Source organism: Megalops cyprinoides, chromosome 21 (assembly GCF_013368585.1).
Source record: "Megalops cyprinoides isolate fMegCyp1 chromosome 21, fMegCyp1.pri, whole genome shotgun sequence".
NCBI lineage: Eukaryota > Metazoa > Chordata > Actinopteri > Elopiformes > Megalopidae > Megalops > Megalops cyprinoides.
In genome coordinates, this window is record NC_050603.1 from 1,629,637 (window position 1) to 1,701,725 (window position 72,089).

Here is a 72,089-nt window from a genome sequence, read left to right on the forward strand (position 1 = left end):
TTTAGATCAGAAATTAATGATGATGATTATTAAAGAGAGAGGGAATGTGAGGCAGATATGACAGAAGGAGACAGAGAGGAGGCTTTTGAGAGGACCTTTGTTTCTGCTCACTGAAAAAGGATGACAAAATGGCCTTTGAGAAACTTCTGCAATCATTATCCACGTCCAATGCAGAGCCTCGCCCTTCAGTCATGAAATCCAGTGTAGATTCACACACTGTGGTCTTCATGTGCAGTGACCAAGCACACGCTTTATCTCTGCCATGTCTAATTAGCATCAGTGAGAAAGACCGCTGCAGCTGACAGCAGTGGTGGGGCGGTCAGTGTGATGCTCACTGTGTGTTTCCCTGCAGCCTCAGTGCTGTCAGGAGTGTTCATGGATCCTGAGGCGGTTTCACAGCAGCCGTGAGTGGAGCGTGTGTGTAGGGTGAGGTTTGCGCGCACACACGCGCACACACGCGCACACACACACAAACGCGCACACACACGCACACACACATCTCTTTGACTGTGAAGTCATTCATGAAATTGAAGATGCCAAATGATCTCTGGATTTCTGGTCACTGTTCAGCTGCTCCAGCATTGCATGTATGTCTCACAAGGAAAAATAAAATGAAATTCTCCTTAAATAAGTACAAGAAAAGGAAACCCAGGGAAAGAGTTTGGTTGGGCCTCCTAAGCACCTGCCCACAGTCCAAATCACATCCTGTACAAGAAAGAAAACACTAATTCACACATTCCTCCACTGCTTTCTTCTTTGTCTGAGTTTGAATAGGTTGACTAGAATTACTAGAATGAAGAGGGAGTCAGTGCATGCTGTGAGTTGTGGTCCAAGTTCACAAAAATTTCAATTTAAATTTGCTTTGGCTTGAGTTTTCTACCAGCACTTAATATGATGAAATTAAACTTTTATGCATACTGGCTAGTCTGGAGGACTGTCTTTTAAAAGCTGCTTCATACATGCTGGTTAGGGGCAACCAAACTATTACAATGAATTTTCTCTTTCCTCTGAGAGAGGGAACCTAGGTGTCCTCTACAGTAATGGTTATGACTCTGCAATGCCAGTAACTCAGCAAGGCAAGAGAGCCTGTTTTGGGGGAAAAAAAACTCAACGATATATGACCACATTAATTTTTCATCACCGCTGTCCGTCCATCCAGCAGCCCCTTTGAAATGCGGTCGAAATGACAAGTTCAGCTGAAACGATTTAACTGAGACTGACTCCATTATCTCCATCCACGTTTTGCTCACTAGTTTGATTATTGCCTCTAATTCTGACAGCGATTGATTCTGTATAATTACCTGGTGAAGCGAAATGAGATTATGGCGTGTGGAGGTTTCCGCGGCAGCCGTGGCGGGTGTCAAGTTTTCATTGTCGCTATCGGCGACGGCTATCAAGGATGTCATTTTCCTAACTACATATTTAATTTATCTGCAACAGATAGCAATTCCCCTTCGAGTCGTGTTTGCCTTTTTTCAAGGTTTATTGTGCAGTCAAACTGTCCAGTATTAATTCTGTCTGAATTACTTGACAAAGCATGAAATTATGTATAAGGTCATTGCTAAGACGCATTCCCTCACCAGCTCAGTGAGCACGTTGTTACTGTGATGTGGACTCGGTGTTGTCACTGTGATGTGGACTCGACGTTGTCACTTTGATGTGGACTCGACGTTGTTACTGTGATGTGGACTCGGTGTTGTCACTGTGATGTGGACTTGACGTTGTCATTGTGATGTGGACTCGACGTTGTCACTGTGATGTGGACTCGACGTTGTTACTGTGATGTGGACTCGACGTTGTCACTGTGATGTGGACTCGACGTTGTCACTGTGATGTGGACTCGACGTTGTTACTTTGATGTGGACTCGACGTTGGTACTGTGATGTGGACTCGGCGTTGTCACTGTGATGTGGACTCGGCGTTGTTACTGTGATGTGGACTCGACGTTGTTACTGTGATGTGGACTCGGCACAGTGCATGAGTAGCTCTGTTTGTTGATGCTGACACAAAGCCGTCCCTGTCAGTGATGTGTATTGACAATAACTTCTCCTGCAGTGCTTCAGAAGCACGATGCTTAATGCCTTGTTGAGATCTTGAGCAATACACAGATAACCATGTCGCACCATGATACTGACAGGCACATTAGTTTGATGCTTTGTTGCAGGAAAAGGCGTGATAATCCACTCCAGATGGTTTTCTGGATGCACTTGTGATTGGCAGTTGTGTTGCGCTGGTGAATATTTGAAAGTGAACCTGCACTGAGGTACAGTCCAGTTCTGTTCCACATAGTATTTAGTAGAAGGGAGTGACATGTCCCAGTTAACAGAAGTATACAAAGATACATGGTGGCGGAGGCTAGCTTCCCTTTATTTGTAATTATGAGCCAGCGTTATGTGGCTGTATTGCCAGCCCTGAAATGCGCGAGCTCCGTGTTTACTCTGGGGGTTGATAACACGAACCCAGATGGTTGTGGACATTAAAATCCAATGAAAAACACAAGTGGGAACATTAGTCTATTAAAATGTCACTCCATTTGCAAGGGGGGGGGGGGGGGGGGGGGGGGTTGCAATTGCTTTATCGGTTCATTTTTCAGCTGATAACAGCGTGAAGCGCTCCTACCTGTTTTTGCCCCAAGGAGATGCTTCTGCATAATGAAAACACGTTATCTACTTTCAATTCTTTTTTTTTTTTTTTTTTTTAAATCTGTTCATTGGAAAGGGAGTGTGTATTATCACAGTGGTATTCTCTGGGTTCTGCTGTCGCCATGGCAATTGTAATTACAAAGGTTCATTAACTTTCTCCAGTTTTTTACCTGTTACAGGAGTTTTGCATTAAGGACATTTGCATATTCAGGAAATTAATATCGTTTGCAGGAAGCCAGAGTCGTTAAAATTTAAACGACCTCTAGCATTGTCTGCGGCTGTATTAGTTCATACAGTGCATTCATACACGACGTTTCTTTGGTTGCGCTAACGGCTAACCAATGTGGGCCTACAACAGAGACCACGCAATTCAGCCTTCAGCTTAAGGCAAGTCCTGTCTGAGAAAGACCTGGTCAGTGAAAATGGTGTTCCATTAAACCCTGTTGGGGGAGCATTGTGAAAGTGTGGGGCTTGCCTTTCCCAATATTGGCTTACTGTACAGAACTGTCAACAGAAAGGTGTCGTTTTATCATCATCAGCATTGTGACCTCACTGGAAACACTACAAACATCAGCATTGTTACCTCACTGGAGGCGCAACAACCAATCAGCTTGAGAGACAAACAAGATCTGAGTCAAAATTCATGCATATTCCTCAGGTTGTGGAAATTCTAAATCTGCCCAAATATACTATACCGTACAATATTAATGGGGCCTGGCATCTGAATAGCTGCATTGTTTTCACACAGCACTATGTGACCACTGTACAATTACACCTGGGTCCACAGTATTCCAGCCACATGCTTGATTAAACATTAGTATTGAAATGTTACGCCTCAGTACACGTTTTAGTGTAAATGTTGTGTGCACAAGGCTGGTTTCCCATCACATAGTCAAAACGAAGGACTTTACCCACGGTCTCCATCAAAGTAAGGGCCTCTTGTACTCTTGGAAGGTACCTGAGATTTAACACTCAAATGCCTCTGCTGTAGACACCTTGTCGCACTGGTACCTACTTTACAGGCCAACCTGAGGGGAGAGATATTGCATTACAGTGCTGTGAATCACAACAGCCAGCCACAGCTGTGAGAATTACTGGAGTATAATGACAGTGCAATTAACACTGGTCAAACAGAGGAAAAACGATGATCACAGAACATGCAGTGATCTTTTATTCTCATCTCTGATTCATAAATAACTGGGGTTATGATGCATGTTCAGAGGAATGAGAGGCGTGGCAGTACCTTGAAGCAACGTGCTCACCTGTGCTCACCTGTGTGCGTTTCTCTCCACCACACAGGGAACGTGCTTAGTCGAGCAGATTCATATATCTTTGCTGTGTACAACCAAACACGTTCCCTGGGTTTTATTTCCTTGTAAAAACACTCTTATGATACATTTATTCATTTAGCAGACGCTTTTATCCAAAGCGACTTACATAGGTTACAGTTCTGTACAATGTTATCCATTTATACAGCTGGATATTTACTGAGGCAATTGTGGGTTAAGTACCTTGCCCAAGGGTACAGCAGCAGTGTCCCAGCGGGGATCGAACCGGCAACCTTTCGGCTACGAGTCCTGCTCCTTAACCACTACGCTACACTGCCACCCAAACCCCACAGCTGTGGCAGTTTAGCACACAGACTGCTGCTTCACAGTGCTTCTCCATTTCAAACGACCAGAGACGCAACCACACAGCGTACCGGCTGTGCCCATCCATCCGTTATGGGAACCCAGAACAGCCTGTCGTCCCTGTGCAGTCACTGCCATAAATGTGCAGAAACTCGATTGGACCCGTGACCCTCAGCGGAGCATCCGAGATTGCCGCCGTTGGCGCTCTTGGTGCCTTTGGATAGTTTCAGCCAGTGTCACAGCATCCACACCACCCAGCCAGGTGTTCATGGGCCTGCAGGTAAGCCTGGAACCCGGGAGCTCTTCGTTCTATGGCTGTACCTGCAAGGAATGTGTGAGATTATCTGGGACCACTTTATCCTGTGTTGTCAGCAGGTACATTGTTGACGTATATGTTTATTTAACTTGGGTGTAAGACGGACTCAGCCTAACCAAAACCCCACTGGCAACTGGCCCCATGGTGGTGCAGTGGTTAAGGCCCTAGCCACAGACCTAAAGATCATAGGTCATAGGTTCTAATCACAGATGGAAAATTAGTTTGGGTCTTGTGACTTACTGCTTTGTCCAGCTCATCTATAATCATTTACAAATGTTTTAAAAAAGTGAATTACACAAGTTGTTTGAAGCTGAGTTCTGTGTGAAAAGGAAGAGGGAGTACATGGAAATTAGAGATAAATTTCAGACTGACATTGTTTTTATTTTCCCACATAGTTATTCATGCATGCGATACTTTACCAGGATTCATGGTGGCAAATGAGATTCATAAGGTGCTCTACAGCACACTTGGTTTTGTTAGATGCACTCCAGACTGTAGCAAAACAGCTTAGATGGACCTAATGGCCTATACCTGGCATCAGTCTTTTATTAACTTATTAGAAATGAGTGTTTCTTGATCTAGCCCAGGAAAGCAATGCATGGGGTATTCATTTATATCCTGTGGTCTGAACCAAGGTGTTTCATTCATACCATAAAAGTCTATTGCACTGTTGCACCATCAATAAGAAAAGTTCCCTTTCAAAACAAAATCCTTGGTGATGTTGTAGGCAGGTCCATGATTAATTTGGTCCAGTGCAATTTTTGCCTGATGAAGCTGGAATTAACGTAGCTGAAATTCTTAATACGGCAGCAAGAGGTATTGTGATTGTCTTTGGTAATAACAAATCGAAGTATATCTGACCACGCTGCACCACCTGCTTACTAAACAGAACTGTGCTGTTTGCTTGGGGGAATTGTATTGACTCTGTTTCCGCAGGTCTGCTGGTGCAGATTGTATTGTGAAAGATGTCAGCAGATCGTGAAGGCTGAGCAATGGAAAAATGTTTCCAAAAATATATCCATTTTCCACAACACCAGTGACGTCACTGTGCAAAAAGATGAACAAGGTGGTTCCATGAGAATCGAAAACTCAGGGAAAGGATTTGGTTATACGTTGTAAGTGTACGTCTCTCTTGTAAGGTCCGCTTTGCATTCCTTGACACCAAAGATGTAAAAATATTTATTTCCCGAAGATGTTAAGGGCCTGTTCAAGTATTTTCCCCTAAGGTCTGCTTGTTAACGGCCTCCATATGTTTATGGTTTAATTGGTCATTTGCAGGGGAATATTGCTGACTGAAAATTTATTTTTGGAGGGAAAAAGAGAGAGACTGAGAAGCAAACTGCTCTCCCCATCCTCCCCATCGGCCATCTGGAGGGTATCTGCCAGTCAGCAGAGTCCGGTCAGAGACCCAGCCTCTCGGCCCTGCGTCCTCATCTCCAGCACTGGCTGATCCAAAGCTCTCTTTACTGTGTGTGATCTGGCCAGAAGAAGCGTTTGAGGCGAACGTCAGATACGTGCTTTTAAACCACGAGAGCATCTCCTGCAAATCCTGGCATGCCACTCGCAGTGTTCTTAACTCTCTGTGTGAAGGAACACTTTCTCATCTTGGACTAAAATTTCCTACCTGTGCCTCCTGGTTCTACTGGCAGAACATCAGTTGAAACTGCTTCTGTAGTCTCCCTTATTAATCCCTTTAAAAAATGTTAAATACCCCAATCAAATCATCCTCTTTTGGGATGGGGCGTTGACTTCTGGTCCTTGGGTGGGGGGGGGGGGGGGGGGGGGGGGGGTTGCGAGTGTGTTCATTTCTTTTCCACTGCATTCGCTTAAGACAGTGTTTCCTGACCCTGGTGCTCAGGGCAGTGAAGCTGCTAATCATTCCAGCTCAGCTCCCTTACTAGGTGTGACTAAGACATTAACACTTATCTGGATCCTATGTTTCCTGATGGTTATCCATCAGAAGGATGAAATAAGTCTTGGTTATTAAAAACCAATATTCTACTTTGAAGGCTGAGAATAATTCCCTTAAACAAATGCAGGCCGGCTATCCTAAACGTAGCCTTAATTAGTTCTTTAATTGTTCCAGACCCTGTAACAGCTATACATTGAACACCTGCTTAAACTTTAAGTACTTTAACCTGAAAGTAATCTTCTAGTTAATAGTAAACAAATGGAGAAATGCCTTTTAGTTTTACATCAGGAAAAACATGCCTTCACATATACACCCTCTCCATGAAGGCTCTACAACAGACAGCTGTCAAGTGATGTCAAACCCAGATCAGTATTCAGATAAAAAGCTCAATAAAACCTAATTAATTGAGCTCGGCTGAGTTCAAGAATGTGTTCCAACATGACCAGCAATTGGAAAACACTGACTTAAGCACTTGTTTCAACTAGTAATTAGTCAAATTAAACGCCAAGGGTCCCCAACGGCTCAGTCAGTTATTTCAAGTGCGGGCTGGGCCCTGCAGCTCTGATCTGAGCCCAGCCGTGTGATCAGCTGACAATAACCAGGGCAGCAGCAGAATGAATGGCTCTGCTCCTCCAGGTTAGAGCCGGGTGTGTCAGCAGGATCCCCTCGTCTCTCTGCTCTCAGGCACCCTGTGAGTGGCTCAGGCGACATCAGGTAGTTCCCGTATCCTCTGTCTGCCAGTGAATCTCCTGTGCAGTGCGGGACTTACAGGGTGGGAAAACAGTGTCTGTTAGCATGCGTGTGTATCAGAGGGCTGATCTCCGAGCACCTCCACACTCCTCTGCACCGGGATAGGCGAAAGAGGGAGGGAGGGGCGTTAACCAATCAGATGCTTTAGTTGGTGATGTCACTGAGCCAGTCCAGCCTTCTCTCACAAGGCTCTGAGGCTGTTACTTATTTAAAGAGAGCATGGAAACCCGGACTGGATCGGAGCCACCCCGGAGCGGGACCCGGCAGTGGTGTATTAAACAGATTTCGCTTTAGCGGATAGTGATCCTGTCTGTAACAGCTCAGCACCTGCTGCAGCATCGCCCTGGGCCCAGCGCAGCCCGTCAGGGTCAGCACCGTCACCCACACGGGTCACTGGCACAGCCTGTCAGTGTCAGCTCCGTCACCCACACGGGTCAGAGGAGTCAGACCGGGTCACACGCCTTGCGTCAATAATGTCATTCATGTAACATCTGAGGCAGAATCCTCTGACGCAGATTCACGCTGGCGCAATTCCCAAATCTGTCACATCATGGCTCAGTCTGTCATGCCTGCCCCTCAGTGTAGCTGTCCAATTGAAAAATGTCAGCCTGGGGGGACAAAGCTATTTTTTTCAATCACATTTTTTGATTGACAACAGTGGTTAGTCCTTTCACTGCCTCTGTGGGTAATATCTATGTACCGCAGTTAAATCAAAGCTTCAGGCAATAGCTTCTGTCTGCTCCCAGAGCCGTTTCTGTGAAAATGTAATTCTTTCTAACTGCACTTTATCTTTAATTTAGTTAAATGACATTAAGCAGCTTGTTTTTTTGCCTCTTTTTTATGTTAGTTTCAATAGTCATCCAAGTCATAACATTGTCCAAGTGCCTTAAAAATATACTACTTGCATAAATCTATTTCTCAGTAGGGAAATCAGAGTGTTTTCAGTCAGATTCAATCTGGTGGGCTCAGAAAGGGAAACTTTCACAGTAAGTTGTGGTTCCCTTCCATTTGATTCTACTGTAGGTAGTGGAAAACTATGGAAAATTTAGGAGTATCTGCCAATAACATTGCTTTTAACACTATATAAAGGTTAATGTTACACAATTTTAGTATAGCTGCTGTGTAACTTATGTTTGAAACAACAAATGCTTGTAAATGTTTTGAAAGTATATGCAGATATGAATGAAGACTCGCTGAAAAATGCACCCTGCATCTGCCAAAAAAATGCACCCTGCATCTGCCAAATTATACTTCCTTCAGCCCATGTACTGAATGTAAATCTTGCTTTAAAAGCTGACTGCGCCACGTTTTTAATTTAAATTAATAGATGACAAAACAAATCTGAACTTCAATCTTTCTCTTCAAAGATTCAAAGGGACAGTAAAACTAATGTACAGATTTTTTTTTCCTCTGGGACATTAACGAGTCTTTAAAAGCACAACTGGAGTGCGCTTATCTCTGCCATTCGCATTGATGTTTCAAACGCACAGATATTTTTTTTAAAACCAGTGTGTGTTGATGATGTGCTCTGATAACAGAAAACGGCGCAGCTAATGTGGAATGCCCTTAAAAGTTAATAAATTACATTACCACCCCTGATTAGGGCCCTTTATCCCATTTGCATTTCCACTTTAGGAATAAACGCCAGCAGCCAATTGGAGATCCTTCAGAAGCGAAGCGGCAGGGGGGAGGAGGCGCGGCGCGGGGAACAGCGGGCGGCAGAATGAACCGCGCGGAAACATCAGGCCTGCAGAGCAAACTCCTCTCGCGCCCCCGCGCGCCCGCGCGCGAGCGAACGGAAAGCTGCCGCTTGTAAATGTTGACCGTGGAGCTTTTATTTTTCCCCCCCTATCATCCTAAAACAACACGTTTAATTGAATATCCCGAAAGCAATAATTCTCTGTCACCGATGTCGCAGCAGCGCTCGGAAGTGGATAAATGTTTGCAGGGCAGCGGCGGCACCAAGGACTTGCACAAACACGCCGGTGAGGATGCTTTGGCTGCGGCGTGCGAGATAGGAGGACGCGCGAGGAGGGGAGTGATTAGGGGACCAACCGCAGCATTACCAAATAAATATCAGAGGGAGGTTTAATCCAAACCAACGACAGTCTGATGTTTACGAGTTGGCGTCCTATCTCCAGCGGCGGCCGGTCCGCAGTCCTCAGTCTAATTCCCCGGTCGCTGCGTGTCATTTGAGCGAGCGGGGAAAATCCTGTGATTCGCCCAGCGCTTCCAGACAGCTCCCCGCCCGTGCGCATTAATGAGGTCTTGAGAGTGCTGAATAGCCGCTATACAAGGTCCGTACAGATAACAAAACGACCAGCACACGCTGAGCTGAACAGCAAAGGTAGCCAGCGCCTTTTGGTAATTAAATTTTACAGTTTGAATTAAACTGGGCGTTGCATGTAAGACTGGGCAAGTCACCTGAATGGCAGAAAAGGAAGTAAAGTGTACTATGATGAAGGAATACAAGATATCTTTCGAGTTCCAACGTCTTAATTAGCAGTGTATCCAAAGGAACTCTACACATGATGCATCTCAGCAAGGAGAAATATTTTACGCCTGTTACGCCATTATTTGTCAGTATGTTGTATGGAAACATGCCGTAATGTTTGCATTCTCCTCCCTGCCCACATGCAGGCGGGGAATTCTGACACTGTAATGGGCATCTGACGAGCTGTATTCAAAGTTGTCATACCGATCAGTATGCGGAGATGGGAGTGAAGCGTAGGAAGCAGCTCGTTTGTCTCCAGACGGGGACGGGAGGCCTGAAGCTGTCGGAGTTCCCGCTTTGCTGTGAATCTGGCCCAGCCGATGTTCCGCCGGGTGCATATGAATTCATTTAAGTCACGGAGGAGATTAAAATGCATTAGGCTGTAAGTAGCCCTTGATTTCTGGCCGTAGGCAGCTCTTACTCAATTTCTCTGCGTAATTAACACATACTGAAAAGTCCACACTGTAATACGATGCCTGAGAACAAAGCAAATAGCATTCTCATTGTGTAAATAGAGCATAATTATATTCCGTTCTCGCTTGGTTATTAAAGGCAATTCGCGCCAAATCTTCAATATTGTATTTGCACTCCTTGCAATTACTCTATGGGAACATTTTGAAATGATTTGTTAACTCCAAAAATTAATTTGATTAATTGAAGGGTGAATATGTGAAAAAAATATAATATTAAAGATGTTATTCTTGATAAATTGATAATGCCGTCTTAATATGCAGGTTACTGTAAAACTTGAGCATGGCGAATACTTTCCTAGGAAAGTGGGCCATGACAAAACAAATAACAAAGGTGAAAATAAGTTGTATCTGTTGTGAAACAATTCTAAACCATACTGGCATTTTTAAATTAATTGCATATAATAAAATGCTGCATATTGGTCTGATCAGTTCACCACTAGACTTATTATTATTAAAAGTGTCATATATTTTTAAAAATCAGATGGAGTCTGTTGGGTTTATGGTTCGTATTAGATGGAAATTCTGGTATTAATAAATCCTGGGTAGGGATATGAGTTGCGGAAAAAGTCATTCAGATTCAGCTCATCAATTCAGCTCTTCAGATCAGAATAGCCTCTAATCAAACAGCCATGTGGAGGAGCGTGATCTCCCTCATCCATATGTGGAGCGGGGAATAAAAGTTAACCTTTACACAACTGACATTTCATTTACTTGATCCAACACTCTAATTAAAAATAAAAAAACAGCACCGTACTTCTTGGAGACATTTTAAAGCTCTGCATTTAAGCCCTAAGTAGGCTCCGTTGGCTGTGGCTTAATTGATGACAGACCTGTGGAATATATTTATCACACAAAGGAGACGGGTCCATCCGGGAGAACTCTTCCTTTGCCTTTGTTTTATCCTCCTCTTTCACTGGGCTGATTGCAGTCATTTCGCATTTCCACTCCATTATGGAGACTGAGCCGTAAACGTGGGAAACTCAACCTGCACGAGTTTACATTAATCTTCCACAGGCGCTCCACTGCAACAGTGAGAGGGAACATTTAACACCACCAGCACAGTGACCACAATGGCAGCTGAAGAGGGTCAGATATGAGTGCATAAGTTTGGTTCCTCTTCAATTCAGATGTAAACAAAGGAAATCACTCCCCATTCCCTTGATGGTAAAATGAAAAATAAAATTTGTATTCAGTCTAACTGTTATGACACGTCTTAAAATTTGACTGCAGAATGTAGGAACATGTAATGTTTTTTTTTTATTATTTACATGACATTGTCATTTAGCAGATGCTCTTATCCAGAGCGACTTACATACAGTCGGTTACAATTTCATACATTTATACAGCTAGATATTTACTGAAGCAGTTGTGGGTTAAGTACCTTGCCCAAGGGTACAAGAGCAGTGCTCCAACAGGGAACCAAACCAGCAACCTTTTGGTTATGAGCACTGCTCCTTACCAGTACCCCAACACTGCTGTCCTGGATCCTATTTGACCTATTCGTTTGCTCATTATTAGTTTATTTGGCAGATGTCCTCATCCAGGTGGTTTACACGGCTGTCGTAGGGTGCGTGTAGCACGTGTCAGCAGGGCGGAAAGAGCAACGGTGTGTCATCCTGCAAACCTGAGCGGGGGGGAGGGAGGGAGAGGGAGGAGAGTGGGGGAGAGGGAGGCCTGGCCACCCACTCCAGCCAATGAAAAACAAGGTGCTCAAACTGGGAAAAAAAAAACTGTAACACCCGTTTCACCACTCAGAGTTAATCAAAAACTGCCAAAATGGACAGATTGAATGTGCCACTAAATACCATACCATACATAGTCTCATACTATATTACAGCCTCTGACAGTGGCCAATGTTTATTTCACATAAATAAAAATATAGCTGAACTCCTCATGTTGGGTGTCATGTTCTGTACTGTTGCATGAAACACAGTGTGTACTGGGCAAGGTTTTCTCACTGAGGCTTTCCACCAATCAGAGGCTTTATGTCTGGTTTCTTGAACTGCTAGACCAATGAGGTGTCAGAATGCTCTGTGGTAAGCAAACAGGGAAACCAGCTATCATAACTGACAATTCTAAAATCTCCCGTGATTTATGCGAGGCTATGATTTTCATTCCCCGCTCATAAGAGCCGTAGACTTTGTGGTATTTCTGAAGTCGAGAGCAGAGCGAGGAGTGACCCAAATCGTTCTCTCCTCCTTTTAAGCCCTCAGCCAAAGTCATGCTTTGGGCTCTTTCTGCACACATGCAAAGCTGATCATTCCTGCACCTGACTGCACCACAGTTAATGGTTTCTGTGGGGTGTGCACACTTACAGAGGCATGGGCCAGAGTGCACCTCGCACGGCCGTGTGCACACTCTCCACGGAAACGCTCTGCATGAAATACTGCCGGCGTGGAGGCAGAAGTCAACAGCACCGCTGAATGGGTCCTCAGAGACGTGGGAGGTGATAGAATAATACTCTCAGCTGGCTGCCTTTCACAGCCAACGCTAAGTACAGTTAATGTGCTCTTTGTGGAGCTGGAGGATTGTGTGACCCTGCCTTTCTGAGAGCCAGGTTAAAATAATATCTCCATTAACCAGAGGGACTTAAAATAAAGGCAGCAGCATGCACTTGTACGTGCGGCGTTAGTTGACTCGGAACATACGGGTCAGACATGATACATTTGTCATTAATTTTTAAGGACTTTTCGCTTTGCTGTTTGACTCAACCTCTTACTTCGGCTCTAACTCTGCTCTGCTCTAATGTCTGAGAACAGGCAGGGTGAGTCATTCAGGAAGCCTGTTTCAAGAGTTGTAAATTTCACATTTGCAGCTAAGGATGAGCGCCTAATGCCAAGCTCAGAATCTGAGTGGAAAACTGCCTTTATGAATCGAAGTTTAAATTTCAATCAATCGGAAATCTGGCCTAGTGCATTAGAACAATTGCAGCATCACAAAGATGTGGCTAAAGAATATCCTTGGGCAGGAATTCAGAAAATCTCAGGCAAGTGGGGAAACTGGAGAGTATTTCTTAACCCCATGGAAAGGCGGTCAGAGGAAACTCATTGACACAAGTGGAATATAACCCAAAGCGTGAAAGAAAACGTCTGTTTTCCATTCACCTCAGTTCACTGAGCAGATGCAGAAATTGTTAAAGCATGTGGTGAATGACTAAATGTGGTAGAGGTTACTGATCTGAGAACTTTTTCAGTCACTTGATCCTTCCACTGCACATAAGCCTCCTCATACAGCACACCTCTCCTGTCAGCTGGTTCCAGTGATTGACAGCACATGGTATCTCCTCCCATGTTTGGGTTTACAGAACTTCATGCTCTTCACTATTCTTTGCCTGGCTGCTGTTCTCTGACGTCCACCAGAGGGAGAGCAGTTTCATTCTAATCCAGTCAGACAGCTCAGATTGCCCTCATCTCACCCAGTTACCTCTTTCTAAATCAAGATGAAACGGATACCTTAGAGGAAGGTCCTTTTCCTAGATATTCTTCCACTGCTGACAGGTTTGTGTCTTTCCTTCTTATGTCTGCCTAGGCTGGACACTGACTGTACAAACACAGATGACTTGATCAGTAGGCACTTTATAGTTGCCAAACAATTCAACATCATGAGAATAGCACATGAAAGTATCTGTTGTATCTCTCTGCAAACGGAGCCCCCGTTTCATTAGAGAGATGCTGATTACATGGGAACCATTTCAAGAACTCTAACAGAAACACCCAGTGGTTGATCTTCAGCATTGGTTGGTTGGTCTTCAGAATATCTGAATATACTCTGTGATATCCACGTAACTCCATGTCCCAATAAAGGCAGAGACACATCAGAAGGTGGCTGTGAGAGAGAGGGGGGGAGAGACAGAGGAAGAGAAGAGAAAAGAGGAACCGATGATATTCAGTTTTTTCCCCTCTGTGTGCGTGACATTTGCTTTCTTCAGCCAGCCCAGCTGCCAGAGCGCAATCTGGACCGCGGGTCGTAATCAGGGCCCGCGCTGAGCTGGTGATTATGAGCGGGTGTGCGAGGAGGTACGTGTTTTTTCGCGGGGTCTCGAGCGCTCCATTCGAGAGCCGCGCGCCGCTGACATATGGAAATACGGGGAGCATCGTCCTGGCCTAATCAGGAGAGCAGATTCCCGGGAGACGTTCGAGTGGCGCGGAGCTAATGATCAGTTTGCTCTCGGCTGATTACGGGCTAATCATTGCAGCGAGTGCAAAGCGGAGCGCGGCGTTATGTCGGAATAAATTTGCAAGCTTCACTTTATCAATCTTCTTTTTTTTCCTGCTCTGAGACGCATGATCTGCAATTTGCCAAAAGAAAAAAAACGATAAATCAACAGCCATTATCTATTAAGAGGCCTTCCTGGTGTTCACGAGGACAATATTTACACGTTTTGCGTGTTCTAATTTTCATACTACGGCATAAACAAGACCCAGAGTCGGCACACAAAGTGAGAAAACAGAAACAATGGAGATATTGTGAACAGCTATTACATTCAAATGGTGTTACACTTTCTGTTTTAAGAGACAGCCTGAGATGCTGGAACCATGTCGTGTCAAAAAGGGTTTGGGTTTGAGGAAGACGTGATTGGGCTGCAGGTGGAAAATGGACAAGTTTCACGCACTGTAGCCTATGTCGGCTGGGGCAACAAAACTAGAAGAGATTCCTAATAAGACCGCTGGAGATAACTGCATTTTTACAGATCATGGATTGATATCCGGGGAAAAAAAACATAATTATTCTTAATTACAACAAATATCAGTACTTTAAAGTGTGTCTTCCTGACTCTTTGGATCATTTGTGGAGATGAGCTTCACTGAAAGAAGGAGAGAATTTTCTCACGCTGTAGGGAAGCATCTCTGTGAGGGCACGCAAACACCATGGTGTGCTGTCAATCACTGATTTATGTGAACCAATCAACAGGCTTTGTTTTGCTATGCAAAACCATTACCATTGGTCTAAATCAGTAGGTCACTGATGATGGTGGCTGTACCCATTTTGGAGTCATGAAGCCTCACTGTCCTATCATAATAGGATAGAATAATAGGATAGACTAGGTTTCCTTAAACCCAGTTTGAGCGTTGGCTATGCCTGTTCTTGGCATCTGAATTTAGTGATTCTCATTGAAGGTTTTCTTTCTTCTTCTTTGGTGGAATTTGGAGGAGGTGACCTCGGGCCTCCCCACACCACCCTGCACCTCCCCTCTTTAACACTCTCATCATTGAAATTTGGCCAAACTAATTAGAGTTTCAATTAGAGCATAATTGGACATTTTACATCTGTCATGCGAAGGGAGACAGATGGGTTGGTAATTACATTACAGCGTTGACATCCTTCAGCGTGGTCTCTGAAACCCTACTCACCATGGCTGTCAGGGGACTCTCTCAGAAACACAGGAATTCAGGAGGTCATTTTGCATTGGTCTCTCACAAAACACTGTTAATTTAATCACCACAGCAGCTCCTGAGGTTGTGATGTATTGTTCTATTAATATTTTTATTTGTGTTTAACCTGGAAGGTCAAAAGCGAACTCAAGTTTTCTTTCACGGGGGCAACCTGAGTCATTAAAGGAAGGTATGGCTGCAGGGGCCACGATTAGATGCATAAGAAGCAGCTTGGAAATTGGCCCAGGACACCGGGTTAACAGGGGTATTCTCAGAGCTTAGAGGGCTGCTGCTACCATCTTTTCCCAAAGTCAGGGGAACTTCAGAACCCTGGACAGTGACAGTTGAAAACCTTCCACAATTGCGTGTGTCACCTGAATGTCACTTTGACTACCTGTGTGGAGTCATTGTTTCCAAATGCAGTAGATCAAAATGGAACAAACAAAAGAAGAGTCTTTTGGGAGGTGCAACAGTGTACTTCTGAAAGCCACCCCTAGGGGGTGCTACATGTGTCCTTCGGCATTGTTCAGGGGCATTTATACGAATGCAGTTAGTCTGTAATGACATCATAAGTGTGATACAGCTGACGAAAACACAGAATTGTCACTGATTGTAAATACCCATGGTTATTAGGACACACGTACAGTAAAAATGTTTTGATGTTTAAAGTTTACAATTGCTGTCACAAGAACAATAGTGAACTCAAAAGAGATCTCAAGTAATTTAAGCGCAAAATTTAAGCTTGATTTACACAGCCTCTCTCTGTGAACTGTGAACACCAAAGTTTTCCAGGTAATATGGTTTGGAGTAGGGGATGCCCTGTCAAATTCTCAATTGTTTGTAATATGATCCTCATATCAACAGCTTGGAAAGTCAAATATTTCTTTTTTCACCAAAATAGGTTTAAGAGAAAATGAATGTAGTGTTGGTTAATTAAGCTATTTCAACACACACAGATGCACAGTTACACAGACACAGATGCACAGTTACACAGACACAGACACACACACACACACACACACACACACACACACACACACACACACTCACACACACACACACACACACACACACACACACACACACACACACACACACACTCACACACACACACACACACACACAGACACACACACACACACACAACATGTGGGGAAATAAACCCATGGAATTTTCTGCACACATCAGGCAGAACTCTCCTGACACTGAGTCTCCATGGCGCAGTCTCCATGGTTATGGTTGTCATAGCAACGGGATCTGTGTCCGCAGTCCAGGGCTCCAAAGTGGAATTTGTCACATTGTGGTTTTATTACAGTCCGAGTGTCCAATCCAGCGCGTTAGCGGGCTGACAGCAGACCGCTTAACATCCCGACATTTGTGTTGTTTTTGCCCCACTCCATGCGCTGTGCAATTTTTGCTCTCTGCAAAGAAAGGAAAAAACAACTGCACTCAGCTGCAGCTTCAGAGTCTCGACACACACACACACAAACACAGTTCAATCATCAACGCTGAAATGCAAAGTAATAAGTAAAAAGGTTCTGATTTGTTCTTTGAAATCACACGATTTAAGCAATGGTTTCCTGAATTTTCAGAGGCTTGTTTAACCTTTTTTATTTATAAACTTTTTGTAGTAATGAGGTTTACATCAAAATTCTTCTATTGAGTGATGCTTGGTAATTGATCAAAGTAAATGATTATCAGTAATGAATTATGAAAAGGCCAGGCTGCAGTGGTGATAGACCTCTCCTGAACGCAAACTAATTATAAGTCAAATTCATTTCCGTTCATATTAGACGTGACTCTCCAATCCCTGAGTAACGGCTTTCAAAACAAACTCCAGTGATGGCTCTGGGAGAATCTTAATAAAAGAAAATAATTCCCTGGATTGGATTAAAGCGTCAATGTCATTTTCTCATACATGTCAACTTCCTTTACATTCATTCAATCTTAAGTGATGATTCTTTTTTGTATTATTATTAATAATAATATATTACTTATTATTCTGTTATCCGGCAGTAAATCCTATGTGCAGGCCTTCCAGTCTAGCTCGAATAGATACTTGAAGCTGAAGGCCATTCTCTCACTGCAAATGCATGGAAACACTACCGGGATATGTTTAAGCTTTCCTGTGAGTGTCCAGAGGCGTACAGTAAGTGCTGGTTTATCGAGTCATACATTCATGCATTCAGTGTGTTGAATATAATTCCCAATGACTGAATTTTTATTGCTGCTGAGTGATTTGTATAAAAAAATATATATATATATATTTTGGACCTACATGAACAAGCCATCTGGCTGTTACAGTTTGTAGACTGTCTATTGATGTGTTATTGAACATGAATAAAGCATCTACAAATGTCCATCTAAACCTGCTGTAGGCTCGTCTGCCAGACATGTGCTTTAGTTGCTTTGGACCACACATCACACGCGTGTAACTCCACTGGCCTCACATCAGTACATCCCCTGTAAACTCAGTCCACATTTTAAACCTTAAAAAATTAAACAAAAACTACGGATAAAAACATGCATTTGTAATCCCAGCTCTCCAATACCAGGTGCATTTGCATGGCTTCATATGGGAAGCAGAAATCCAAGCATGCTTAAAATAAAACCGCCGAAGCCCAGAACTTTAATTGAAGTTTCATATCATCCCAAAGCAAATATGAACGGATTCGATTTTAATCTCTGTGTTTAATCCTCCCTCGTGATCTCATTTCCAGGCGGTGTGGGTCTAAAAATGAGGAAGTACTAAATGTGATTATAGTCCTCACATATATTGGAACCCACAGAGCATAACCTATCGCCAGCAACTGCACAGAGACAGAATTAATGGTCAAAATTCTCATCTAGAATTATGTTCTTTTTGTGTTCAAATCAGATTACTCATTACTGGGACAGACTGCAAAGCAAGACCAGGCCAAGCTGTCCTTTCAATGTGGAGGGCTGTCAGCGCCAGTGTCCTAGACCAATGTCCATCCTTTTCATACCTTACACCTTTACGGACACACAGCAAACAAGGGCTGACTTACACACGCGCACACACACGCATGCACGCACGCACACGCACACACGCACACAGACATGCACACACAGTATTTTCAAGATGTTTAATAATATGACATTACTAAATTATTGGCAGTTGGCAGATGCTCTTATCCAGATTGAATTACATGGGTTACAATTTTATACATTTATTTACTGGGGCAGTAGTGGGTTAAGTACCTTGCCTAAAGGCACAGTAGTGCCCCAACAGGGAATTGAACCAGCAGCCTTTCGGTTACAAGCCTAGCACCTTACCAAATGCAATACTGCTGCATAGAGTAATAATCTATCTCACAAAACAAGTGGACCTGGAGACTGAACCCACAACCACTGTACTGTTACTGTTATGCTACTTTGGCCTTGGTAATATTGATTATTAATATGCATGGTTAGAGTAATACTAACCAAGTATAATACAGTTGTAAACAGTAAGAATTAAGTAAAATAGGGTGTTTGAAAGGATTGCCTAAAAGTCCCCCTGAGGAATCCATAATGTGATCTAAATTCATGTTTAACAAGTGTGCTCCTCTAAAAACGCGTCATCAGTTAGCATTCAGAAAAAAAATACTCCATCATCAAAAAATTCCGCCACCATCTTGTGTCACCTCTGTCATCGTCACGGTGATTCCCGCTTCAAACAGCAGCACGCAGCTCGTTTCACCTCCCAAACTGGGACTCAACACTAAGACCAACTGTCATCATCGTCATGGTGATGGCGGCCGCGCGCGCCCAGCCCTGACGGCAGAGCTGTCGGGGGTTTTTCAGGCGCCTGAGTGACGGTTCTCCGAGATGCAACTTTCAGCGTGTCACCCAGACACATCCTCTGCCACCGAGCAGATGACTCCTCTGTGACTCCCCCCCCCCCCCCCCCCCCCCGACAGCCAAAGCCGCCGCGCAAATGACAAGCTGTTCCTTTCATGTTGTCTGGGGAAGGTGCGTTTGTAATGCCGCGCGCGTCTCCCGGTTTACCTGTTCACTGCGCCCCGGCGGCTCTGGTGCGCCCGCGTTTTGACTAATTGAGCTTGATGTGCCGTATACTCGCGCTCGCAGTGCATGGAGCACCTGTCCTAGAAACGGGCGAAGACTGAGGTTTCCTCGATCGGCATCATCAATTTGTGCAAACTAGTGGCCGGAGGGCAGGAACATCACAGTGGCTGTCACGCAGAGAGAGAAACCTGCCCCCCCCCCGCAAACAAAGTGGCAAAGAGTTACAGCGGAGGGAGGGCACTAACAAAAACTCCCGACAAGGATCATTTGAATGCAACTCATAAACTCGTCTAATTTTGTGTAATTCATTTGAAATCGTAAATTTATTTATAAAGTCTCCTGATTGACGGCATTAATAAGCATCTGCTGAGGCTTGGAGCGGGAGAACACCAGACGAGACTATTCAGCCTTTTCCAGCCCAGAATCACCCGGGCTGCGGCGTCTGCGTGTGCTGGTTTGTGTCCACGGGGCCAGTGCAGCCAGCTAGCTGCAGAGCTTTGTCTGTGCATCTGTGCAGTGATGAAGCCATAATGCGACATTTCCTGTATCGACTGGCAGAGCGAAAATACAGTGAACACCTGCTGTGTGTCCTACTACTCAAACTGAACATCCACGGACAACCGCGAGAACGCACAAGCACCAAAACAGCTGTGCTCGCATTGCGCCAAATACCCGAAGAAATTCAGAATAAAACAAAGAGGTTTAGCTACTGTATTAGGTGAAGGAGTATGGCTGACAGCAGAAAGAAATACTTACTGGATGCAATGCTCTAAGGCCCTAGGTCAATTTTAGAAGCCCATACAATATGCAAGTAGGAAAGTTCCACACATTCCACAGTTCTCCCATTTAACTGTATATATGTATGTATATATTTAAGTTAACTGAAGATGCCACTTGGTTTCCTTGTGTAGTACTAGACACCAGCAGTACCTAGAGCGTGTCCTTTCAAATGCCATTGAACATACAGCTGGACCACCACCAGGGAAGGGGCACCATCCCAAAAATATGATGAAACAGAACATAGAATATGCATGAAATAAAACCAACATATTTGTATTATTTGCTCAATCACAGCAGCTTGGTAGTTCCTACTTTTTGTGTATTTATTCATTCATTTATTTGAGTCCAGTTTAACATCATTCAATTCTGTTTTAATCCAGATTCTAAATCTGATTTAGAGGTTCCTGCTCTGCTCCTGTCAGGGGCTGAACTGGGCACTTTCCTGCGTGCCGCCGGAAAAAAGGCAATTATCAATCAAGAACTAGGCGACAGATTGGCGCATTTAAAAAGACTCGTTCGCACAAAGATTCGTGGCAGCGTTTCAGCGCCTCTGATTGGAATCCGCGGATTGTAAATTGTTGCTAATTATGCTGTCATGGGTTCATTAAGGGCTCCAGTGACTCGGTTCTCCCTCACCTGCGTGTATATTAAAACTCATTAGCCTCCTTGTCTGAGTCTCCGCTTGCGTTAATTGCCACTGATTTTCCCGGTTCTTGTAAGGAGGCTCTTTTTTTGACAACTTTTTTTTGTTCTTTTTTTTCCACAAGAAGAAAGCCGGCGTGCGGCCTTCGACCCAGACACTTCAGAGAGAGACGGGCACAGTCACGCAGCCACACAGTCCACAGCGACGCAACATTCCTCTCCTCTGTTACAGGGCCAGGTGTGTGATCCACCACTTTCATTTCCACAAAACATCAGATAATGCTTGGTGGCAACACACAGTTATTTTCGGACTTCATTTTTTACGATTTACGTTTGTTTCTTTAGTACTCTACTGTTAAAGCTTTAATCTTTATAATAATAATAATAATAATTTTGCTCCCCTTGTGCCTACTTATTGTTTCTATTCCCTTCCTGGTGCCATAAACGAGCTTCCCGCCTTTCTTGCGCCGCGTCTCGTGCGGCATCCCCACCGAGCGCACGCAGCACCTGTGCATCTGCTCAAGCGGGGACGGCGCGAGGGAAACATACTCCTGTAAGCACGTGCGGCTGCAACATCCGGGCCCGATTTCATTAAGATACAGAGCTGTGATTTCCGTATTAACAGAGGTGATGTTGGTCATTTTTTTATATATCAAGTTCATCTTTAACACCGCTGCTTAGATACTAGAGCACATAGTAAAACGCTCGACATGTAGGGGGATTATTACCCTGAAGCTAAGACACCGCAAACCGCATGAACGCAATTCCGAAACGTTTATGACGGATTAAAGCTGTTAATGGCTTTATAGCGACGATTTTATCATGGGTCTGGCACAACATATGATTGTGTTTAAAATTGCATAGATGTCTGGAGAGGAAGCATATGTAGTCACACAGTGGTCACATAAATCGAAGTGGAACAAACGCCTCTGCTTGTCTCTGTAGGGAAACAATGTCTCAGACTAACAAAATGCTAGTTCCCTCGCCAGGAGTGTGTGCGAGACTGTTTGCGGTCCTCCTACTGTGTTCTCCAGCGCAGTTTAAACTCCCTACTCCGCAGATACCCGCTGTGCTGTGTCTCCCAGCGGTTTCTCTTTCCCCCAGCGTCCGACTGCAACAGTGCGCTCTGGCCCAGATTAATTACCCCCCTTCTAATTCGTTTAGAGTGTGACAGCTGCAGGAACGCGGGCGGCCCGCTGATACATCCCGTTAAATGACGGCCATCCGTCATCCGCCGCCTATCAGCGCGGGCCGGCACCGTCCCCCCCCCCCCCCCCCCCCCCCGCAGCAGGCTCCTGGCGGCGCGCGGATGCACCTCGGCCGTGTTTACGCCGCCGTCAATTTAATATCTACACGGCTAATAACTTCGGTGCTGTCAGTCGCTCTGCAGTGATGCATTGGGACCGCGCTCACGAGAGAGAGCGAGCTGGCGAAGAGGCTATGCTCTCCCACCCCGGTTTGCGATGGTGCTTTTCAACCGCTGACCTACAATCAGCTAACCCAGATCCTATTCCTAGCCCTGACCATTTTTAGCAAAAAAGCTTAGGCTGATCCCGGGTCAGTACTTGGGGCTCCATTCACAGTGCAAATACTTGTGTGGTACTTGATGTGTTAGCAGTTTCAGAGAGGTCAAGATCAGCAGTGGCTGACTTTTTTTTTTTTCCTGGAAACAGTTGATGTCATTGGCATTTTGATGCATGGCATGGCATGGCATGGCGTGTGATGATGTCTGTAAGGCAGCACAGGTACCAGGTAGGCCCAGGTACCAGGTAGGCCCAGGTACCCTCAGATTTATATGAAATTTATATGAAAACTCTGTGGTCTTGCAAACACCTGCCCCAATTCAGTCACACACTGCTGCTCAATTCAGATAAAACCAGGTGAGGAAAGCATATGGGAAAAATCAAAAGATTATTATTTTTCACAGGCATTGTCTTCACACAATGTGTTATTCATCTCGTTCATTTACATTTTACATTCACATTTATTCATTTGGCAGACGCTTTTATCCAAAGCGACATACATAGGTTACAGTTCTTTACAATGTTATCCATTTATACAGCTGGATATTTACTGAGGCAGCTGTGGGTTAAGTACCTTGCCCAAGGGTACAGCAGCAGTGTCCCAGCAGGGATCGAACCGGCAACCTTTTGGTTACGAGTCCTGCTCCTTAACCACTATGCTACACTGCCACCCTGTTCAATTTTGTATTTTCTGCAAAAACGTGGTTAAATGCATAAAAACACCCAGGACAGTTTTGCCATAGGAAAGATGCTAAGTGCCACACTTGGATGGGTCTCGGTTTGATTTCCTGTCTTCTGTCTGTGTGAGGCAAATGCTCTCAGTAACATGCTGTACCAAGCTAACATCTCTCATATAAGGTAATCCTAGATAATATTGCCCTCAGGGCATCGGTTGAATTATTCATCAAATGCTATTTGCAATGACTGTAAGACAAAGATCATGTGATATTTATAACAAGACAAGGTAAAATGTCTTTCATATTTCAGTGTTTGGATGTTCTGAAAATACCCCTTTGAGTAAACAGAGGCACATGTTTGCCATGCACCCCTGTGGTGATGTGCTCCCTGAGTGTCAGATTCACAATGGGGATGGCAGTACGCTGTCTGCTCATTTAGCTGTGTTTTTAAGAGCTTATAATAATAATAAATAATAATAATAATAATAATAATAATAATGATAATGATAATAATAATAATAATGATGATGATGATGATGATGATGATAATAATAATAACAATGATAATGATAATAATGCTGATAATAATAATAACAATAATAATAGTGATTGTGATGATAATAATGATAATAATGATAATAATAATAATAATAATAATAATAATAATAATAATGATAATGATGATAATAATAATAATGATGATGATAATAATGATAATGATGATAATAATAATGATGATGATGATGATGATGATGATGATAATAATAATAATAATGATAATAATAATGATAATAATAATAATAATGATAATAATAATAATAATGATAATGATAATAATGATGATAATGATAATAATAATAATAACAATCATAATGCTGCCTGTGAAGCATTGTTTGGCACCCTGACATCATCAGCGGGGCTCCTGTAGGTACATGCTGCTATCGAGTACTGTTGCTCTTGTAGTTATTTTAGGCTCTGTGTGCAGTTGTGCATATTAGTATGATGTACACTGTTAATAGATGTATTGTGTATGCTAAAACAGTAACTGCTGTAGTTTTACATATTAGCACTGAGATATATGTGTGTGTGTGTGTGTGTGTGTGTGTGTGTGTCTGTGTGTGTTAGTGTGTGTGTGTGTGTGTGTGTGTGTGTGTGTGTGTGTTAGTGTGTGTGTGTGTGTGTGTGTGTGTGTGTTAGTGTGTGTGTGTGTGTGTGTGTGTGTGTGTTAGTGTGTGTGTGTGTGTGTGTGTGTGTATGCGTTGTGTTGTGTTAATTGCACAGTAAAGATTTATAAATTAGTTACATCTGGCAGCCTCACAGAATGTGTTTCCTCTGTGCCCTCAGCACTTTTTTGAAACTGATTGTTATAAATCAAAAGGTCTATAAATGCCCGTCTCGTGTGGCAGCATTAACCGCGGCTCCAGGGACTCTCTTCGCCGGCGGTGTCCCACGGTGACGTCAGACACGCTGCTGTGTGTCTGTGGGGGGGGTGATATGGGGTGGTGTGGATCCCGGCGTTTCGCGGTGCTATCTGTCATCTCCCCGGGAAACAGGGCTATCGCGAGCGGGGCGGGGCGGGGCGGGGCGGGGCACCTCCCAAGGCCGGTGAAACTGCAAACATATTCCACACTGATCATGAGAGCGGCTGAAAAAGCACAGGGGTCTCCTGTTTGCAACTAACGAGTCTGAATCATCAAGCTTACTACAGCTAATCAGTGTGGAAGCAGCAATTCAAAGAACCCAAAGTTCTTGAAGATACGCCATGAACGTGTGCATCGCTGAAGCTGCCGAAGGAGGAGCTCTGCACAGTCTGACCCTTTTCCCACAGTGCTGTGCGTTTCTCCCAGGCTTTACCCAGAGTTTCTACCAGCCTGTATGAACAGGGAAGAGAAAGTGAGTTGCAGTGGGAGGTCGTGTAGCTTTGTAGCTTCACTGAGTTTGAGTAGTTGCCACAAATCTTGCAGTGGGGTGGGGGTGTAATTCATGAGCAGCCTCAGAGGCTTTGACGAAACTTTCTTCGGTGTGTGTTGATTAAAATGTAAACTAAAATGCATCATTGTGTCTTTTGCTTTTTTGAGCTCTGCGCAAAGTGTTACCAACGGTAACATGCTGATTGAGAAGCTCAGTACTTTAGCCGAAAGAGAGAGGGGAGACGTAATCAACTTATTCAGCCTGGAGTGTGTGAGGTTTTACAGACGGTGACAGAGGCCCAATATGGCCGCTCTTCTGAGGACTGGGTAGAGGAGAGGGCAGGAAGGTCAGCAGCCGGAAAAGACTAAAATATTCTGCTCAAATATAAATGCTCACATTAACAAAAGAGAAAACAACCGGTGCTGTTTTTTTTCCTTTCTTCTTTTAATTTCAGATGATGGTTGCCGTCAGTGGCTGCGTCTGCTTGGTGGGCTCGTCTCTAAGGGAGACGGAGCACGGCCCCCATTCTGATGGCAGCACTGTTTCCGCCATCCGCCCGTTTATCTAACGACGGTAAAACGCCCTCGCCCCACGCAGGCGAGGCCCATCAGCACCCTGACAGCATTTTCGGTTCCGCGTCATTAATTTGCGTCGGTTCCCCCTTACGAGGAGGGAAAAAAAACTGAAATCAAATTAATTAGGAGAAAGCTGGAAAGCAAGTTGAGGAATTAATACAACTACATTTCTCCCGCTAATGGACACTGCACAAATGACACTGTTATTATTTTTCAGAGGCGGTATTTTTATAACTGTGTTATTTGCAATTTCTTACTCAATTATAATGCAGGAAACAAATCTACCTTGTAGAATGAGGTTTAGATGAGAACATGGAACCAACTGGTCCCACTGATTGGGACAAAATGTATGCCCTTCTTTATGGAGTGGCATCTAATATTCATATTCAAAATACTGCTATTCATATTCAAAAGGCCGCTAATGCTTAATGTGTTGTAGTTAGTGCATTTTTCTGTATTCTATACACACTGACACATTCAGTGCACAATGATTGTGATTTGGTTTAAACAAATGTGTTATGCTATCACAGGATTTACAAATGTAATTGTTTCCAAATGATGCCAGGAATAAAATTCCCACAGGCAAGCTGGAATCAAAGCTTAAACATACGCAGGCAGACCGGAATGCCATTCGCAGACCAGAATTAATCTGCCCGTGTGATCAGACAGGCAAGACTGCAATAAAGAGTGCTCATTGCACAGTCTGAGGGACAGAACCTTAATGAGGGTCCATGTCTGGAAGATGATGAAGATGATGAAAGAGGTGGTCAGTCTGTGGTCAGAGGAACAATGACAGGAAAACCAGAGCTGCTCATCTGTGTTCAGAGGAAAAGGTTTGTGATGAAGAGAGTGGTCAGTGTGTTTTGAGGATTAGGACTGTGATTGAAAGACTGCCCTGAGGATAGCGTGACTCTGATTTGCTGAGCTCAGTTCAGGGCCTAACCCATGAAATGAACACCTCCAGCTTTCTCCTCTCCCTCCAACAGAGGTGGCCGAGATAGCAGCCTCTCTGCCACAAGGGAGACACACCTGATTCACACTTTCCTGTCTTGCCTTGATCTTTTTTTTTCTCGATTCAGTCTTCATAGTAACCTGCATAGACTCTGGCCTGTGCTTTAACCTGCAGTCACCTTGAAGACTTACATCTTACACGTACATCTGTGTGCTTTGTGTGTGTCCTGTGTGTGCAGGTAAAGGTAACATGTGAACCTGTATAAGAGCATGCGGCATTATCCTTCACTTGGAATGACATTTCATATACAGTTTGTTTTTAATATTTTCAAAACTCTAAAATTTTCAGTCATGGTTTGAGGGCATAGCTGCTGTTATCCTGTTAATTTTTCTAAGGCTTCCATCAATTTGAGGTCTTTTGCTCTTGGCAAAACTGTTTGTTATTGCTGTTGGCTATTGGTCATTGCTATTCACCCAAAAAAAATTTCTCTAAATGCAGGTAACAGAGGTATAATTTTAGGGACACATATAATCCATCCATCAGTGTGCTTTGTGATTAACTTGAAGTGAGGAATTTGAACAAGAATTACATTTTTTACATTCTTTCACCCATTCTCTATTGGTTTCAGTCATTCCCGCATCTGTGACCACATGTCATGCTGTGTTTGTGTTGCCTGTGTGCTGCCAGAGATGTGCTGAACACTCTTGGTACATTATCTCTTCTCGTCTGACCCTCTTGAGGTCAGAGGCTGCACACATTGTGCTTTCAGCTGCCATTGTGGTCACTGTGCTGGTGGTGTTAAATGTTCCCTCTCACTGTTGCAGTGGAGCGCCTGTGGAAGATTAATGTAAACTCGTGCAGGTTGAGTTTCCCACGTTTACGGCTCAGTCTCCATAATGGAGTGGAAATGCGAAATGACTGCAATCAGCCCAGTGAAAGAGGAGGATAAAACAAAGGCAAAGGAAGAGTTCTCCCGGATGGACCCGTCTCCTTTGTGTGATAAATATATTCCACAGGTCTGTCATCAATTAAGCCACAGCCAACGGAGCCTACTAAGGGCTTAAATGCAGAGCTTTAAAATGTCTCCAGGAAGTACGATGCTGGTTTTTCTTTGGAATTGGAAGGTGGGGTGATTGGTGGTTGTTTAAAAGTTCACCTTTACGCTCAATAGGGATGAGGTGACTAAGTAACCCTAATAGCCAGGATCAAGCCAGAGTTTCCTAAAAAATCCTGTTTAAGGTTACACTTGATACATAAGTACTGTTGCTATTTTTAACGAGTAAAACTAATACATCTCATTGCTGTCTCAAACTCAAATTCCTTTAAAGAAAATGGACTTGTGGTGTATAAGTACAAGCAGTCAAAGAACAAATCGGATTTATAAAACACATTACACAACACAAGAAAACTAGAAGCAAAAATGACAGAACGATGGGATGATAGAGTCAATAAAATAATGGATGGTTGGGAAATGCACAAATGAATTAATAACAGCCATTAAGACGGGGCCAGTGGTGTGTTAAGCCCGGTTTAAAAGGGGGGGGGGGGGTGTAGGGAGGTGGAGTGTATAGGGAAGTGTGGGTAGATGCAGTGTGTAGGTGCAGTTGGGTGGTGGGTGGGCTTGCGGCTAGAGGGTCACAGATTTAACCCCTAGTTGAGACTCATCAGTTGTACCATATCTGAGTTGTCTCAAGAAATGTAACACATTAGCAATGTAAGTGCAACGTTGGGAACAGGGCCTTTGCTTATGAGTAACATCGTGGGGAGCATCTCAGACACACAGAATACAACCGCTCAATGCCTGTAGCCTAGCACAGTGAAAAAAAGATCCCACTGAACGATGCGTTAGTCTTCCTCTGAAACGGCTCGTCCCTCTGAATGCCACACATTCAGGAAGAATAAAGGGACAGAGAGACGTGCCAAAGCAACGTGCCCTGACGTACGGGCCAATCGGAAACCACTTCACACGTGTGGAGGACTCGGGCAGAAGTGTGTGTGTGTGTTGGGGGGGAGAGAGGGGTCCAATTAGCATGACAATGACATCGTTAATGTACACTCGTTGCTCTGATTATTCCATTCAGTGTGGAGCAAGTGAGGGTTTGAGGGAAATAAAGGGCCCCGTGTCCCTCACTGTGTTTCCAAAACGCCACTCTGTGCTGTTCCAATCAAAAGGTTGATCACATTGCTTATTAAACGGCCGCACGTGCTACCCTGAGCCTGCAAAGACCGGATCGCTCATTATCCACCAGCTGGAAATTGCTGTTGTCATGGACAGAATTTCAATTAAAACCTCCTTAAAACACTCACTTGGATTAAAGAAATTGCAAAAGGCCACTCACGGCAATCAGGCCCACTGATTGGGTTCTCACATTAAGGATGAAAGATGTACAGACAACTAGAAAATCTTTTTTTTTTTTGATGCAGTGATCTGTTTTTTTCTGTTTGCGGTGGCATAATTCTTTCCGGATGCCTCTGTGAGGAGAGACCTTGTGCAGCCATCCACCTTGATCCACTGAGCTCCTGTCTGACTTAAAATAAGCATTAATGAAATCAGATGAAATAACTAATAATTAGTGATTTATAGTGACTTATAGCGCAGACTTGTGCATTTGTGAGGGAGTGTGCTTCCTAATTTATCCAACATCAGTTCTCGTATATTATTTCATGGGGAAAGCAAAATGACATATAATCTAATGTGCCTTTTATTACGTAGCCAATTAAAATTAATGATCTTGGGATTAGTGCGCCGGGTTGCTTGCCAGCACCCTCCACTGCAGGAGATGAAAGGCAGCAGTAATTTGCCATCGCGAGTAACCCCCCTGTTACACACAGTTAATGCTGCAGTCCAAACGAGGCAGACTTTTACTCCCTACATTAACACAATGCGCTGTGTTACTGTTCTTCAAACAGCCTTATCATCCACATTTTGCCATTGCTGGGATTTTTTTAGCTGTTAGGGTTATTGGGGGAAAATCCCTCGTTTGAGGGGCACAGCAGAATCCCATAAGGGATTTGAACCCGTGACCCTCTTGCCCAGGGCCCGCTGCTGTCGTCCAGCATGACATCTGCTGCTGACGCTGTAACCTGCTGGATTTTGCCGGGAGGGGCTGAGGTCACGTTCCTCGCTAAGGAGTCCCCAAACGCTGAGAGGCCTGCAGTCCCATGCCACTGTGCTGCTGCTGATGTGTGAGGAGTCCAAGGATGCAGGCTTCAGATGGCAGCGGCTGCTAATGGTCACGCATCCAGCCAAACGGCGGTAAGCACACAAAAAGAGTGCCTGTCGGTAAGCAGAGGCCAATGTTCTTACTTCATGAAGGACAGCAGATGATTCCCTCTCTGTCCCCTCCGTGTTGAGCGGTTAACTGCACTGGAGTGACTGTGGCATTGTTCTCCAGCAAGCTGCCTCAGCAGGAACAAAAGGAGCACGAGGTCCATTTATTCACACTCTCTGCCATACTACAGATTTAAATAATGCACTAATACATCTCCAGACTTCTGAAATTTCAGAATCACATTGAGATCTTGTGCATCTTCTTGATAAATTTAAAATATTTTGATATATTTTTAAATTTGCAGTGCCAGCCATTTCTGTGGGAAATTCTGTTTGTTGTCATAAGGAGATTACCAAACCACCTGTCAATCTGAGGGTTCTTTTTGCCCCTCGCCAAAAAGAGCTTCCCTTTCAGGGACCCGAAACCATGACAACCAGTGGCCTGGCAGAGGAAGCGGTGACATAACGAGCAGGTGGCAGGGAGAGCTCTCTCGGTGCAACCGCGGGCATGCGGCACGATAATGTGGCATCGCCGCGGAGACCAGCCCGTGAGGAGCGAGGGGGCAGATGCAGGCCCTCTCCATCCGTCACCCCGTTAAAGACGCCCCGCTGCGGATACCTGCACCAGTCACAGGCCAGGGACCCACAGATGGCGCCACACCTCCGCTCCTCATTAATTTCTGGCGCTAACAAGAGTCAGGCCCCCCCCCCCGTCCCCCCCACTGTGGGAACACATGTGAGCTGTCATACCTGCAGTGTGGGAGAGGGGACCTTCCTACCTGCACACCTGCACACCTGTGGAACCTCCCTCTACAGATAAAGGAGTGTCCGTCTGTGTTGGTGCAGTGAGTTTAACTAAGTTTCCACGTGTTAAAATGTTGCTGTAACACCAAACGCTCTGCAACAGCTATTAACATATTAATATTATTGTATTTCACTGGCGGGTGCCAGCGACTGGCCGAGAACAGCGCGCAGAATGTTGCTGAATATTTCACCACTGGTAAAACGGAACATCTGCTGTTTTCATGAGTAATGATGTCATTTACCCAGAAATCACCACTGGCGCCGTGCTGGAGCAGCAGCGTGCTTTGCTCCGGAGCAATCACGGCCACGTTTCACCCTCCGTATTCAGAGGACGCGCTGCAAATGTTCAAGGGAATTGCCTACATTTTACTGAAGGTGTATTTACTGCCAAGGAGCAATGTCCCTTCTCTTCTGAGTGCTCTATTTTTGTTTGTGTACACGTTTAACACATATCTTGATTTAATGCATGTACTTTCTACATTTTAAAAGGATTAGCCCTTATTTGCAGTGAGCACTTGGTCACTGGCGCTCAGACACCAGAGCTTTCCTCTGGTCTCTTTTATCCAGCTATTCCCGCCATCCTTGCTGGTTATCTCTCCCCCCTCCGCATTCACATTTTAAAATTTCTCACATAAAATAAACACAGCGTTGAATAAGCTCTGTGAAGAATTTCAGCAGAAAATTCCGGACTCGGAAAGGAAGCAGAATTCTGCACAGAGGCAGCTTCCTCTCCTGCAGCCTTGTGCTTGATTCCTGGGTGCCACCAGTTTAGCAGGGCCACATCAGGCCTTGATGAAAGCTGTTAATATGCCTCATGTTTCCAGCTCCAAAGCTGCCAGTTACATTGAAAAAAAAAACTTCAATATGAAATCATTTAATTTTTCATTTTAGCTTGTAGTTTGCCCCTTAATTGTCAAAGTTACTCAGAAATCCCAGGAATTTATTTCCAGTATATTTTCCATTTAAAACTTCTGTGAAGATGCATACTTACGTTTTGGGGCATATTTCTTAGTTCCATTTTTCTTTTGTGCACTTGAATTTTGGAACACCACTTAAGATGGCGGACATGTAGTGTGGAATCACATAGGCAATTTGGAAGGCAGCCAGAGATTTCATACATATAGGGAGCACGTGATTTTTTTTTTTATTTTATGCATTTCCTCTGGTGCCCTGCAGGGGGCCACAGTATGGCAGCAGAAAGGTCCTGCTACTTCCTGTCAGGCAGAAATGAAAAAACTCCATCGAGACTCCTCCCTCCACTCCTTCCCATTCGTCAGTGACATGATCTCTGAGTTCCCGCTCCTCTCGGCTGCATGATAAACATCTCACCCAATGATGGCTGTGAAATGTAGACGCTCCCTCACTGACAGAGGCTGCCGGAGACACTCTGGGTGGCAGAGAGGTGTTTGATAAAGGAATGATGATTATATATGATGATAATTCTTTTCCAATGTACACTCAGGGAAATATAGGGCTGTGTGTTCCTCCCCTGGATACGAACACAAAAAACAGTTTTGCAATCTGATGGGGCTTTTCCTCCACAGGTTTCTCCATACTGTTAGCTTGCATGTGGTACATGACTTGTATCAGTTTTCCATTCATTCTTAAGTCACTCTACAAATCAATTTTACAAGAATCTTTCCTCAAAAAACATAAGGCAAGATATCAGGATGTAGGCCATGAAATAATCTGTTGTAGTGTTTGATGGATAAATGAAATGGATGGCTGAACAAAACCTTTGGATTTGACTTGTTTTGGATGGACATTTTCTATATCCTTCTCTATCCTCTGTATGCCCGTCGTAGCTGCTGAGAAAAGACTGAGAAATCTGTCCACCGGCGACGCTCTCCGAGAAAAGGCCATCCCTAGCTGTCCCCATCCTGAGCGCAGATCCAGGTGAGGGGTGTGTTTGACCACACAGACAGCACTGGATCAACACTGGATTCGTTCTTGCCCCTCGCTCGCCCCTCTCTCTCTCACCCCTCTGTCTCGCTCCTCACTCTTACCTCTCACTCTCTCTCTCACCCCTCTCTCTCGCCCCTCTCTCGCCCCTCTCCCTCACTCGCGCCTCACCTCTCTCGCCCCCTCTCTCTCCACCCCTCGCTCTCTCTCCCCTCTCTCACCCCTCTCTCTCGCCCCTCTCTCTCTCTCTCTCACCCCTCTCTCTCACCCCTCTCTCTCACCCCTCTCTCTCGCCCCTCTCTCTCTCTCTCTCACCCCTCTCTCTCGCCCCTCTCTCACCCCTCTCTCTCGCCCCTCTCTCTCTCTCTCACCCCTCTCTCTCGCCCCTCTCTCTCTCTCTCGTCCCCTCTCTCTCGCCCCCTCTCTCTCGCCCCTCTCTCTCTCTCTCTCGCCCCCTCTCTCTCGCCCCTCTCTCTCTCTCTCTCGCCCCTCTCTCTCTCTCTCACCCCTCTCTCTCGCCCCTCTCTCTCTCTCTCACCCCTCTCTCTCGCCCCTCTCTCTCTCTCTCGTCCCCTCTCTCTCGCCCCCCTCTCTCTCTCTCTCACCCCTCTCTCTCGTCCCCTCTCTCTCGCCCCTCTCCCTCTCTCTCGTCCCCTCTCTCTCGCCCCTCTCCCTCTCTCGCGCCCCGCTCCGTGTTTGTTTTCCTCCAGCGGCGGTGGCAGCGTCTTGCCCCTCCCTCCGCAGGACAGCTGGAGAGATTTAGCCCGGCTTATCTCCAAAGCCCCAGGAAGCGCGGGAACGAGGGAGGAAAGCGATTATTCACGGCTGCTCGTTATCCGTCCTGCAGCCCGCCGTTTCCACCGGGGGAGAGTGGCACCTCCCTCCCACCCCCCCCCACTCTAAACCGTAATTCAATTAGACTCTTACCTTCCTGTGTCAGGTGCCTCGTTTGCTGTGGTCCCGCTTATCAGTCCCGGTGTCCTTTATCCCGCGGTTTGATGGTGTTCATGGGAAGGAAACCCGCCCGAGCTCTCTGGCTCTCTGTCGAACGTGAATTACTCTTTACAGCATCGAAGGAGTGCATTCAGGGCAGTACAGTAAGAACATGCGTGTGCAGATCAGTGCAGCACACAGGGCCTTTTTCACCTGCAGGAAATGCGCTTTCTGTGGGAGGCAGATTCCTGCATGAATCCCTGGTGTAGTTTATCAACAGCACAGAACATCCTCTAAATGTCACAAAGAACGATCCTAAAAGAATGACACACGGTAAAATAACAGCATGAATAGCATGATGTAATCGCATTGCAGGAGGACTTTTAATGTGACATATGCATATGATATTAGCATTTTAACATGAGATATACATCTTTGCAATGTAGCTTGAGTGGTAGAGAGAGAGGAGAGTTCTGTGTCTGCATGGAGACTGGGCCACACTAACATGCACTGCATACACGCACACACTACACATACACTACACTAATATACACCACACACACTCCATACACACACACTACACTAATATACACCACACACACATTATATTACATGCATTTAGCAGACACTTATTCAGAGCGACTTTCAGCACAACAGAACAGAAGTCTATCCATAGAATTTCAAAAAGCAACAGTGTCAGACCAGACTCACAACACTCCCAGACCAGTGAGTCCACCACATAATCACATTCATGGACACACCACACTGCACACAGACACAAAGCCCCACTCTGGTGCAATGTCACACATTCATCTCACAATGTGAAAATAACCACAGAATATGCATGATGGTCTCCAGAATGTTCCACTGTAATACCCAATACTCCACCCGGGATTTCCACTGCTATAAAATACGAATGAGCGGAGACGGCCACGGGGATCTGAGGATGAGTGGCAGGTCTGAAAGAAGAGGCCAGCGCGTGCCTCCGTGTGCTTGCAGGGTAACAGCGTTCTCACAGACACATTTACGCGGTGAATCGCGGGAAATCCGCGCGGCGGGCTGCAGGGAATAAACTTCAGCCCAACGTGGGTTTACTCTCGCTCCATATCCTCCTCTGTCTGCCGATCTGCCACACGCTAGTCACTGGGGTAACCACAGGAGCAGGAGCAGGTCCCACACTGCACCACTCAGTAAGGGGCTCCCTCCATGGCACCGCCAATGGGCTGCTTTCAGTGAGGGCTGTCTCCATGGCACCGCCAATGGGCTGCTTTCAGTAAGGCCTGTCTCCATGGCACAGCCAATGGGCTGTTTTCAGTAAGGGCTGTCTCCATGGCACCGCCAATGGGCTGCTTTCAGTAAGGGCTGTCTCCATGGCACAGCCAATGGGCTGCTTTCAGCAAGAGCTGTCTCCATGGCACCGCCAATGGGCTGCTTTCAGCAAGAGCTGTCTCCATGACACCGCCAATGGGCTGTTTTCTGTAAGGGCTGTCTCCATGGCACTACCGATGGGCTGCTTTTGGGTGGCACTCAATCTGACTGTGATGCACTTTGAGAAACTTTGAGAAATATAATCCACAGCAATTGGTTCCTTTCTGTTGATGGTGATTCCTCACACCACATGTTTCATTGCCTTCAAGCCCCCATAAAGCTTGGGATCAAAATCAAAGGAGAAATAAGGTGATGAAAAAACATAATATGTTAAATTTGCCACCTAAAATTAAGGACGATACGCACTGCAGTTATGCTGAATACCAGTCAGCGTGTAGGAGGGCTTCCCATCAAAGCTGTTGTCTGCGTGAGAAATTAAGCCAAACAGGCAAGTTTCCTGTTTTTGTTATTTTATACCGTAGAAAGAGTAAACAATTGCCCTGCGTAGGTGTGACAGTTACTGCTTATGTGCTTGTTGTGGTGAATTTTCTGCTTGTTGAGCCTGGAATCTCAGCAAACAATAATACCGCACCTGAGGAGCTCTGGGTAAACTCCAGCTCCAGTTCTCAGAGAAGTCCAGGCCAGATTTTCATTCCTCTGGTCATTCCTGAAAGCGTCCACAATGTTGAAATGTACGTGGTGGTTCCAACAAAACCTCGGTTAGCAGTGAAAGGAGCCCGGGAAGGTGTGGAGCTCATTAGCATACCTGCACACTGGTCCCAGCTGGTCCTGGCTGGTCCTGGGTGATCCCGGCTGATCCCGGCTGGTCTCGGCCGGTCCCGGCGGGTCTCAGTGGGTCTCGGGTCTCGGCAGGTCCCGGTGGATCTCGGCGGGTCCTGGCCAGTCCCGACTGGTCTGACGCTCGCTCACAGCCCCGGGTGGAGGCGGTGAGGGGCAGTGACAGGCGGTGCTAATGCAGGAGTAATCTGCTAATCTCCTCTGCAGTTAAACAGATGGAGCGGGAGCTCAGCCTGCCCAAATCAGCCTGCACTTCCCCAGGGCCCCACACGCTGATAATAAGATGGGGGGGGGGGGGGGGGGACAGAACCCTTCTTTTCTTTTTTCAGGGAGTGTTTCTCATGCTGTTGCCCGTTATTAGATCCCCCCCCCCAAATTCACCACTTCCTCTCGCTGTGGAAACAGGAAGTGTAGCGGCCACCATCTTAAAGGCCATCCCAATCAGCAGCTGTGAGTGAAGGGAACTTTCTTTGTCCCTCTGGGTCTCACTGTTCGTCCCTCATATCCAGTCTGTTAAAGAAACCTGCCTGTTTCCCATGTCCCCAGCAGTCACTGTGAGCTGAAGCCAGGGCTGGTCACCTGTTGTATTAAGTTTACCTTATATCAGTGTAATGATGTTTTAATCACTGTAGGAAGTAGTGTGTGTGACACTGCATTATTGCATGTCAAACACACCGAGTTGTACGGTCTGTGTGATTACATAGGGTTAGGATGAGAGGGAGGAAGCATACAGGTTCACTCAAACCCTTACCCTAACACTCAGCACCAAATATAGCCACAAATCAGCCATAATCCTTCATTTAATTAACTGAAGCACTACTTACATATTATCTATAGAATAGTGTCACAACTTATTATAAAGAGTCACCACCTAAGACTTTGTCTCCCACCCTCAAACCTAACAGATCCATGACAAATCACAAGGCCAGATTTTGCTTCCTGAACACAAAATCCACTGCTGTGCTGGGGTAATGTTGAATTTCCAGTTTCTTCGCAAGGTTAATATATTTGTACAGCACCATCCAGACCTGGTTAATGCCCTCAGAGACTGCTGTACAGCTGATACGCATTGTTAGCACTGCACTTGGAGATAGACTGTGACATCACAATTCCCAGCCTGAGAGAGAGATTCTTCCATCCCCCATGCTCTGTTTCTGTCTGTCTCTGAATCCAAACACCATGGGGGAACGGGAAAACCAAAGCTGTTTCAACCCAATTAGAAGCAGCCAGATTTGTAAAACAACTTCTTAAAATAGACCCCACAGTCATAGCTCAGAATGTGTCTAATGCACCCTAGTGCCAGACAGCTCTGCAAATCCCTTCATTTTGTTCAAAACCCAGGGACTGTGCAGTCGGTCTGCTGGAAACCCCCTGATGTGGCAACCCAGAGTAGAGTGGTGGATCACACAGTGATCTTAAAGATCTGGCCACCATTTTCTTATTTATATAACCATGGATGTTCCACACTCTCTTTCACAGTACACTTAGAATGCAGAGATATCAGAGCCAGATAAAAAACACACTCCCAAACTTGTTCAGGGTGAAAGTCACTGAAGGAATGATTGAATGAATGGACTAATTACTGGTTTTGTGGCCAGTATTAAAATAGAACAAGCTCGGTTAGGCAGCAGAGTCCTATGTTAATGTAGCCGTAATTACAGCTGTGAATGCATCGTTAGTTTCACCGAGGAACCTGCAGCAGATACAGACAGGGCAGCTCTTTCAGCGGGAAGAGACGAGGACTCGGCTGAATTTCCATTTTGCGCACCAAACCAGCCCACCCCACCCAGTAAACAATTACATTCTCGGCTGCATTTGTTTGTTCCATGACTGAACGATGCAGGCAGACGGGTCCGAGCAGATTAATTAACTCGCAGCTGGAAAAAAAAACAACTTTATTCTTAGAACGCCGTCATTTTGATGGATAGCCGATTAAAGCCAATGAGATGCCTATCAGTTGCACAGCGCCACCACACTGATTTAAAAAAAAAAAACAAAAGCCTTGAGTTTCTCAAAAATACGCAAGCGGGGCAGATCATGGGGGTTTGGCATGGGAGACTCGTGGAATCAGCGCGGGACAGGAGAACGGTGTACCTAACGTCTGTTCCAGGCGCAGATAAGCTTGCCAAAGCTGCTATATTTAAATGAGATTCTCATTAGAGGCATATGCAGGCTTTTGGAAGTATCTCAGAGGTAATTAAAATGGCGGAAATGGCGGGAACGGGAGTGTTCCGCGGAGGGAAGAGGCCAGAGCAGCTCCAGTGAAATCATTGCTCTGATCAGGACGCCATTGTCTTTGGCTGAATGGGACTTCTGATAGCAGGCAGCCGGGGACCACAGAAAATCCAGAGCAGCTACCTGGCAGTCGCTCTAACTGTTGATGAACTTCCCTGTCTGCCAGTCCAAGGTTCGGAGGGTTATTTACCGGCCAGCCTCTTTCAGTGTCCATCAGCTGATGTTATCAGCCCTCATAGGCTGTGCTGTCAGGCTCCTAATGTGGATTGCATTGCTGTAATGGTCCCCCATCCCTGGGTCGTGTGCCCCCTTTTGCTCCCCCCGCGCAGTCAGAGCTACACGCAGCGCTGAATCGAAATTACCCCCTTTTAGACTCTCAGCGATTAACCCATTTCAGGGGAACCGCTGTGCCCAGTTCCAGAGCAGTTTCATGACGTGACAGATTGCAAAAGTCTTATCTGTTCGCACGCTACAATGCGCTGTGCTGAGCATTGACCGCAGCAATTGTGCTGCTTTGAAAAAAAACCATTTCGGTTTCGTTGTGTCGTAATTATCTGATAACGAAACGCACGTGACGCCATGGCTGTTGACGGAGCTGACAAAAAGCCTGGAGTAATCAGAAAAGCGGCTTTTCGCTGTTCCCCGGTCGCGGGTGCGCGCGGAAAGCCGAAAGCGCTGGGGGCCGGGGCGAGGGGGGAGATCAGACGCAGTCAGCAAATGTCACCCGCCCGGCGCCTGACACCCCGCGCCCCAATCAAAAACGAATTAGCAGCCAGGAGAGCAGCCGGCTTCATCCGTCAGCCGGCACACGGCCGCTCCGCCCCCCCGCCCCACCGCTCCGCCCCCCCCCCCGCGCCTCACGCTCGGCGAATCGATGGCAGGGCGATCAGAGCCGCTCAGACGTAAACAGTAATGTTTATTAAATGGGATGTGCTGTAAATTGAATGAACAAAATCAATCAGCGGGTAAACTTCCGAAGCCATCAAGCTACTCAAAAGCAAACAGTAATGTATTTTAAATGGGTTGTGATGTAAATTGAATGCCAAAGGAAGATACCCTTTCTTCAGCATTGTAATATTAGAATGTTAAAAAAAGCAGATGGGTGTTTTGAAGCCTCTCTCTCCCTGTTCTCAGTGGTATGTGCAATTCACAGTCTCTCATTAAACCAGGAAAGAAAAAATCTTTTTATTTGAGGGAATATTCAATTAATTAATCTGTGAGTGAGTAATTTAAACGGATGAACCAATTTGCCTGCAGGCCTCTCTTTGAGCTGTGGGCCATTATTGCGTTAATTAAAGTTCACTTCATAATTACTTATTTAAATGTACGTCTCTGCCACTAACGAATATTTTGGTTATCGCATTAATTGGAAGATGGGCATGAGGCAGAGTGATTGCCTGCACATATTTCAGCTGCCACATGTTGAAGTGCTATGAATATTTTGTAAACACATGATACATCTGTGACAGGGTATTGTGTGACATTATGAAGGTTATGATTATGTAGCTTGAACAAAGACACTACTTGTAGATATGAAAAAGCCCCTCCCCCTCTCACAGACAGAAGCTTGCGCAGAATGGTGACAATATTTTCATTAACGGTCATAATACTGGAATTCCAGAAACATGCCCTGTTTACACTGCTGTGAGACAAATGACAAGCCGACGTAGCAGTCTGGGAGTAATTGAGTTCTTCCTCTCTCCTTCCCCTCTTTTTCTCTCTCTGTCTTGGTTTAATTCTCTCTCCATCTCTCTCTATGAGACTTCAGCTCAGTAATAATGCACTGTACTTGATGTCAGTCAGGGACTCAGAGCGTCTGAATGGTTTGAGAGGCTGTAAGTAAGCAGAGTTTTCAGGGTCAGGCTTGTGCCTGAAAGGTTTTTGTAGTTCCCTGTATGAGACCCTTATAGGAGAAATGTACAGTCTGTTCTTTTACCCAAGTCTGTTTCGCAAATGAATGTTTTGTCTGCTTTCTTAACTACCTTTCCAATGGAGTGTTATAAAGGTGAGAATGTTCTGTGTCAGTCAGTGCTTGTCACAAAGGGCGTCCCCCAAAGTTCCGTATTAGGCCCCATACTGTTCTCCACTCATGGTGCGAGCAGGAGGTATGTTTCTTATTCATTTATACACTAACGACACAGTCTTGCACTCAGATGGCCTGTCTATAATTCAGTAATATATGACTTACTGCAACATTTCCTCAATATCTAACAGGTTTTTCCTGCCCTCCATGCTGAACATTAGCATTCCACCAAAATCACTGCATGTACTGTGTCAAAGCTGGACCTCCTTACAACCTTCAAATATGTGTGTATGTAAAGAACCTTAAAGTAAAAATTAAATTTGAACTGGGCTTTCTGTTTTGGAACAAGGCCTCCTTTACCCACTTCGAAATATTTCCTAGTAAGGATGGCTGTTCTCCTTATTTTAGTTTATTGAGATGCTATTAGAGGAGAATCTTTAAGTAACACTTTCAAAAGGCCTGACATTTTATATCACTCTGGAGTGAGATTTCTCTGGTGCTCCTTACAACACTCTGTACACTCTGCTGTTCAGTTAACTGGAGACCTTTACATACAAGATTCCCAATGCACAATGCTCCTGTTTATATATGAATCAGTGCTCGGTCTGACTCCACCGATACCTGAAAATACGCAGCTCTGTTAGTGTAATTACAATGTGAGATCAGATGATTATATTCAGTTATGGCTTCCCAAAGTTCTCACAGTCTTTGGCTGCAGTGTGGTCCAGCTGGCTGCAGCTGGAGGCCGGAGTGGAACTATAACAGAATCAGAAATATAGCTGCTGCAAAGTGAGCTGCCGAATCTTTTTCTTGTTGATCTGCTTTAGTGTGCATCATCTGTAGAGTGCTTTGTGCTCAGTATGTTACATACGGTGTTCTGGTCGTCTCCTTGTGCGTCTCCTTGCCTGCGTTAGCTCTCCTGTTGTCTGTTTGTCTAGCTTCAGGCCCCTTGCTCTGAAGTCCAGGTGAGGTGCGGACAGGTTCATGTAAAAATGGTGGCAGATCCAAAAATGGCTGAGCCGGCTCATCAGAGCGTGTGTTACGGCGGAGCGTGTGCGCCAAGCTTCACGCCATTTTTAACACACCAGAGGTGTTTAGTTCATTTTTGAAAATGTAATATTCAGTGGGTTGCTGTAGCACCACCATCCGTCTGACGAGCCTGATTCTGATGGTTCAGGCGTTTGCCGTAGGTCCCTGCCTACCTGGCATATCGGATGAGCTTTAGGACTCAGAAGTGGAACAGACAGTGGGAGAAGAGGAATAAAGAGGATTAAGAGACCAGTAATAAAAATAATAAAAAAGGCAATGATGAAATACAAAGAAAATCTATCATGCACAAAAATACACAGTGCCCTCCATATTTATTTATATCCATGTCTAAAAAGGAACAAAAACATGCTTTAAATGAAAAATGAATGTACATATTGGATATTTTTCCACTGTATATTAAAACAGAAACACACACACACTCTCACCCCCCTCCCTTTGTGCATTGGGGAAATGAGGAAATCACAGTCCCCCTGCACTTCCTTTCTGTCTGAGGAAGGGCTCGTTCCCGCTCTCTCGAACCCGCAGGCGCGTCCCCGGTGCTGGCCCGTGTCCTCCTCACCTCCTCAGAGAGGCGGGACATGGAAACGGACGACCCACCTCTCACGGTCCCGTGGAACGCAGCTCGAACAGAGGCATGGTGTGCAGCGGCCAGGAATGCACAGGGACGGCCAGGACGCTCGCTACACACGGGACGCTTGGGACACTCGGGACACTAGGGACGCTCGCTACACACGGGACGCTCGGGACACTCGGGTTCACATTCGTGCTCCCTCTAATGGAGCCAGGTTGCTCTATGCATCTTTACAGCTTAGATCTTGCTGATCTCCCTGCTCACGCCATAAGGTCTCTCCATCTTATTCTGAAAACTGCCACTGGACTCATCCGTAGGCTCCAAAAATACACCACATCACAGCTTCACTCCCCCAGCACGGCTCACATGCATCTCAGACCTCTGCTGCTGGTCTGCAGGACCGGGCAGCTAAAAGGACGTTCGCACTTTCTGTAGGCCATCATGGACCCCCCATCACCCCTGCGAGTACCCCCCCCCCAACCCCCCCTGCCCGACCCTTGGCCACCCCCAAGATCCCCCCCCGCAGGGCCTCACACCCCGGTCACATGGCTCCCCCTCTCAGATCTGAGCCCCCTATTTCAGTCAGACCAGCAGAGTCACAGACCCAGTTCCAGCTCAGGCTGCACCCCACCTCCTCAGGCTGCACCCCACCTCCTCAGGCTGTACCCCTGCACCCAGGCTGCACCCCTGCACCCAGGCTGCACCCCTGCACCCAGGCTGTACCCCTGCACCCAGGCTGTACCCCTGCACCCAGGCTGTACCCCTGCACCCAGGCTGTCCTCTGGCTGACCGCGCTGGCCATCCTGACCACCTCAGGCACTGTGGTGGCTGCTGTGATAGCACTGCTGAATTTGGCTTCTTTTACCCCCCCCCCCCCCCCCCCCCCCACCGTGACCGGTGCGCATCACAGTGGGTTTACTGTAACATTGTGTTATACTCTGTCTCAGTGGTGAGTGGTTATGAGTAGTTGCGGTATCTATACCTCTGTTCGTCCTTTTTATTATAAGCACTGTGTAAATTTTTCAGGTTAAGAGTGTCTGCTAAAAGACTCATTGCAAATGTAAAGTGTTATCCAACACAGTGGCAAAACTGAAGTATTTTTATAAGCTATCCTTTAAATTAATAGAACACAGACAGAGATGAAGCTCATCAAGGTCACTCCAAAGGATGTCCAGATTTGGCTCATGTTACTGTGAAACACATGAACTGGACAGTCAGGAAATTATGAAATGTCAGGCGTTTTATCAGTCTGTCTCAACTATAAACACTATAGTAGATAGTGTAGATTTTTAATCAATGAAATGTCATTATTAACATTAACTACATCTTTATAATGCATGTATAAAATATTCACGATGGACTACATGAGAATGGCATGACAGCTACAGTAGTTATTCAGTGCATATTATGATATGCTTGATATCTTTATTTATTATATGCTCTATGAAATTTTAGATTATGCATGATTCATACTTAAAGTGGCTGTTGTAACATTTTTACGTTGTGTTTATTAATATGTTATTAATATATTATGTAGTAATTTTGAAAATGTAGTTTTTGTGATGTGTTTCCTTTTAATCTTAAATGCATATTAGTTCCCATTTCAAATAAACTAAGACTAGGGCCAGTAAGAAAAATCAATAGTTTAACTAATCAGATAATGAAAAAAAAAGATGATTTCATTTGTGAAAAATTTTAACTGACTGAGCTAATAAGCACTAATAGTATTACCTTGAAAGGATATTGCAGTCTACACCTCAGTTCCTCAATAACACAGCAAACAGACTAACTACCTGGCTAGGCTGCAGACCAAATGACACAAGAACTGTGCAGGACGTTTCTGAAGTCATAGAACCTGAAATGCATGAAGGAAATGCAAACCTTAAAAGAGCTGAGTCAACCAAAGTGTTCAAAGCTGCTTTTCCTGCCTATTGAATGCTCAAGATGAGATCTCCTTCAAACACCTGCTGCCTGTCTCTACCTCCAATCTGGTCCCCTGCAAACCGCCCGAGGGCTGCGGTAAAGGAGCCTGCTCTGTAAAATGAGAGACCGTCGTGAGGAATATAAAGGCAATAGATTCAGGTTCTTCACTTAAACTTTGGACAGTCCTTTCATAATACGTCACTGGAATGGGCATTGCACAGCTGGAAGGTAAACATTTATCTAACCAATTACAAAATTCCCAATAATTTTATTGTTTCTCCTTGGTCCTAATCAAAAAAATGTTACGTAATATGATTGCTTGATAAACTCATTGCGTAACGCCAAGGTCATTGAAGTCAACTATAAATTCACCTCTTCAAGTTTTTGTCTTGTTGTCTAATTGTGGAAAGCGGTTCTCACATAGTTGTATTTTCAACAGGACAGCAGGAAATAAATATCAGTCTCTTAGAGACTGTACAGCTTTTGCACAAGGTTACCAGGTTACCTTTGCAAGATTGCAGTCACTGAGCTTGTATTTTGTAACTTAAGATATTATGCCAATTTAATGTTTCTGTTCAACACCAGTCAGTATTGATGTTTGTTTAGTAAACTTCCTAATTTTCACAGTACAGAGTGTTTTTCAAATTAAGGTCTGTATTTTCTAATTATAGTAGTGTGATTTTTTTTTTTTTTGTATCTGTGGCTCGACTCTGAGGTGCAGTGTTTTCGTTGTGGCTCTGTTCGGGCGGCTGCAGAGCCAGCTGGCCCAGGGGGTCTTTGTGTTGGCAGACCTGATTGCTCAGCGGGTCTTTGTATTTCTGTGAGTGCCAGTCTGCCTGCTTTAAGTGGCTCCACAACATGGGCACTCTTTTTTTGCATTTAACCTTTATTTAACCAGAAGGGTCAGCTGAGAGCTGATTTCTCATCTGCAGTGACAGCCTGCCAGACTGAGATATAGTAGAGAATGCAAGGGATGGTGCAGCCAATCAGCAGAAGGGGGGACCGTCACAAGGCCAGCTGCTGAGAGCCAGTTTGGGAATTTGACCACCTCATACAGTACAGTGTCCCCATCATTACACTGGGGAATTGGAATTGGGTTTGCCTGGTTCAGAAGGAAGAATACCCCATAATGGCATACCAGCACCACATCCAGCAGCAGCTGTTGTTTTTTTTCTCTGTGAGGCCTCCGATCCACGTTCCAGCCAATCCCAGCCCTTCAGCCATCAGGCAGGAAGAGGATTCTGGGAAATATGGCCACTGAATGTGTGTGGGGGTAAAGAGCCTCAGCATGTTGTTCTATGTGGCTATGTGAAACTGCACAATGCTTTTGGAAAAATCAGATTGAACAATTTAATTTGGCTTGATTTCTGTCCCAGGTTGTGAAGTTGGGAAAGGCAACCCTGTGCTCCCATGGAGTAGCATTGGTGTCATGATTAACTTCTGAACTGAGCCAGATTTCTGTAGTTATTTTCGTACTGCTGAATCCACCTTTTACCGTACAGAACGTCTTGAGCTCTTTTCAGCGTTTTTCCTGCCAGTCCAAAGCTCCCTGCTGCTCTGATTACAAGCCCAAAGTAGCTGTAATTATAAGCACAATGTTCTAAGACAGACCTATCAACGGTGGAATTGTTCTTTTCCCTGAGATCTTGCTTTCTCCTTGAATACCTTGACTCTGATCTTGTTCAGATTGACTGCCAGGGTCCCTCCAGGTCAGTAGTACTCTGAGAGCAAAGCGTTCTGCTGTTAGCTCCTGATCCGTGGGACAAACAACTGCTCATAATATATATAAATATTGGAATATATGGCCATTTGACCAGTTTAATTCATCAGCTGTTAATATGACATAAAACATGAAGCAAAGCTATCCTTTTCAAGCACCTTCATCCTTGTTGGCCAATCTTCAAATTGTAAATATAAAATATAGATACCTAAACTTTGGAAGAAACCCCTAGGTGTATGGACGTGGATATGGATGGACCTCTCCATATGATCTATAAGATCAGCTAAAAGACTGTTTACCCTGCAGTATTACGGTGATGTGTTAAATGTTCAGAAATGCCGAGTCATCAGCTGAACTTGCGCGGTGTCTCGGTCCTGGTGTTGTTCGTGTTGTGCCTTTTTTAGCGCGGAGAGCGGAGGGGAGCCGCGGGGAGCGGCGGGGAGCCGCTCTGAGCGAAACTGCCAGAACCGGGCCGGTTAACGGCAGGAGTGAGAGCAAACGCGACGCGCTGCTTAAAAAACGGCTGACGGTTTGACGCTTTCTGAAAGCGAGGCGACGAGTGTCTTTCAGCGGGATGCTAGAAATTGGGTATTGCTGTGCAGAGAAAAAAATATATTATCATTTTCATAATTTACTTAGCCTTTTTATTGTCTTTATTTCATCCAGAAAAACTGTGAAAACTGTAATGGCTTAATCGTGCCTAGCAGACGAGGTGATGTGATTATAACGTGGTCATCTTTATGTCGCAACATGCGCTTTATTGGCCCAACTGAACGTTTGCAGCAATATGAAGCGAGAGCTGCGTTGCCAACCTCCAGACAAAGGCTACATGCAGCTGTGGGTGAGCGTTCGCTGTAGAAGATGGTACCACCCCCAGAGACAGAGCTGGAGTGTGGTTGGCTCCCTTGGCAAGGGACCTTGGTCTTTTGCTCAATGAGCCAATCACGTCTCTTTCTGTGTCCTGTGGGCAGTGCGGACTCTACTGACAAACACACACCAGATGTATTTCCTTTGCAAAGCCTCCACAATCATCCATTACTAGTTAGATATGTTTATGTGCTGATCATACTCCTAGCCTCTTCTGCTGTTAACATTTTTATTTCTGGCCACAAATACTCATTGAAATGATGTCCTATGAAGCTAGAACAAAGACAGCATAGATTGGTAAAATAAAGTTTAATGCTGAAGGGTTACAGCTTGATTAGATATTCTCTTATAAAGTAGCTAAAGTGGTTGTACAAATCCCTCAAAAAACTGAAACCCAAATTAAGTGTTTGATTGGCAATACGCTTGCTGTGCACCCCAACTCAGTCCTTTCCCTGGAAATGATTTTCAGATCCTGAGACTTTTTTGGGAAATATGAAAAAGCCATTTCAATTCTGAGCAGGTCATATTTGTCATATTTGAGCAAATTAATTCAGCTGAGGTTCATTGCTCAATTTTGATGTTACATTGCTAAATATTGCATCACACCCGTGCACCATTGAGATGTCAATCACCTCAGTTCTTTTAAACAAGTGTGACAGGTGACAGGTGATGAATTCAGTGGTTTGTGAGTGCCTCATGCCTCCAGAAACAGACGATTTAGGGTAACATGAAAGCCAGATTAGCTGGTACATCCCAGGACCAGGGTTTGAGAAAAATATATTCCAATCATTCAAAGCATGTACCACACAGTGTTATGTTTAGCATTTTTTTCTGATATTTTTATTGAGAAGAAGGTAGAGATGCAGAAGGGCCTGTCGGAGCTGGGGAATCAGAATGGTTTAATACTTCCTCATCACAACAGCTGATTCAGGATAATCTTATCTCACCCTCATCCCAATCACTGACCATGATGTGAAATAAACTGAAACTGACTGCAGGTCACCGGGTGGGAAGACAATATCACCGTCGATCTGTGGTTTCCTGTGCTCAGCCGAGGAAGCCGTCCACCCCCCTGCAATGCTAATATAAGGAGAATGGGGCGTGTCCTTCACATCGCCCAACGTTCCAATAGAAAATTACACCACTTGAATTAATTGGAATGAATGGAGACAAATTAATACAATTTTAAAAGCTTAATCACAATAAGAATGAACCAACGAGGGTAAAACATTTGCATAGATTTGCATTCTTAAAAACTGCAGCCCTCCCAGCATTCAGGGGCTGCCAATTACACTTTTAATATAATTACAACGTATAAATTGTGTCAGCATCGTATTAGTGAATGCCATGCAGATCCAGCACTGTTTTTTTTTTCCTGTCAAATGAATAAATGCATATCAATTACATGTGGATTTCTGCCTCAGAGTCGGTGTAAGAGATGATGCAGGAGCAGTAATCAGGCATGTTATGCAGGCCACTGAAACGGGCCGTGCCTACGCTCCGTTTCCTTTTCGCTGTCGTGTGGCTGCCTCTCGGAAGCGGCTTTGCGGACGTCCGGCAGGGTCAGGCTGAGAGGTGAGAGGATGCACTCGTCTGTCGGCCGCAGCGAGAGCGGGGGAAACAGATGAGAAATCCATGAAAGCGCCTTCGCCTCAGACCCGTGAAAAAATAGGCGTGGCGAGCGCCGTATCCTGGCGCTCCGGCGTGACCGATCGAGCAGAACCGGACTGCTGTCGGGCCAGCGCCGTTGGGCGGAGCAGGCGGCGGAGCGGGCAGCGGGCTCATCTCTGAGCTCGTCTCTGAGTGGCGGCTCGGCGTAATGACTGGTGACGCGTCGCTCTGATTGCAGACGGTCATTTTTCCTCTCTTGGCACCCGCGCCACGGAGTGCCTCATCTGGGGAGGTGGGGGGGGGTGGGGGGGGGGGGGAGTGCAGGGAGGTGGGGAGGTGAGGGCTGCGTGCGGGGAGAGCGTGGGCGAGGCGGGCGGCGCGGGCGTGGTGGGCGAGGCGGGCGAGGCGGGCGAGGCTGGCGAGGCGGGCGTGTTTGTGTGTCACTCATGATGATGGACAGACCATCCCACAGACGCTCTCTCTTGAAAAGGGGGGGCTGACAGCATGGTGGCTGTCTGTCTGTAAGCTGTGAGTGATGGGTTCCCGTGTGATCCAGTCCACCTGTGTAGGCATACAGATTTGGGTCAGCTCCATAGATATTCAGCTAGATGTCTCCAATTCCCTTGTGCGTGCGTGCGTGCGTGCGTGCGTGCGTGCGTGCGTGTGTATGTTTACTCAGATCCTTTAAATCAGTCTTAGGAATTAAGACTCACACCGGGGCCATTCTGATTTTCAGTCAGTCTAATTGACAAAGATGTATATTAATTGGATTTTAATTGGATCTCGAATCTCATAAAAAGTACAGATGAACCATGAATATGACTGGGTATTTACTGATTCAGTTTGGGCTAAGAATGTTGCACAAGGGAACAGCTGCTCACTTATACACACACGTGAACACACATGCACACACATTCTTCCTGCTGAGGAAGTCTGAGGTAAGCAGCTACAGAATGCACAGACTGGATATGTGTCCAGAAGGTAGCGTGTTCTAATCCGGAATAGGGATTTGACCCTGTGGTTGCATCTCACACTGTGCTCTGGAAGAAAGCACCTCGTGAGAGCAGCTTCAATCTGTGCAAATGGATAGCAGGTAAAAGGCAAGCTGTGTGAGTTATTCTTCTTAAAAGCATCTGCTAAACAGCTAGATACAGGGTTTAAGAAAACCACAGCGTGGTGTCATTTGCTTGTGGTTGTGGGGCAGGGGGAGATGGTTGGAATAAGTCATTCAGGGCTGCAGTTTGCAAGAATGCCACACTCTGTGGCATGCCCCATATCTCTGGGTACAGACGAGAATCCAAGGGCAGCAGTCAGAGCAGCTGGATAAATGTCTGTAAAGATAAATGTCGTGCTATTTATCACCAGAGAGCTGCACTACAGACTTTCAGAGGAAAACAGAGCAGCCAGAGGCTGGAAGCTTTACATGGCCACATCAAAGATTCTCTGCGCTACCAAGATAGCTAACTCTGCACTCTCCACCAGGAAAATGTTCCATTCTGTTCCCGCCTCTGAATGTTCCTTTGCCAGAACTCCTTTAACAATGGAACTCCCTGAACACCAGAACCTTGCAATTCCTCAACAACTTCAACAGCAAGCAGAGCTTCTTAGCCAAACCAGGAGGGAGTGTAGTGTGTGTTGTCTGTTTGATTCACAGTCTCTGATTAAGCTGTAGCTGTTGGTTCAAGGCAGAACGCCCCCCCCCCCCCCACAACCTGCACAAGCATGCTGCATACTTCACCTCATGATGTTGCAAAAGACACCTTCAGAGAAGACAGAATTCTTACACACTGTATGTTTTTTTTTCTCTAAAGCGTTGAACACTTTGCACACAGTCTGATTGGCAGCTCTATTGACTGTGATTGCACATGAAAGTAGCTGCAGTGCAATAAGGCAAATTCACTCTCTCACTGTGTTTCTCTTACAAATACAGAGCAAGAGCCACTGATCAGGGGCTGTGAGTACTTTGGTGGATCTCTTTATTGGAGGCGTCTGCCACCTAGTGGTGAAACAAAGGAACTGTGATTATGCTGGGGGAGCTGCTTGTTCAGTTAAGGACTATGGGAATGAGGGACAGTGCCCTTCCAAGGACTGTAGTTTCAGCCATCGAGAAATGTCTTTGAATACAGAATAAATTAAAAGGGTAAGACAAATATCTTTTCATGCATATGTCTGTTGTGGTTTTCCTAACTCTAAGCCTGCTGTATGTGTGATGGGAATGTGCTCTGTTTCTACCGCTATTAATGAGCGCATGTGACAGACGATGTTGTTTCTGCCGACAGACGTCTGTGAAAGGAAAGATCAGGCTGTGCATCTGAATGATTTAGCACATTTTTTTTCTCCCAAATTTGCTGGAGATTGAAATCCAATGTAGTGTAAATATGAAGCCTCAGCATATTTCCTGTGGATTTTTGTTTTTTCAGAGGGGCAAAGCGTCATGATGTCTGCTGGCCTGTAACGTAACATCGTTCAGTTTTCTTAAGCCTTTAATCTGCTGCGGGGCTTTGAGTTACGCGGGTGTCGGGTGTGTGAACAACGCAGGGATACCGATTCTGATTGGGAGGTCACTTTTTGGGTTGTTTCTCCTGCTTCTGGAAGGTGCTTCGGGTTCCAGATGAGTCCTTTGTGCAGGATGGCAGTGTGACTGTCTGATCTCAGGCCAAGCTTTCTGCCACTGCAGAGTAGCACATGGTCTACCATCATTATGCAACCAAACTTCACCCTGGTCACCTGCACTCGTTTCCACATCTCTCCAAGTTTTAGAAAAAAGCGTGACAATGATTAGCAGTTATTTCACAAAGGCACAAAAGATTGAAGCTTCGTATTTGTATTTATTCGGGAGCCTCATTGCTGTCTGGCAGCCGTTGAGTTGGCTGCCTGTTGGCACCCCCCCCACCCCCCCCCCCCCTCAGGACAGCTGCAGGAAGGGACCTCCAGCACAGGGATCCATTTTCCAGGCCACTCTGAATCATCCGGCTGTCCTTCCCAGACAGGCCTGACGCAGCGATGCCAGATGGAGCCGCGAATGCTTTCGAGGAGCCAGGAGTGAGGGAAACAGTCCCAGGGCAGGCGGTGTTCAGCACAGAACTCCTCAAGGGTTCCAGAGAGAGCCTGGCCCTGCATGCAGATATATTCAGTGCTGAAGGTCTTATGCTCAGGGGGAAAACCTGTGCTCAGAGGATGTGTTCAGAAAGTCAGTTATACTGTGACACTGTTTGTACAATGGAGGTGTTAGTGTAACATTGGCTAGAATCTCCATGCAGAAACACAGCCAGCATTAGATCAGTTGTATTATTGAAGGATACTGAAAAAAAGACATTTATGCTTTCATCTCTTGTAGACAGAGCAGAGCTGTTTTCCTGTTGTTTAAAAATCCCTGCTTTGTGTTTATGATTACAACCAGTACTCAATAGAACGGCTTGCCAGAGCACATCAACGTTTCACATGCAAATGAAGTAAAATGTATCTAAATGAATATTAATGTAAACCTTTGGAAAAATGGGAAGTTAAGCTTAAATCCTGAGAAAGAACATACATGAAGATATTTATTGCACAGTCATTATCTCTCTCCGCACGGAATTAAGCTGCAGTCACACAGGTGTGTGTGGAAAGATAAGGCGAGGGACACTGGTTTTTAGCAGGTGGCCTGAGGTGGCCTCTGAGCTCAGCCGGTGTGCGTGTGCACGGGTGTATGCTGTACACGGCCAGCCCTCTCACCCTGCCGCGCATGTTAACAGCACAGGGTTCCGCAGGGGGTTTAAACGCCGCCCTTAAACACACGTCTGAGATTGCTCTGTTTCTCCCCTGAGGTTCAGCTGCTGTCCAGGTCCCTCGGGATCATCCATCATGACTCTCACCCCCCCATCCCCCCAACACACATACACACACACACACACACACACACATAACTAAAGGAAACTGCACAGAGCTTGGCAGAGGTTATAAATATTGGCATGAATGCTCTGAAGGGGAGCAGTGAGAGCTGTGATTACACGGCCAGCCCACGGCTCCGATTAACTTTGGGGCATGAGCCACACCCCTTCCTCCTCCGTGGGGTTACTGAAAAGAGGGGAACAGACAGGGAAAAGGCTGTCCGTCCATCGCTTTCTCTTTCTCTGTCCTTGTGTCTGCCCTCTCTGTCTTGCTCTTCTTCCGCTTTTTAATGCATTGACTAAATCCCCTAAATTCTTCACCATTGCTTGAAGCTCGACATGATGTATCTTGGAAGGTTATTATTGGTTGAAGCCCAGTATGATGTATTTTGGAAGGTTATCATTAGCTGACACCCATATCTGGGAAGCTATCATTGGTTGAAGCCCAGAATGATGTATCTTCCTAAGTGTGAAGATCAGAGCGGTCACAGTGCACTCTCCCATGCTGAGGTCTTTCACAGGCAACTACAGGAAGGTGACCTGTCCACAGCGGTCACAGTGCACTCTCCCACGCTGAGGTCTTTCACAGGCAGCTACAGGAAGGTGACCTGTCCACAGCGGTCACAGTGCACTCTCCCATGACGAGGTCTTTCACAGGCAGCTACAGGAAGGTGACCTGTCCACAGCGGTCACAGTGCACTCTCCCATGCTGAGGTCTTTCACAGGCAGTGAGAGGAGAGCCAGTTCCCCTGAGAGCGCAGACCTGCTACAGGTCTCTGGGGACAGCAGGTGCCAGAGCTGCAGTGTCAGGTTTCAGCAGCTGATAAACCCAGGGGGGTTTGCTGAGGGCAGAGAATGTCTTTCTCTGTTCCAATGAAAGGGACTAGGAGATCTGTTTAAAAAAAAAACACATGTACCTGTTGAGTATCAGTTCTGTCTGATGAGAAGTTGATTTGACACATGGAAGGGGGACTCAGCTAGTGGAGGTACAGCCTTCCTGGATGTAGTTTTATGAAAGCAACCTCCCTAAGTGAGTTGGCGATCTGCATGGCATTATTGCATCAAAGACCAGCAGCTTTAATCCAGATATATAAAGTATATGTAGTCTAAGTAATGCAGAGGACATCTCCCCTTGCTTGGGGAGGCTCCAGGCTGTAGGTGCTCCTGCCCTCATGCAACTGAGGCAAAGGAAAGCTGGACAGAGTTAAAGATGCAGCCTTCTCCTGCCTGTTTTATTTTTAGAATGGAAAATAAGACAGAGGAAACATTTGCACGTGATCTCTGTATTTTCAGAAGAGCAAAACGGGCACAATATAACATGAACAAGGCTTGTGGAGATGGATTTGGAGACACGGAGTATCATTTTTTAAATTCTGAGAACAAATGATAATGCCCAGATTTAAATTAGCGCATGCAACTTTTATTATACTATTATGTGTTAACTATCATGTTTTTTTGGTGGGGATGGCCAGTTAACGCAGCAGGGAGTTCTTCCCCGTAGACCGCTGTCCTTAAAAAGCCCGTTGGACGGCGGCTCTCAGACGCCTCTATCACATCCATGCGGGTTTTTCCCCCAGAGGTTCTGCGGTTTTCGGAGAAAGGGAGGGAATTCTTCTGCCTCCACTTTCACCTGCCAATCACTGCCGTTGTCACGGCAATAAATCATCGCGTGCTTTTAAATCCTTCCCTCGCGAGGCTGACTCGTGCTGGAATGTGTCAGAACCCATCGCACGGCGCAGGACAGACAGCCGAGCTCGCGGAGCGGTGAACGAGACGGCAGAGCCAGAGGCGCGGAATTCATCAGCCCGCGAGACGCCGCGCGAGCCTAACAATCCACGGCCTAAGTACCGCACACAGCCCCCGCATCACGCTCACAATCGCCACTTTGGCATCACTGCACCCCTGCAATCTGTCAGAAATGCTCAGAGTGCAGAGGTGACTCCTCTCTCCCACACAGATTAAATAAGAAAAGTCTTTGTGGGGAAATACAGCGAGCGTGTCCTTGAGAAACGGCCCCGTTCAGGTGTGGAAGGTCACAGAAAGGACAGTTTGCGGAGGTCTGAGGGAGCAGCCTGGATGAAAAAATAAAAATTGGCTCAGAGTGACATTTGAAGCCACATCAGAACGCTTGGTCCGATTTCACGGTAATGGCTTTGGCCTGGGAGCCATTTCCAGCTTACTGAATCTTTAGATTGAGTTCTCCTCAGTTCACACAGGTGTAACGTTTCAACAGGACGCTCATGTCAGACCACTCCCCCTCTCTCCACACTCGCCTGGACTGTCGAGTGAAACCCTAACGCTGGGGAGACTCCGGCCAGCCGGTGCATGTCTGTTAAATCTGAGTTTATTCTCACACATTTGTTGCTTGTTTCATCACAACTTGACAGATCTCATAATCTGAAACCATAAATTTTGTACAGCGTGCAATTTTGTACATGTTTTTTTCCTGTCCAGTGACAGTCACTTGCATAAATATAAAAAGCAGCTTTCAGTTTAAGATCGGTCTATAATTTGTCATTCCTGGGCAAGTTCTTCATTATATGTCTGCAAACAGAGCCTGGAGTCCAGCCTTACGCTGCTGTGAAAGACTCAGCCGTCTCGGGCACTGTATTGCAGTCTAGCCCGTGGCATCAGGGCTTCCTGTTCCTGCTGCCAGACTCTGACTGTTCCGCAGGAAGGGGGAACAGCCTCTCTTTGAGTGACAGGAGATGGACAGTGATCCTGACACCACTGGGACTCCCCCCAGTAGAGCCCGTCACCAGCGTATGCCAGTATACGGAAGCCAGAGCTATAGAGGGAAAGAAAGAGCAGCTGCTGTTCACCTCTCAGACTGAAGCTACTGGCACTAACCTGCCATGGACCCACGGCACGAGCTCCATTCTCCAGCCAGTTTTATCATATCACCTATGTTATTAAATACATGTAATAATATTTGTAATACTATATTATGTTATTATTATAACTCTGACTATTGATGGACTCCGGGTGACAGTTGGCTCATGAAACAGCCCAGCCTTGCACGCATCTGTAGGCCAAGGCTAGGCCTGGGATTTGAGTGTTTACAGACTCAGTTACTCGGGAGTCCAGCAGCTGGATGCTTCTCGCTTTCCCAGGAATGTTTTTACACCCATTTTTGAGCTCTTTGAGGCACTGCTGGTTACGGTTGATTTGTGTTTGGTTGTTGTCTTCTGCAGCGCCACCTGGTGGTGATGAGGGTTTTGGTACCCTTAGATAAATTTGGAGGGCAGCGGTATTGCCCAGAATGTCAGCCTCTGTCTGTTCCTCCCACACCCGCACATCGTCTGCACCGCTACACACATAAGACTGTTATTAGCGGTATGATCTGCATTTTATGAGCTGGGGAACCCGTCTGCGTCTCAGTTCCTCTCTGGGAACAGTCCACCGCCTCGCTGTTCCAGCCACTAAAGGCTGCTGTTTTATCTCTCATTATTGCTACTTTAACATGCGTGGGTTTTGTCGTCTGCCGTCTCGTTCGGAGCCGTTTTCGGGAAGCCATCGGTGTCACTGCTCGATGATCCTGTCTCTTCTGCTGCAGATGAGATTTCCCTTCCCTTCCCACTCCGGGAGGTTCCTGTCTGAATCGGCTCTTTTGTTGAGAAGATGGGTCAGCGTTTCATTTTGTGAAAATCTTTTCCATTATTGTTTGTGTATTTGTGTGCTTGTTGGCAGATGTCTGGTGTTGGAGCGTGCAGCTATACCCTGAATATTGGAGTGGGTGTATAGGATCTGACAAGAAGTTGCAGATCTCTAGAACAGCCAAAGTTTGCCTTAAAAAGTTGCACTTCTGTGTAGGGCTGGGTGATATAGCCGCATCCCACATCAGGTATGACTAAAGGGAAAAAAATACGGGAAGAAACCTAACGCCACATACCGGGGATAGCTGTTATTGCGCAAAAAATAGCCATTCTATATATATCACGACGGCTATATCACCCAGCCCTACTTCTGTGTATAATTTATCACACCCCAGCTGATAAATGGCATTATCATCTCGAGACAAACAGCCTGCCGTACGCAGCATGCAGACACATCCTTTCAGCCTCCGCGTTGACTCTGTCTCACTCTCTGAAACGTCGACTCCTGTTGAAGCATATCAGTTACTGCTACTGCACTGTGTTACATGTTCGGCAGGGTTTCTTACCTCATCACTGCACATGTGCATCTTGTATTACTGTGCTATAGTGCCTATTATTTTACCAGTTTGCTCTTACAGAGAAATCTGTGACTGATATGAGCCCCGTTCCTAGTGGTAAAACAGTCACACAACCTAAACTTACCTTTGCGAGTGAGTCCCTCCCTACACTGGTCCAGCCAGCGGACAGACAGGAATAGCACACACTGTCACCTTAACAACTGCATTTATGGCCTCCGGTTTGCACACATGTGTTCCCATAATGCAAGTCCATTAAACAAAAACTCTGGAGAGTGTAGCTGATGCTCCACTGTGTGAGATGCAGGTGCTGCACGGTTACTTCCGCAGTGTTACTGTAACCGGTCTTGTAACCAGAGGGTTACACTGATGCTCTACCCTGGAGCAGCACACAACTTGAATTGCTGCAGCAAGTACGAAGCTACGTACAAAGAGCCTGATATTTAGAATGTAAGATGTGCCGGCCGCTCTGGACTAGGATGTATGCAAAGCAAACAAACAATCATAGCACGCCACGCTCTTTGTGCGTGGTGTTAGCCAGCTGTCACGAATTTCATTATCTCCTCGTAAACATGGCTCGGCACCTGGGGCAGAAAAGCACTATTCATTCTTTGGCATCAAATTTATGTTCTCTGATAATTAGTTTGAATGCAAAGACAAGAATGTGATATGTTTTAGCAATTATCCCATCACCCTATCATTCCCTCTTTACAACTTAACAATGCCGAACACTGCACTAGGACGCCCAGAATTTCAATATCATTTCGAGGGCTGGTTGCAACAATCTTTGTGTGACCAGCATAAAAAGGCCCTGTAATCTACAAAAGTGCATGCTGGGTAATATGTTAATCTCAGAACACCCTGCTGTTCCCTCAGCCTTCTAGAACATGAAGGGCAAATTGTTGTATTCATTCAGTACAAATCCGCAGACATGGAGGGATTCTGTGGGTGAATTGGTCCTCCATTAGCGAGGTTTCAAACCCCTTTTAACTCAGCGAGATGCTTAAATTGGTGGAAAACTGCAAAATGCGCTTTTTGAACAGGAAGTGCTTCAGCGTTTATAAACCAGCCGCAAAATTTGAAGATATTACACTTCTCTTTGATTAAAAAAAAATAATAAATTTGAATATTTAAAAGTCTAATAAATTGGATCATAACAAGCTTCCCCCAAGGATTTAGTTTATGAAACATTTTTAAATTCATGTTTCGATTACGGTTTTGAAAACAAGCAGAAAAAAAGACGTGCCTAAAACACAGTAAAAAGTTATTTTATGATTATGTTCCCATAATTCAACATTACTCACGCCCTGGGGAAACATAATGAGCTCTTTCCTGGACCCCGTAATACAATAAAGTTTTTAATATAAAAATCTATAAGGTAATTGCAATGGGAAACTCAATGGAGTGTGTTTATCTAAGTCTTACACTCAGGGATTTATGGGAAAATTCACCTAGCGCTTAATCCTGAGAGCACTGGTGCGTAGAGGAAGTAAAAATATATTAAAAGGCAATATTTGAATACATTTTTTAATCAAAAGCAGGCAGATATGGATGCCTTTCATACTTACACTCAAAATTACAGTAAAACTCTTTTCACTACTCTCAACAAACCATTCCAACCATTCTTGCCTGTCTCTTACAGCTATAGAGTTGCTATGTGTCATTATTTGTACTGTAATTTCTGATATTGTTTTTCTAGTTTTGTATCATTGTCTTTTATTCATGTGACAATACCTAATTTTCTATTTTGATTTTTCTCACTAATTTGAATTTAGTATTCTCTGTATTGATCGCCACAAAGCACTCTGTGATAAAACAGTTTTTAATAATTTAACATTTAAATTTTTTTAAGGCTGTACCAAATTGGAATGTCCGTGCCCGTATGCAGTAGGACATGCCTTCTCAGCTTGAACATACAATATGAACCTGATAAACAAGCAACTAATTTAAAATGTTTCATACACCATACATTAAATAAGTGTGTGGGGATGTAGTTTTGTGTACTGTATTTTAAGTAAATGTCCATGGGTGTCTTTCTGTATACTGTGTGATAAATCTGAACCATTCGTGGTGGAATCACCCTCAGCTGCCTTTATGGCTTCATCATAAACAATCTCACACGCAATTATGACCTCATCATTAAACGACTCGCATGCATTTATGACCTCGTCATTAAACAGTCTCAGATGAATTTATAACCTCATCATTATAAATCTCACGGCAGATACAAAGCACTTATCCATTATCAGAAACACAGGGAATTACAGAGCACTTATGAAATGAGTGATTGAGTGTTTATTAACATATCCATGCTGTTTTTGTCCTTGAATCATTATTGAGTGTCTTGTTTTCATTTTTTGATTGCCTGAAGGTATTCAGAAATGATCAAGGACACATGATTTATGATAAACTCTGATTTAAGAGAGGGAATAACTGAGTGGGGTTTGGTAACGCGTCCCGATCGACGTCTGATAAACTTGAGAAACACTTAATTCATCACGGAACTTTTCACTTTTATTTAATGTCTATTTAAAATTTTATTCATGAATAAGACATCACGTAGTGATGAGGTTAGTCAGGAGAAGTTGTGAATTCTGAAAAGACAACAGTATTGTTCATTTATTTGAAAAATGCAACATTCAGTCTTCACCTGTGTGTCTACCTTTGCCATTACCCAGAATGCCTCAATGAGAGCCTAAGGACAGGGTTGGAGGAGGAAGCTGCACGCTCAGTCTTACATCTAATAATTGGGTGCATTTTAGTCTTTTGTGTGTGTGTGTGTGTGTGCGCGTGTGTGTGTGTGTGTGTGTGTGTGTGTGTGTGTCTGTGTCTGTGTGTGTCTGTGTGTGTGAGAGAGAGAGGGGTTTGACTTTTTGGTAAACGTGGTTTTGTTTTGTTCTGGGTTTTGTCTTGTTTTGTTTGGTTGAGGTACTGTAATTGTACCTCAGTAAGCCTCTCCAGGGGGTTGAGGCTTTGTCTCGGCCTCTGGGCCAGTAACAGAGTGCCACTGTTCCCTGTGTGTTCCCCCGTCACCGGGGCACGCTCACAATGACACGACTCAGCATTCCGCCCGAGCCACGCGGGAAAAAAAAAAAAACGCTTTATCGTCATGAATTCTGATTTGTTCGGGAAGGGTACAAGAGGAGATTATCACCGTACAAAAACAGGGATTACTCCCCAACAGAAAAGGGGCTCTCTCTCTCTCTCTGCAGAGAGCGACTGGGAGGAGGGCCCTGATCCATTTTTCAAAAGCTCCACACGACACCGTTGGTTTCAGATGGGTACACTGAGGCACCAGCGCCGTGTTAACCGGGACTGCAGGCTTCGGTGTAACCCATCCCACTTCCAAAACAGCGGGAATTACAGGATCAGGTCTGAGGCATTATGGGTCTAGGCATATCAACAGCTCGATTGTGCAGTAACCTGATTACCCACATTTGATTATTTCTTTTTAAACTCCACTGTGACAGCGGAGAACGCAACCAGCATGTTTAATCCCATTGTGACATCACAGAACAATCCATCTACTGCTGATCTGTAGAAAACAGGATTTAAAGCTGTGTTACGCTGTAATCAAATCGCAGTGACCTTGAATCTGTGTAATAACGTATTAGTAGCATAAAATTGTAAGTATACATTGATACTTACTTAATGTACAGTATGTAAAAACAAATGTCGAATGTAATTAAAATTACATCACATTACAGTATTTATGACTCTCCATACAGTACGTTTTGTGACACAAGGTCCAACTGCAAAATGGCAGCTACAGAATGGACTCATTAATGTTATTACACAGGTACAAAGACACTGGGAAATAAAGCTCTAATGTCCTAAGCTGGGCTAACCCTAAATCTTCATAAGATTTATTTTGCCTTTTATGTGCAAACTTCTTTTTTCTAAGCCAAGCATGTACCCTTATTTAGAAGTAGCACAGCCCTCAGCACCCTGCCCACGACAGCAGTGTGTAGTGTCTTTGCGTTTAGTCCCACCAGTACGAAGGTGGAGATGTTTGAGATGCTCTGGAAGGGGTGAAAACCTCTCCGTTCTTAGAAGGCAGGGTGTTTATAGGCTTTGTGACGGTGAGTTTCTCTGCCTTGATCAGTTGAATTGCCTGATCAAATGATGTTAGATAAAGTATATTTTATTTCCTCTCCCTTGTGTCATGTCAGCCATGTCAGTTGGCTACCTGATTTCCTGCAGTTTGTGGCAGAGTGTTAGAGCCACAGTGTAGATCAGCTCCGGGATCAGCTCCGGGTGCCAAGGTTTCATCTGGATACCTGTCTCAGCTTGAATTCTTAACTGATCTGAGGTCAGCATGATTTTTTGTTGTTGTTTTTTTTTTTAAACAAATCAGTCATAGAATTCATACAAAATATTGACCCGACATTTTTGAAATTATAACTTTCTAAAAGTGAGAGACTGTCGCACTTCAGAAAAATGTCATCAGAGGCCTGTGTTTACAGTTCCCACCTCCTCACTGAGCAGATGGAGGCGGAAGAGGAGGTACCCCAGGAAACAGCCCCCCCCCCCCTCCCCACACCCTGACGCCCCATTGCCCCCCCCCCCCCGCACGACGGCCCCCGTGCCAGCGCTCTCACCGGGCGGCCACGCTCGGTAATGCTGGGTAATTTTGGCCTCCCGCGTTTCCTCTCTGTAATTGGTGGTGTTGGATCCCGGTTCTGACGGAAGGAGCCCGAGCCGCACAGAGCACCGGTCATGTGACCCGGCGGATCCTGTGAGCCATTCTTCCCCACCTGACAGCTGCACCCGAGCTCTGTGTGTCAGAGAGACTCATGCTGCCCTCCCCCAGAACACAGTCTCCCACTGCAGCACACTACCCCCTCCTCCTCTATCTCTCTCTCCTCTCTCTCTCTATCTGTCTCTCCTCTTCTCTTTCCCTCTCTCCTCCATCGTGCTCTCCTCCTCTATCTCTCTCTCCTCTCCTCTATCTCTCTCTCCTCTCCTCTATCTCTCTCTCCTCCTCTATCTCTCTCTCCTCTCCTCTATCTCTCTCTGCTTTCCTCTATCCTGTCTTCCACCATCCATCTTTGCTTTTGCACCTCCAGTCCGTCCATCTCTCCTCTCATTCATCTGTCCTGATCCTCATTCCTGTATCATCCCTCTGTCTTTATTCCTCTCCTGCTTCCTGTTATTGTCATCATAGATTTCATCAATTATTGAAAATACACCTCAGATTTTTGGTTAATTCTTTGCCATATTCATATTCCTGCATTGCACTTGGTAGAAATAACTCAGAGCCTTACATTTCTATCAGTACTGTGATTATATAAACAAAATTCATAAGGCTTTAAACGGAGGGAGACAAGGCATGCAGACAACGTGTACCCTGTACGTGCTCACTTAGACGAGAGTGTGATATATACACACACATACAAACATACACATGCGCACCTTTGCACTCATACATACACACACAAACACATGCAAAGCAGGCATTTGGCCCACAGGAACTCAGCACTCAGTGCAAGAACAGCTCCTCTGTTCAGCGCTTCTGCTTATTACTACAGTTACCCATCAGTCAGCATTGCAGCAGCATCAGGTGGTTATTTCTGTGGTCCGTGGATGATATGCCGCACAGTGGCTGCATTTGTGTTCAGACTTTGCAAAATATGGCGCCTTATTGTGGAATTCAATCATCTGTGTGTGTAGCTGCTTTCATAATCTCTTCTTCTGTCAGTTTGTGTTTCTTTGCCTTGCGGAGTGTTTGGACTGAGGGAACACTCTGTACCTAGCGTGCAGCCAGGCTAAACGTCATCTGCCAATGATGTCACCGTGTTCAGCGTCTGTCCTCGTGGTCAGGAATTATCTGCTTGGACAAAAAAGGCTGCGCGCCAAACCAGGCGTCCCAACGCACCTCGAAAATAGGATCTAGATTAGGACATCTGTGCTCGAGAATGCCAAATCTCGGGAAACAAAGACTTTGGAAGTCTTATCTCCTCGCGGCTGGTGGCTGCACACACCTGCTGCCAAAGCCATTCGCGAGCAGCAAAGGGCAGCGCGCTCGCGCACGCAGGCGTGTCACGCACGCGGATAGTTACGCCTCCGCTAACGCTGCGTGCCTCTCACTGCGAAATGGACTTCACTAACCCTTGCCATTTCGCTTCTGCTTTGGCGGAAAGGCTATATGCCATGTGCTGTCGAGAAGCACTTCTGGAAAAAAAAACATCTACTGGCATTTTTCTGTCACTACATTTTCCTTTAACGGGAAAATGATGGAAGACTATTTTTCATTTTGTCTGGTAATGAGCGTACGCAGCGAAAGAGCCAGTAATTGATTATCGTGGGAAGATGCGGTGCCATTTTTCTCGCCGACGGGTTGCGGCGGAAATGTTCACGGTTGAATGTCACTCCGGTGCATCACAGCCGTGTGTATTTGGAGAGGAGCACACAATCACCGAGCGTCCCCTTCCCCTCCCCTCGCTCCATTCCCCCCCTCCTCCCCTTCCCCCGCCTTTCCCGTGATTTACAGGTAATTTAAATCTAACAAATACCCTCTGAAACCCGTAACGCTCCTTACCGCTCACGCTCTCTACACAAGTGCACTTCTATCAATTTCCAGCTTCAGTGAAGATGCGGAGCGATAGCAGGAGAAAATTGGAAGTTTGGTTTAAGATGCGGACAAGCCCGGCTCTCTGTCTGACAGCCTGTGACATCTCTGCGCGCCGCACTTTGCATGGCAGAGTAAGCGCTTGTAATGGAATTCTCCGGCGGAGGAGGTTAATTACATTTCAATTCCCCTGGAAAAAAACGCCTTTGCTGTCAGTACCCATGACAGCGGCGTCTCCTTGTCACTAGCTTAACCTGGAGTTTTTAAACTGCAGGGTTAATTCCCAGCCATCACTGTGAATTACCGGCTGCGCTCGTGAGATGCGACGGGGCGCGCGCAGGTGTGAGGGGCATGTCGCCACGCCACGAGCCGCGGGAGGGGAAAGCGTTTCACTGCGACGGCATAACCCGACTGCAGAGCAAGAGGAAACGCTGATGCTTGCCTTCATTACAAAATAACCTTCAGGAAATGTGTGATGTTTCACCTAATATGAAAGGCAGAAACTTGTACCTTTTTAAGGAGCGCATCCAGCCTCTGAATGCAATGTGTCGATGAATGATGTAGGTGAGCGATCTCAGCTCTGGCAGGATTTACGCCGTCGGGATGTATATTGGCTTCTGCTACACACATGACCGGTCTACCGAGTCATTTTAGTGAGGTTTCGCTATCTCTTCTCTCTGGTGTACAAAAAGACATTAAAAACCTAGCCCACAAAGCTGGAGTGCTATATAGCTCATTTATTTGGCTGTCTCTCCTTAACAAACACCCCAACTCTTATGGAAACGGGAGAAATTGTTAAACAAAATTACGAAAATGATTACCAAATAAAAAAGTAATTATTAAATAAATCCAATAAATAAATACATTTTAAAACTTAAAACTACACATCATAGAATAAACAATGCAATTTATCAGCAGATTTAATACAGTTTTTATCAGTTTTTATCCTTCATCAGTTTTTTTGCAGAATATTTCACAGAATTAAATTCCCTGGTTACACTGCATCTAATCAGTCCTTCCAACACTAGACTGCTATTCTTTATGTGCAGAGTTATTCTAATGGATCTCCCTCTACGCTGAAGAACCCCTGAAGAAGTTGCACTTGCTATGTGGGGCCAAATACTTTCCTTGGGTTTCACTATCAAACACTTTCAGACTTTTTCCAGAGAACCTAAAATGAATTTTGAGCCCCAGTTTAGTGCCTTCTGTAGCCTGAGTTTTATAACTCAGTCATACATAATCAGCCCTGGGGGCAGTCTCCCTTGCTTTGATCCTTCTCGACTGCGCTGGTATGAAGCGGAGACGCGGCGGCATGCGGGAGGGTGTCGGGGCGACCGCGATAAGGGTCAGAGCCTCTTCACGCTCCTCTCAGCCCGGTGGGAAACCCGGGTGCGTGGGAGGACCTCCTCCTCACTCCTGCAGGGGGCGCTGCTCTGCTCTGAGTGCCTCCGCTGTAACCGCCACGGACACCCGCACTTCCAGTGTCGCCAAGGAAACGTGGCAGGCCGCCCGGCTTTCGCCGAACAGGGCCTGTGATCCTGCTGCATTTACATTCTGTAACTCCATTTGCACTTTTCTTTCAGTGTTGAGTTTTTACTTCATCTCATGTTATTACATTTCCTTTATTTGTCTCACTGACTGACTGGCCTCAGAAATATTACTAAGCACTCGAGCAGCTGGCTGTCAGAAAGGCCTTTGGCACAGGCCTCCATGCACTACACTCTTTCACCACTAGAGGCAGTAGAAGATGATAAGTATAGCTGTAGACAATTCAATTGTGATTTCCACTTATTTACTTCTAGTTTTCTGCATGCAACATAAAATGATGCCATTCAATACTCCACAAAATTGCACAGAATCACCTGCTGTATCGATCAACACATGAACATACTAAATCTGATCTCATGAAAACTCTTGATTCTGAAAAATGTGTGCTTGAAGAGGGGCCTTTTAGAAAATTAGGTTTGAATCCCATGGCAAAACCCTGTCTGTTGTCTGGTTTGGGGACCCATAGACAGATGTGTCTGCCCTGCTCAGGACTGTGCTTATTCCTCAGGGTTTGCTGTGGAATCCCACCTTAACGATGGCATAATAATTCCAGAAAAATGCCGTCATAAAGGTCAGGGCACAGATAAACAAGGAGAAGTTCAGTCTAATATCCATATTAATTCATTTACTGGAACAAGAGAAGACCAGGGAAAATGGATGAACATTCTAGAACAGTGGCTGTAAAGCTCAATCAGGCTGCAGAGCCATGTGACATTACATCATTGTTATTTACTGTTAGCCGATGTCCTTTTCCCATAGAGCACACATTTAACATCCATTTATACAGCAGGATATTTATTGAAGCAATTCAGGTCAAGCGCCTCATCCAAGGTTACAGCAGCGATGGATCTGTACCTGAAAAACTCCAGCTCTGCTTCCATAATCACTGCACTGAAACCGTTACTGCCAGCATGCAGAGAAAGGAGAACAATGCCTGTGTCACACAGCGTAGTGTGGAAAATATTTACTGAACAATAATTAAAATGCATGTTTGATATGGTCAGAGAAACAACCATTTTCCCTCCCCTGTTTCGAACTGAGAGAGGAAACTTTTGTTGGTTGGATCCTCATGTCACTTTGGGAAACAGTGTAAAGTCTAAAGATACTCCGTATCTGTTCAATCTGAATTTAGAGTTCTGTTGGTGTACCGGCGGAAAAGAAGCGCTGCTCTTACCCGAACACGAACAGCTGGGCAAACCTTCCTTCATTTGCTTTTAATGAGAGCACATCTCCAGGGGCGGGTAATCAAACGCTGAACGCCACACCTGCACGTGACGATTCGAGGCGCTGGAGGCCGATCGGAAGTGCAGCTAGAGCCGGGCCCGCTGCCAGAGGGAAGGCCAAACCGCCAGGAGATTACGCCTGGAATACCGCGGCGAGCATCAGATAAAGCTGGCGGTAATCCCGCGTTTAATCGACCGTTGCTATGGGGCTTACATCGATATTCATAAAAGAGAGTTTCAGAGACGCGCAAAAAAAGCGGCCACATTTTTCAGTGATATGCGGTTTATCGAATTCATTTCCTTCCCCTGCACTTTGCTCTCTGTGCTGTGGTATTTATTATTTTGTTGATGTAGGTTCATTTCAGATAAAGCTTTGAATGAGGAAAGGGGAAGAAACTGTTGGTTTATTTTCCTAAACTTAATTATATTTCTGAACGCTTCAGTGAGGTTCTTCAGTGCAGTTATCTGTAATATGAAACATTTTTATAGTTATGAAGCATCTGTACAGTATAGATAAGGTATTCAATTAACCAAGCTATAATAAAAAAATCCATGCTGTTAAATATTAATCATCCTACATATTGCTTTGATTTTCAACTGCTTAATTGCGAATACAGTGATATCCATACTGCAAATACAGTGTTTATTAACCTTTTTTTTCTTGTTAAGTCTTTACCAAAGTGTGTCGAGGTTTGCAATAAAAGTACAGAATGACTGAGTGCAGGTAACGGCCAGAAAGTTTTGAGAAACACGGCAGAAGAAAATGATAGTGGTGGAGATCTACTCAGTTGCCGATGGTGTGCGTGTCGTGAACTTTGACCACAAATACCCTTTTCCTCTTTTGTCACATGATGTGCTGGTCCTTAGGGGGCAGAGATGCAGCCATTGGACAGGAATGCAGTGAGAGTTACTCCACAGAGGGCAGCACAGACGCTTCCTCAAGAGGGGCGCTGTACTTCTGGCGGTTTGTCTCTGAACCTCCACACAATGCAGTGGGAACAGGATTGCCATGAAAGTTTGTACCAGTGCCAGCTGGGTCTGCGTTTAACGTGCAGCATGGCAAATTGGAGCTGCTTTCTGATGGTTTCCCTCTGGCCCGGTCCTCTTCCCACCACTCTCCTGCAACTCACCAATCACCTGCCATTTCCTCTGATGATGTCAGTGGAGCAGCGCCTATCCTCCACTTGGCACCCACTTCCCATTGGCTGCATGTGAGTGCATTGCACGATTGCATTCGTCTCAGTCCTGTGTAGGTGCAGAGGTTATCGTGGTGAGACTGGTGATTGAGCTGGTGATTCAACAAAGAGATGTTTAAAGGAAAGAAAAAAAAAACACTAAAACAAAGAAATCTGCTTATACACACACTTCAGTGAGGGTGTAGCGTCAGCACTGGTGGCAACCGATTGGTTAACTGATTGATTGTCCCAGCGAGTTACAGCAAGATGATATGCCCAGATCAAACCCAGAATGGCTCACCCAGCAGGCCATGCCTGTAGCTGAGGGGGTTAGCATCGAATGACCGCGCTGTGTGACCATGCCTTCTGCAGATTAAGCATTAGCATGGAGGGTAGGCCTGCTCTGACCAGCCCCCCAAACCCCCCCCCCCCCCCAGCCCCCGGCCCCCGGCCCACCCCTGCACCGGTTAGCGCTGTTGTCCGTAAGCAACGCTCTCATACTCCTCCCCAGAGATTTCTCTGGCCGCTGAAGTAGAAAATGAATATTTTACAGTCGGCTTGCCTGATCGATTACCTACAAGCTGTTGGCTTGGTCTGCAGCTGGTGGGAGACGTTTGTAGGTGATGATAGAGAGGTCCAGAGGGGAATATCTGCGGCTCTAATGAGAGAGAGAGAGAAGGATGGAGGGTGTGAGAGAAAGGAGGGGAGAGAGGGGGAGAGAAAGGGAGAGAGAGAGAGGGAAAAAGAGAAAGAGAAACAGGGAGGCAAAGGGAGAGAGAGGGGGAAGGAGAAAGGTAGAGAGAAGGATGGAGGGAGGGGAGAGAGAAAGAGGGAGAGAGAGGGAGAGAGAGAGGGAGAGAGGGAGAGAGGGACAGAGTGAGAGAGAGAGGGAGAGAGTGAGAGAGAGAGGGAGAGAGGGAGAGAGAGGGAGAGAGGGAGAGAGAGGGAAAGAGAGAGAGAGGGAGAGTGAGAGAGAGAGAGGGAGAGAGAGGGAGAGAGTGAGAGAGGGAGGGAGAGAGTGAGAGAGTGAGAGGGAGAGAGTGAGAGGGAGAGAGTGAGAGAGTGAGAGAGTGAGAGAGTGAGAGAGAGAGAGAGAGAGAGAGGGAGAGAGGGAAAGCAGAGATGGTGCAAGATGCCAGGGTGAACAGAATGGTGCTTTGTATTCACCCGAGCACAAAAAGCAAATGTTGCAAAACAAATGGTACCTTTTGGATGGTAATCAAGGCCAGGCTCATTTCAGCAGCATGTAGCACCCTGATCCACAAAGTGCTGCTTGACTCCAGGCCAGCTCACAAACCGTCAGAGGAAATAAAACTTCCCGTGTGCACTTTTCCGGTGACCCCTCTGACTGCCCTTTAGGTGTGCTAAAATCATTGGGAGATCCAGCACGTGAAATCAGTAATGAGTCTATGATTTACAACAGCAGCAGCGAGATTCACTGAAGCAGCCGAAGTGAGGTGTATCTCCTCTTACACCTCTCATTCAAACCTGCTCTTTTCTGATCCCAGCCAGTTCCCCAGACGCTAAGCCGTTGTCCCCAGCGTCCGCGTTTTTGCAACTCCGTGTGCAGCAGCACGGCCAAAAATGCACCATAAGCGTCTCCCTTACAGCAGGAACAGCTGTGCGTGTGCCGTCTCTTATTTAAAGGGACAGATCGCTTCTGATGGCTTTTAATCAGCTCCAATCGTATGTCACATTTACTTTTATTTTGATTTATCGGTCTCATATCACACAGAACACTGTGTATCACTGTGTATCTAATAACACATAATATACTCCTGCAACGTGAGGCAGTAACCCTCCCCACCCCCTTTCTGAATTTAACACACACAGGTAATCATGAAGAAATAGGCCAAGATTCATTTCGTCCAGAGCATACTCTTCCCACAGTTATGAGCCATGCATTGAGGTAGTCGTTAAATTATTTCAGTCCTTGCACGTTCCATTAATTCAGCAACCATCAAACTGTGAGGGAAGAAGCAAGCAAAAGTTCAGTTTAAATTCAGTACTCAGAGAAAAGGCAAAAGTTCAGTTTCAGCTGACATAAGACCTACTTCTCCAGGCTACACTGCGGCCCCCCTACATGAGTGTGATCTTTCAGTCCCCTTATGTGTAAATTTTGTATGTGAAAATGTACTTCAGGGTTTTATGTAATTAGATACGTGGAGGTTTACCTTAGGGCATAGGCTAGCATTGTGTTTAGAACGATATAGTCTGGTAGTCTAGATGCACATGTGATCTCAGCACTTGTTCGTGTGTGGCTGACGATGGCCCGTTTGCGTGACTCCTCATGCCTCTTTATTAGACACGCCCTGTTAGTCGCTCTGAGTAAGAGCATCTAGTAAATGACAATGTGATGTAAATTCAGTTCTCAGAGCAGAACACAAATCAGAGTACAGTCAGATTTTTAACATATGTTAATTTACTAAGAATAAGACATAATACACAATAGCTATGACACTAATATTATACAGTATGTCAGCTGTGAGTGAAAGTCCCAGCTAAGGATAACTCCATGAACGATCATCCCAGACCCAAGGGGAAGTGCTGGAGGTTTTCTGTCTCGAAGGTCTCTGAATACCCCCCTCCATCCATTCTCATGCAGAAATAAAAAGCACCTTTCTCTCCTTCAGGACTTCCTTTCCTCGCTTTAAGGGCATCTGCGACTGATTGTCTATTGAGACCAAATTAATGAAGTGTCTAAATCAGATGCCGCAATCCAGCGCATCAATTTTCCCTGCAATCAGCACAGCTTTTTCAGTGGCGGGCCTCAATCTGGCACGGCGGGTTTTACTGGCCAGATTTCACATGCAACACTTCTGTGTTGGTATTGATTTTCATTCTTAACATGTGCGGTCACAAATAAATTATGGTTTGCAGTTTTTTTTAATGATCATTATGGTGTGCAGTTTATTTCTAACGGAGTCATTTGGTTTGATTGTTTTATCGATCTCATCATGGTCGTGATTGAAACAAAAAGGCCAAAGGTCATAGGGCAACCTTTCACTGTGCCTATCTGAACGGTATCACAGAGACACAGAACCCAGTAAAGACACAGGTGCATTTTTGTAATCTTGATTATTTCTGACCTGGATATTGTAAAATTAATCCACCGGTATTTTGTATTATTTTAAAAAAGAAAATAATACAGATAAAAAAAAGATAATCTGGATGATAACATTGAAGGATTACAAAGCAATCATCAGGTTTGCCTGGATTAAAAAATGGATCCAAGAAAAATACAATACAACATACAAAATAAAACAGCTCAAGATGGCCAAGAACGGAGCAGGACCAAAAGACCATGAGACTGAGGATCTTTCTGTGCCGGTATTGGCTGGTCACCCTGTCAATCATCCTTGAGGAAGTAGGCACTTGGAGGGCATCCATCCTGCCATTGGCTGTTTCTCATAGCCAAGGCTGCTTCCTTGGTAGGATGGGTCCTTCAGAGGCTAGATAATGGAACAGAGTGTGCAGGTGTGTGTCATTGTGTCTTGTACGTGCGCACAGGATTGTGGGTGCTTTAAGAGCGCTGAGGATACACGCTACGCATCCTTGAAAATTGTCTGAACGAAGGACTCGGTCCTTGGTAGAACTCAAAGAATCCTCGACATCGGAACAGTCCTTCGGCGGGATTCAATGAGGTAGCATCCTTGAAATGCAGCCGTTAAGGATCCTTCCTTGACTTTGAGAAGCAGCCATAGTCTGTGGGTTGCTAGGAGATGACAAGAACATGGCTGCAGCCCCAGCTTGCTGGGCTTGCTGCAGGCATTCTCAGCTCCTGAAAGAGCCAATCAGGCTCTGCGCCTGACCCTGCCAGAGGAAGCAGCTCCTGCATCCAGGCAGGTACCTGCAGGCACGGAGGTGATGTGTGGCGCAGGCACCTCACCTGCACACCTGCAAAACCTGCACACCTGCAAAACCTGCACACCTGCACACCTGCAAAACCTGCACACCTGCACACCTGCAAAACCTACACACCTGCACACCTGCATACCTGCAAAACCTGCACACCTGCAAAACCTGCACACCTGCACACCTGCAAAGCCTGCACACCTGCAAAACCTGCACACCTGCAAAACCTGCACACCTGCACACCTGCAAAACCTACACACCTGCACACCTGCAAAGCCTGCACACCTGCACACCCGCAAAACCTGCGCACCTGCACACCTGCAAAGCCTGCACACCTGCACACCAGCAAAACCTGCACACCTGCACACCTGCACACCTGCAAAGCCTGCACACCTGCAAAACCTGCACACCTGCAAAGCCTGCACACCTGCACACCAGCAAAACCTGCACACCAGCAAAACCTGCACACCTGCACACCTGCACCTCCCAGTCTCTCACTGTCTCTGAGATACTTCTGTTCCCCTCAATCGCGAGCCCATTAATGGCGGTACAGGATGGCGTATGGGGTGAACCAGGTTTGAGGTCACACAGGAGCAACAAGAGACATGAGAGAGACAGAGGACAGGACTCTGTGGAGGGTTTCAAAGCACCAATCCATTAATCCTCAAGCGCTTGCTTGCTCACACACTCACTCACTCACTCACTCACTCACTCACTCACTCACTCACTCAGCCACACTTATTTTCTCTCTCCTCCCTCACCCTCTTCCTCTTTATTTATCTTTCATTCCTCCCTCCCTCGCTCTCTCACTCACTCACTGTCTCTCTTTCGACCTTAACTCATGGATCACACAACTGTTGAGCTGCTAGCAGTCTGTTCTGTGCTTTTGAAGAACAAAAACATTACACGAAACATGTTCACTAATGTTTCGGTCAAATGAAGAGCCCGTTTGGGCAGGCGGTCATCTCCTTACCAGAGGAGGACAAGAGACCTCTGTCAGAGCACACGTGACAGTGGTGGACTCACCTGACCTTTGACCTTCAGGATGCAGGAGGAAGGAAGTCTATTTAAAAGAAAAATGGAGGCAGAAAGTGGAGATCCGATGGCTAAGCACAGTCATCACTCACCGTGTGTTTTGGCTGTGTTTAGGAAAAGGCAAAGCGATGGGTCTGTGGGTTATCTGTCATTTCTTGCTCCAAAACACATAAAACTGTGGAGTGCTAAGATCAAAATGCTTCGCTTTCTCATCAATCAAAGCAAAAAAAAAATAAAAAACCTCTGATTCTACGGGAGCGCAGCATATCTGAAGAAAACTATTCTGCTTATGCAGGTAAGTTTTCTCGGCCTGGGTGATGCACACTTGACATTTCGGATGAAAAACATGAGGGGGTACGTATCTGCGGTGTATAAATAAAGCCCTGCAGACATCAGCTGGGGAGGCATCACTGTTTCTAGCAAATCTGACTCTCATTGGTCAAGACGCATCACTTATGGCATCTGGACCAATCAAAAACAAATGTGCTAAATGTGTGTTGAGTAAAAAAAAAACAGGCAAACTGGCTCGGTGCCACAGTGAGAGTGAGAGGGAGGGTCAGACACCATTCATCAAGGTCCCATGATTCTTTCATGAGGTTCTTTCATGAGAAAGCAGCGGACCTTATTCAAGCCTGCAGAATACCACTGCTAAATAAGGGCTGTTTTAAAGAGCTCTCCTGTAAGGCTTAATGCCACACTCATGATGCCGAGTACAGGGCCCTCTAAGGCTTACTTCACTTTTCATTAAAACAGACCTCTTCAGTTACACAGCCCCATAGCTTAGTTTCTGTGCCTTCTCACTGGTGTTAGCTGGGAGGGGAGCGTTGGGGGTAACGCTGTTCCAGAGGATCGTGGCTGCTCTCCCTCTGCCCCCTCCTGGTTATGTC